At 35.1% G+C, this 72,089-nt stretch overlaps 2 protein-coding genes and 3 long non-coding RNA genes across 6 annotated transcripts; 1 reads left to right on the top strand and 4 right to left on the bottom strand.

Annotated features, from left to right (window-relative positions):
- The first annotated feature begins 2,390 nt into the window (after positions 1–2,390).
- On the top strand, positions 2,391–5,082 carry LOC127118138 (xylan O-acetyltransferase 1). The gene is made up of 5 exons (XM_051048283.1): positions 2,391–3,292; positions 3,386–3,557; positions 3,830–4,038; positions 4,136–4,294; positions 4,411–5,082. Exons 1-5 carry the CDS (start codon positions 2,628–2,630, stop codon positions 4,757–4,759), a joined length of 1,554 nt encoding a protein of 517 aa, XP_050904240.1. The 5' UTR covers positions 2,391–2,627; the 3' UTR covers positions 4,760–5,082.
- A 4,184-nt stretch (positions 5,083–9,266) lies between these two features.
- On the bottom strand, positions 9,267–10,996 carry LOC127121123 (uncharacterized). The gene is made up of 3 exons (XR_007803322.1): positions 10,895–10,996; positions 9,948–10,739; positions 9,267–9,617 (listed from the first exon to the last, which is right to left on the bottom strand). It is a non-coding gene; the product is annotated as an uncharacterized LOC127121123 (long non-coding RNA).
- An 8,675-nt stretch (positions 10,997–19,671) lies between these two features.
- LOC127121122 (uncharacterized) lies at positions 19,672–21,401 on the bottom strand. Its single transcript, XR_007803321.1, has 3 exons — positions 21,300–21,401; positions 20,353–21,144; positions 19,672–20,022 (listed from the first exon to the last, which is right to left on the bottom strand). It is a non-coding gene; the product is annotated as an uncharacterized LOC127121122 (long non-coding RNA).
- A 4,458-nt stretch (positions 21,402–25,859) lies between these two features.
- LOC127118137 (anaphase-promoting complex subunit 1) lies at positions 25,860–60,794 on the bottom strand. Its single transcript, XM_051048282.1, has 37 exons — positions 60,266–60,794; positions 60,060–60,123; positions 56,009–56,093; positions 55,106–55,344; positions 54,855–54,960; positions 54,604–54,764; positions 53,494–53,681; positions 53,347–53,416; positions 51,919–52,089; positions 51,299–51,789; positions 49,600–50,059; positions 48,917–49,255; positions 47,863–47,946; positions 40,007–40,099; positions 39,832–39,891; positions 39,626–39,724; positions 38,913–39,053; positions 35,660–35,740; positions 34,760–34,831; positions 34,344–34,415; positions 33,902–33,995; positions 33,743–33,822; positions 33,542–33,595; positions 33,341–33,418; positions 33,003–33,124; positions 32,756–32,916; positions 32,461–32,537; positions 32,271–32,384; positions 32,078–32,179; positions 30,376–30,516; positions 30,102–30,275; positions 29,870–29,933; positions 29,622–29,761; positions 29,380–29,537; positions 27,689–27,767; positions 27,248–27,346; positions 25,860–26,483 (listed from the first exon to the last, which is right to left on the bottom strand). Exons 1-37 carry the CDS (start codon positions 60,490–60,492, stop codon positions 26,106–26,108), a joined length of 5,418 nt encoding a protein of 1,805 aa, XP_050904239.1. The 5' UTR covers positions 60,493–60,794; the 3' UTR covers positions 25,860–26,105.
- A 5,006-nt stretch (positions 60,795–65,800) lies between these two features.
- LOC127121121 (uncharacterized) lies at positions 65,801–67,368 on the bottom strand. Of its 2 annotated transcripts, XR_007803320.1 has the most exons (3): positions 67,099–67,368; positions 66,053–66,150; positions 65,801–65,966 (listed from the first exon to the last, which is right to left on the bottom strand). It is a non-coding gene; the product is annotated as an uncharacterized LOC127121121 (long non-coding RNA). The 2 variants fall into 2 exon arrangements; XR_007803319.1 differs by having other exon boundaries at positions 65,801–66,150.
- Between the last annotated feature and the right edge of the window lie 4,721 nt (positions 67,369–72,089).

Raw genomic sequence — 72,089 nt, 5'->3', positions numbered from 1 at the left:
TTTTAAGGAATCATCATAACAGATCCACAAGATTAGGATCACTTTCTCTTCAAAACATTTTTAAAATCACGAAAAGGGTTTACAGTTAGCATTTTGACATGAAAGTGTGATATAAAGGTGGTGACTTTGACTCGCCTATCAGGTGTTTTTGGACTTAGCCTATGTTTGTCTTAGTGTTAGAAACCAAAAACCTGATGTTTAGATATAAGCTCCAATTACTAGCTTCTGTATTTTCGCGGTAAAAGTGCATTGGAATGTGATTTTATTGACGCAAACGTCAATCTAAACATATTGTTAGTATTTTTCTTGAGTCCAAGGAATAAGTGACCTAAAGACATTACGACACCACACTACAAAAATTCGACAGAGAAGCTCTTTGACAAAGGTAGTAAGAGTTTGTAAAGACGTTTTCAATAATATGAGCAGTTTAGAGGCAGTTCGAAGACCAAAGACACATGGAAATGTATCAAAAAACAAGAGATTGTGTAGTAGGGCACGTGTCGAGTCTTAGAGAAGTAATCGTTATCGACGGTTATTGATGTATTTTGTATATAAGTCGATTTCATTCATGTAACAGGGATTCATAATTTTTCATTAGTATTCTTCATCGAACTCGAGTATCCAAGTTACAATGAGAAAACAGTTTGTAAGAAATGTATGAATCTGCATCCATCTTTTAATTCTTTTATTCAAGCATTGTACTCGATTGATCTTTATCATTTACTTTATTTTTCCAAGTAATTATGCACTTTACTCTTAAAGTTTCTATTCATTATCCTTCATCGTCTTTATTGGAATTTCTATCCCATTTCTCTACATCCTAACATCAAATACCCAAGCACAAACACATTTTATCTAACGTTTTTTTGCATAATATATCATAAAATAATTCGAATTTAATCTTTCAAAAGAATTAAAATTTGTGATTGTTTATCAAAAATAAGATAAACTGATGCAAATAAATATCAATTTTTTATATTACATTGTCAATCCACAAATTAACTCTAATTTATTAATTTTAAACTATTAAAACATCTTGGAATTTTGTTTACTATAAAAATGAATGTCACACAACTCAAAGAAGAAACTTAGAAGAAAGGATTCAAACCCTACATATAACTAATCTCAAACATTTGTTTACTTTATTGTAGAATTAGTTGACTGACTCAAAAGACTTATATTGGAATCTAGACATTGCTGTTGGAGTGGGCTTCTCTACACAACACTTTACCATAACCATCAAGAATTACTTCCTTCCTTGCAATCCGAAACTGAAACTGTAAGACAACAACATTGTGTCCACCAAAAACCACCAAACCCTCTCACCTGACTGAGACTACTACCAACTTTGAAAGCTTTGAAATCACTCCTTTGTATCCCTCTCCCTCACGTATTGCCTCCACATTCAAAGTAGTTGAAATTGCCAGCAGATCAAGAGGAATTACTAATAATAAATCTATGTATTTAGTCCTCATGTAGAATTATCTCAAATATATTGTTTTTTTTAATTAGTAGGACCACAAAGTCAGTAGAGAGACTAATAATTAAAAATTCAAAAGTTTATAAATGCAAAAAAAACACATGTAGGGCCAATTTGTTTTTTTTTAAATGAGTTTTATAAAAAAAAATTAAATAGTAAAAAAATTATATTTATTTTTTATAAATTAAAAACTTAATTTTGACACTAATAACAGAAAACATATTCAAAATCATACATTTTTCCAAAAATATATATTAAAAAATATTTTTTATGAAAAGCTATTCAAAATAATAAATAATTTTTTAAAATTTTGATATTCAAAAAAATTTATAATGAAAGAATAAAATAAATAAAATAACATTCTAAAAAAATATTTAAACAATTTTTTATTTAAAGTATTTATAAAAAAAAATATTCAAACAAAAGATATAACACTATAAAAAAATATAAAAAACATGCCCATAATTTTATAATTTTTTTATAAAACATAAAATACAGCAAAATGACCTAACCCATTTGACTCAAGAAATTTGGCATACATAACAATGGTTTATGGAAGGACAAAAATTAATAATTTTTTTTTGAATAATCAAGTGGTTGAAATTCATTTTATAACTGATGCGAGTTTGAATCCGCATGCGAGTTCAGATTCGCGCTGCATCAAATATTTCTATAAAGATGTCGATTGAATTGTTGAATTATGTAACAAACTATTATAAATTCACACACACACAATGATAAATATTAGGATTTGAATTCGGATAATTACCGATATATAAAAAAATCTAGTTAAGACAGTATTTGCATTTAATTGTATATCTTTATTGTAGTTTATAAAAAACATTTTAGAAGTAAACAATAAAGGAGGCTTGAGTTTAAAGGTGGGATCACATACATAACTCCTCATATTTTAACAGGAACATGATTGAGAGATCAGCCACAAAATAGTTCCTGCTTGAGTACTTAGAAAGACAACAATCAACCAATAATCTTGTTCTATATTCTTTGATAACATCATTTCACCAAACACCAAATAAACAAACACAACCAAAAATCATATGTCTCTCTTTTCTTTCTCTATATTTCTACCACTTTCCTCTTCCTCTTTCCTCAGTCATTTTTCTCTTTTCTCTTTTTCCTCTCTATCATGCAGCCTCTTCGTCGTAAGACTCCTCTTTTCAACTCAGAAATAGGAGCAATGAAGGGTCGCAAGAACAGTAACCTTTCCATTTTTGTAGTGGTTTTTTCCATTTTCCTCTTTGGGATATTCATGTACAACGAAGATGTTAAATCAATAGCTGAATTCCCATTCTCAAGGCCTAAAGTTCAAGAAACCCACCAAGAAAATTCCAAAAAGGTTGAGTCTTTACATAAGGAGACAGAGAAAGTGGTTGTTGTAGAAGAAGACAGTACTGTTGTTGATGATACCAAGAAAGATGCTGTTGTGGAGGAAACTGTTACAGAAACTGTTGCTAAAAACTCAAGAACTAAACTTGAGAAAAGTGAGGATGGTGATGAGGATTCTGATGAACAACAAGAACATGTTGAGGTGAAAAAGGTTGTGATGACAGAGAAAGAAGAGAAGATTGAATTGTTGGAAGAAGAGGAAGAAGATGAAGAAGAGGTTGAGTTGCCACCAAAAGAGTGTGACTTGTTCAATGGGGAATGGGTTTTAGATAACATGACACATCCTTTGTATAAAGAAGAAGAATGTGAATTTCTCACTTCTCAAGTTACATGTATGAGGAATGGAAGACGTGATTCTTTGTATCAGAACTGGAAATGGCAACCTAGAGATTGCTCTATGCCAAAGTATGCAATATTTTTTTTTATTTTATTTTAAAAATTTCTTTTATGTTGATGAATATCCTTAATGTTTGCATTTTTGTGTACTTGTTATTTAAGGTTCAAGCCAAGGTTGTTGTTTAAGAAGATAAGAGGGAAAAGAGTGATGTTTGTTGGAGACTCTCTGAATAGAAACCAATGGGAATCAATGGTTTGTATGGTTCAGTCTGTGGTTTCTTCTGATAAGAAGACATGGTACAAGACTGGTTCTCTTGCAATCTTGAAAATTGAGGTTTGTTGTTTTCCTTTTTCATCTTTATGTGCTATAATGAGCATAAACATTTTGTACATTTGTGGGGTGGACCACTCTAAATTTGAGGACAAAATGGAATTGTTTCAAAACCAAGTTACGACACCTTTTATTTTGCCTTAGTGATAGCAAGATCTGGCTTTACTAGATTGAGACAGTATTTTGGCTGTTCAGAAAGAACATGTTGTGTCGGCAATATCAAGGATTTGTTTTATTCAATGTTGCTTAGGATGCACTCTTTGTTGTTTATGTAGGAGCCAGAGAATGTAATTACTACGGTGGAATTCTACTGGTCCCCATTTCTTGTAGAATCAAATTCAGATGATCCAAATATGCATAGCATATTGAACCGAATAATAATGCCTGAATCAATTGAAAAGCATGGGGTGAATTGGAAGAATGCAGATTATCTTATCTTTAATACCTACATATGGTGGATGAACACTTTCAATATGAAAGTATTGTAAGCACACTAACCATATTCTGTATTCCTTTTTCTTTTTACTTCATTTAATGTTTGAAACGAGTTGGTGAAACTTATATGGATTTGTGTGTAATAGACGAGGATCGTTCGATGAAGGGGCGACGGAATATGATGAAGTCCCTAGGCCAGAAGCATATGAGAGAGTGATGAGGACATGGTCAAAATGGGTGGATGAACACATTGACCCAAATAGAACCAAAGTTTTCTTCACTGGCACGTCACCTCTTCATATCAAGTAATGATTATATCTCATTTTTATGCTTTCTAATCTTTGACAGAGTACTTTACCTTTAAGCTTTAACAGAATTGGTCTTTGCATTCAATGTTTACGATTAACCATTTGATTTTTAGGAGTGAGGATTGGAACAACCCTGATGGCATAAAATGTGCTAAAGAAACAACTCCAGTTTTGAATACGTCGACCCCGTTGAATGTGGGCACGGATCGTCGCCTTTTTGTCATCGCCAACAATGTGACAAAATCAATGAAGGTTCCAGTGTACTTTATTAACATCACAACGTTATCGGAGTATAGAAAAGATGCACATACTTCTGTTTATACAATACGGCAAGGAAAGATGCTTACACCTGAACAACAAGCTGATCCAACTACTTATGCAGATTGTATTCATTGGTGTTTACCAGGATTACCAGACATTTGGAATGAGTTCCTTTATACGCAAATCATCTCTCAATCTTGACGAATAACGTACAGATATATCTTCATACACAATACATTTTTCTTTTTTTACTTAATTGTTATTATTTCTCCTTTTACTTAAGAAGAAAGCTTGTCCTTTTTTTTCACTTGCACGCCTCAACTTTTGTTGTTTCTGTCAGTTTTTGTAATTTTTGAGCCACTTTTTTATTAGGTTTTTAGGAGTTGGGCAATTTTTTTGTTACCCTTTTACTTCATCAAGTTTATTTGTTAAGCCAATTTAGCACACCAAGAACATAAATTGTACAATGAATCCTTGTTCCTTGAATGAAGAAAAAATAAAGCTCGAAGGTTTTGTTTAGTTAACTTTCCTAGTTTCATTGCGTGTAATACAAATGATGTTTTGTATGCACAATTGGAAGGCAATAACATTGCAGAAGATACCTCTAATTTTACTTCCATCAAATTCAATATAAAAATGGAATACTATAAAAATTCGGAAGAGATTGGGAAATACCTGTTAGTTATATTACTGGCTGTTAATACCTGTTGAATATGTTTGATTACGAAATTTTTAAATTGAAACTGCAATGTAACCAAAATTTAGCAAATTTAAATAACTTCAATGCTATTGCACAATTTTGTAGTTATATGTTGCTAACTATTTAGTGAAAGACTATACGTTTACCTTTAAATGTCTTTTTTGAACAAATTTGTAAATACCATACAGAAATAAAACTAGAAACATTTTAAATCTTAAACATGATTAAAAAATAATACACTTTATTGAAAAAAAATAGGTAAAAGTTGTTATATTTTATTCGTGAGTCTTAAGCTGGTTTATATAATGAAGATACAATTATTATAATTGATTTTCTCTTTAATGGAGAATAAAGAAAAATAAAGATAGTATTAAAGACACGAATAAAACCGGAAATAATATATTTTTCAACACCCCCTCAAGTTGGTGCATAGATATCTATCATGTCCAACTTATCTATAAAATACTCAAAAGTAGGCCTTGTCAAACTTTTGGTCAGGATATCCGCAGTTTGTTGACTTGAAGTCACGAAAGGTAGACATATGATTCCCGCATCTAACTTCTCCTTTATGAAGTGTCGATCAATCTCGATATGTTTGGTTCTATCATGTTGAACTAGATTATGAGCTACGCTAATAGCAGCTTTACTGTCAGAGTACAATTTCAATGGAAGCTCAATTTTCATCTTAAGTTCTTCTAGAACTCTAAGGATCCATAATCCTTCACAAATACCTTGAGAAATAGCTCTAAACTCGGCCTCTGCACTACTCCTTGCTACAACTCCTTGTTTCTTACTCCTTCATGTCACAAGATTACCCCAAACATAGGTTATCCAGAGGTTGATCTTCTATCTGTGATTGAACCTGCCCAATCGGCATCGGTGAAGATAGACACATTTTTTTCACTAGTCTTCTTAAAAATATTCCTTTTCCAGGATTTCCCTTCAAATATCTCAGTATCCTATAGACTGCCTCAAGATGTTCCTCGAAAGGAGAATGCATAAACTGACTCATTACACTAACTGAAAAAGCAATATCAGGTCGGGTGTGTGACAAATAAATCAGTTTCCCAACCAATCTCTGATATCTCCCAGTATCAACAAAAACATTATCTTCTCCCTAAAGTTTAGCATTAGGATCCATAGGGGTATCGCCATGACGACATCCACCCATTCTTGTTTCTTTCAACAAATCTATAATGTATTTCTGCTGTGAAACCACAATACCATTTTTTAACCGAGCAACCTCCATACCTAGAAAATATCTCATGAATCACAGGTCCTTGATTTCAAAGTCTACTATCAATTTCTCTTTTACTCTTGTCATTTCCGCTGCATCGTCTCCAGTAAGGACAATATCATCGACATAAACAATCAGGACAACAATTTTCCCATTGTGGGAGAATTTTGTGAATAAGGTGTGGTCAGCCTGTCCTTGGATGTACCCTTGTTTCTTCATGGATTGAGTGAATTTTTCAAACCAGGCTCTAGGGGACTGCTTTAATCCATACAAAGACTTATTTAGTTTGCACACATTTGATCCAAATTTGTTTTCAAATCCAAGAGGAATGTCCATATATACTTCTTCTTCTAGATCGCCATTAAGAAGGGCATTCTTAACATCTAACTGATAGAAATGTCAATCCATGTTAGCAGCAAGAGACAAAAGAATTCTGACAGTGTTCAATTTTACAATAGGAGCAAATGTCTCTGAGTAATCTATACCATAGGTCTGAGTAAAGCCTTTAGCCACCAAGCGAGTTTTGTACCTTTCAATTGATCCATCTGAATTATACTTCACAGTAAACACCCATTTGCATCCAACTGTCTTCTTGCCATCTGGTAGTGACATGACACTCCAAGTTTTGTTCTTTTCAAGAGCTTTCATCTCCTCAAAGACAGTTTTCCTCCACTTTGGAATTTCTAGAGCAACCTGTACACTTTTTGGAATTTTTACACTAGACAATTTTGAAGTGAAGGCAGACATAGATGAAGACAAATTTGAATATGATATAAAATTGGACATGGGATGTTTAGTGCAAGATCTGATAGGTTTTCTAATGGCAACAGGATCATATATATCAGGATACAAAATACGACTCTCACAAACAGAGATAGACTTACCTTTTCTTTTGTTAGGAAAATGATCATTCCCCGGTTCAGATTCCTGGCAGTGTTGAGATGTGGACTTGTCCTTTCCTTTATGGTGTTTTTTCACAAAAACCTTTCCTTTCCAAATCCTATTTCCTAATTCAAATTTGTTTTGTTGAAGTGACTCATTATTTTGTGGCATTTCAATTAGATCATCATTATCATCGTTTTCAGGATTCTCATTGTTTTCTACAAGAGAAAATGTAGGCTCGAATTCAGAAGGTTCCTTAATCATGACAGGAGTAGGATCAGATAAAGAATCATGGTCATTTTCTGTTGGTGCAGGTGTAAAAATCTTAGAATTTTGTGATATTGGTTTGAAATTGGTTCTGCAACATTAAAACAAAATTCTTTACAGCCTGACAAACATTTGATTTCCCCTTTAACAAGTACACCCAACATACTCTTGTATGGTCATCTATAAATGTGATAAACCATTTTTTGAGAGAGAGTGTACTTGTACGGTTAGGGCCCCAAACATCACTGTGTATAATAGAAAAAGGTTTTGATGGTTTATAAGGTTGTATTGAAAACTGGAAACGGTGATGCTTTGCAAATTCGCATGCTTCATATTTAAACGAAGAAAAGTTCTTATTGTGAAATATCTTAGGAAACAAGTGTTTTAAGTAACGAAAACTATGATGGACTAATCTTAAATGTCATACCATACATCTTTATTATTCAAAACAAAAAAAAAAGACTCAAAGCAGGAACTTATTGTTTTTGAAGGTAGTTGTGATGCAAATCCAATGTCAAGATAATAGAGTCCTCCACTCTCCTTAACACTGCTGTCATACCCCGATTTTGGTCCTGAATTTTTTATTTTGTTTGGCACTTGGCCTAAAAATTCATTTGCATACATTCATTCCCAACTCCATATTTTTGTTGCACATTGATCATTGTCTATACCTTTTTGATCATGGTGCTTTTGACTATAAAATGGATTTTAATCATTTGACTTTTGAATTTTTCAATTTGATTTTAATTTCGAATTAAGTTTAATTCCAATTTTCAATTTAATCTTAATTGTTTATTTTACCAATGATTCAAACTCTAATCGATTTTAATTCCCGAATGAATGTTAGAGTTGGTATCCAAGTAATTTCAAATGAATTATAGATTAATTTGTTTTTAATTTGGTTTTTGCTGATTTGTTATTATTAATTAAATTGATATTCAAACTAATATTGGATTATTCCTAAAAAATCCACATCCATTTTCATTATCCATTTGGAACCAAAATCCATTTCATATCCATTTCACATCCAAATCCATTCAATCATAAAAATTAACCAATTAACCCAAAGGTCATTAATCCAAAACAATTATTCAAAGAAAAACAAATCCCAATTCCAAAAGAGTGATTCTACTAAGATCTGAATGATACTTGTGTATATGATGAAGACTCAAGTTATGCAAAGAGTATGTCACTTTATTTTCTTTATCCTACAAATACTTCATACAACCAATAATGGAAGAAAGTAAGACATGGAAACAAAATTGTTCTCTTAAACTAAACCGAGTTCAATACAAAGTGCCACTTGGTGGAGTTTAAGCCATCTTCTTGCTAGAAGCCAACTGGATCTTAGGCTCCTTTTTGACGGATTTTGCAGGCTACCTTCTTTGTCCATTGGAGTGTACGCTCTTGGCTTGGGCTGTCCTCCCAACACCGCCAACAAAGTTGCAAAACTACAACCTGCAACACAAGGACAGTTACCATCCATGATAAATACCAAATCGTTCATGCACAAATGGAGGCTTTATTACCAATATGGAAAATTTCAGTTTGAATGTGGAAAGCCGATTATCTTTATCAGTACAGAACATTACGCACTAATAGTAAAAGGAGTTTGAGTGCATTATGGGGAAAGCTAACAGTTGAAGTATTGGTGCGAAACTTGGATGTCGCTCTTGAAGAGCGGAATCGCTTGAAGGAATTAATTGGTTTAAAAATAAATAAATTATGTTCATCACCTAAAATCAGCCGTTGTTGTACCAGCCGATAGAGCAACAGCAGCAAGTTCTGCTCTCTTTCTCTACATCCTTCTAGGCCTTGGGCAACCGACGACCGAGAAGATGGAATCTGCAGTGTTTAGCTTACCAGGTTCTATCGCCGGCACATTCTGCAGCCAATACTTTGAGAGGAGCAGTAAGACAATTAGCATATCATTGTCTTTTTCAACTGAGTTGCCCACGAGTATGTTTGTGAACCTGCAAAACAAATTACGCAATAGCAAAGAGTTACCAATGTGATGATTAAAAGTGGTAAAAGAAAGGAACAATCCCTGAGTAAATTTTGAGCTATAAAAATCTGACTGTGATTCGATTTTAAGGCAAATGATCTTTCTGGTTTTATTCCATCAATTATTAACATCATTTCCAAATTGGAATTTTTGAGTCTTTCCTCTGATAAACTAATTGACAAGACCATAATGACAATTGTGAACATCACATCTCTTGGAAGATTTGCGCTAATCAAAATCAGTTTACCGGTCCGGTTCTTTTTGGAGTTACAGAATATCTCAGTTCATTGAATCTTACCGATAATCATTCATCCGAGCCCTTTCCCGGAGGCCTTTTATCTCCACCACAGTTAGCGCTTGTCGATTTGTCCTATAACTGGTTGCAAGGGCCTGTACCTGTGAGCATGTTAGAAACCCAAGGAATGACTGAATCTGCAAGCAAGAATAGAGGTTGTGTTGAAATCATGTCACGCAAGCGAAGCAAGGCCCAATCATGTCAATGCTTCCACCTGTTTAAATTAGTTCTTTAAGCGTTATGAGGAAGTGTTTGAAAGTCGCAATGAGAAAGAAGTAAGAGCAGATTATGATACAATGAACACTTTACCGGTATTGAAGACTCCATCTCCGATGAAGAGGCAAGCGTCTGAGCTTTACACAAGAAGGACTTTCATGAGGTTCCAAGAGGATTTGGATCGGCACGCCAACATTCATGGCATCCAAAACCAAAGCACGATCATTCGTCTCATCATATGAAGCCAAGGCTGCAGCTGTAGAAATTGAAAGCCGTCTGCAGTTTGGATCAAAACTCAGTAAAATCATCAAGAAGAAAAAGCTTACCTTCGTCAGCTAGCAGAAATTGAGGCAATGGCGGCATCAAAGAGAGTGATTCCAAGGGAAGAGTGGGAGGGGAAGCTGAATAACATCAAGATACAGTGATAATGTAGCAATACCCCAGGAATTTGTAAACTCATCTATTGAGTCTGGTGCTGGTGTACAATACGGAAGGGCTGCAAATGAACTTACTCACAACCAGAATGTGCCAGTTATACCATTGGTTTGTGATGGAACATCTAAGGTTGCCTTCCAAGACCTGCATAACGAAAAAACGTAACAGTCATTGAATGAAGAAACCAATGCTCCATTTTCACTGCAGTAACACAGGTAATTAATTAAAACAGTAAGAATCCAAAGTTTCCCAATTTGGAATTGAGACAAAAACGTAGAAGAAAGCAAAACCCAGTTTACCTGTTCCAACCCAAGCATCGATTAGGGCGACCGAACCCTGACCACCCAGAAGGGGGTTTTGCAGGATACTCTTTTGAGCTCCATATGCCATCCTGAAAACCCTAATTCGTAGAGGATAAATAGTGAAGGGATTAGTGAGGAGAGGGGAGGCTACAATTCGAAAACGAAAAAATTGAGGCGGAAAAGAATCTCAAAAAACCCAAAATCCCAAATCAGAAAACCAGCGTTTAAAGAGGGGAAAGGAGGACTCAAGCGTTACCTGAGCTCGCCGTCACCGTCGAAGGTAAGCCCTTTTCAACCGCCCTTGCCTCTGTTTGCATGTAGAGTAAAGTTTGAGAGAGGGAGGTTGGACGCGAGAGAGACGATTGGGTAAAGTCGAGGACGATTGAGTTTGATAGAGAATGAGTGTTTGAGTTTGTGAGTGAGATTGGGAGAAGAGAGAGCGAGAGAGCGAGATGAGGACGACGACTCTCCCTCTCATTACAGTATTTTTCATTTCTTTTTTTTTTTTGTTTTGTTTCCTTTTATTTAATTCTTTTTTCTTTTTTTTTTAGCTGTCATAGAATAAACATTCAAAAACATAAAAAATTCGTTTAATTTTCCTAGGATAATAACAGATTCCTTTTTCTTAGTTTTTTTTTATTTATTTTAATTCTTTTTTTATTTGTCTTGGTTTACATATTTAAGTTAGTACTAAAACAATAACTAATTATAAGTGGCTTGGTGGAGAGGAGTGGTTTCTAGGTCTTTAGTGTAGTGGGTTCAATACCTCTATGTGTAGTTTTTTCTTTCAACATTTTCTTTTATGTTTATGCTTTATTACTCATAGTTTTTTATTATTGTTTAATAACATAGATTTGTTTTCTTTTAATTGCATCATTCATTCGAAACCATTTTAAAATTATTAAAATCACATTTTTTCTCGATTCAATGTCGAGCCCATTTTCATACCCTTGTAAGTCGATTGCTTTTAAGCATCGCCATCAACCTCACTTGGCTTACTCTTGGGCCTTCTTACAATGAGCTCTTAAGCAACATCAACTTAACTTTCAATAATTTCAAACCTCGGTACTTTAATTGTTTTAATTTAATATTCAAATCATTTTCTAAATAAAAGTTGGAAGAAAAAGATTACCTGGATGGAATGTCCAGTCGTAATCCCGAATATTAGGCTCAAGCTGTAAGAGCTTGCAAGCCATAAATATTCGTCTTCTCTTTAACACTCCAATATTCAAAATCATTTTCTTAATAAAGTTGGAAGAAAAAGGTTACCTGGATGGAATGTCCAGTCGTAATCCCGAATATTAGGCTCAAGCTGTAAGAGCTTGCAAGCCATAAATATTCGTCTTCTCTCCAAAACACCTGTAAATATCTCAAACCATCTTCTTAATAAAGTTGGAAGAAAAAGATTACCTGGAGGGAATATCCAGTTGTAATCCCGAATATTAGGCTCAAGCTGTAAGAGCTTGTAAGTCATAAATATTCGTCTTCTCGCCAAAATATCCGTAAATATCCCAAATCACCTTCTAAATAAAACGTGAAGAAAAAGGTTACCTGGATGGAATGTCCAGTCGTAATCCCGAATATTAGGCTCAAGCTGTAAGAGCTTGCAAGCCATAAATATTCGTCTTCCCTCTAAAACATTCATAATTATTCGAATCATTTTCTTAGCAATATTGGAAAGAAACAGACTGCCTGGGTGGAATGTCCAGACGTAGTCCCGAGTATTAGACCCAAGCTGTAAGAGCTTGTAGGTCACAAGTACTCGTCTTTCAAACTTCAAAATACCTAATTCCTACCTTAATACTTTTTTCAATAAAGATGGAAATGGAACATGGTGTATACCATGCACTCCTGAGGCTAGGATTCGAAATGTATATCTCGCTCATCCAAGTTCTCACCATCACTCAAAATACCTCCAACTGATCAAACTCTTTTCTCGCCGCCGTGCGATTAATCAAAAACCTTTTTCATAAATGAAAGATATATTGTCTTAAGTGATACAAAACAATGTTTCGGCCACGATTGTTGAGTAGAGATAAATGACGCTTTTCCGAATGTAGATCTATAAATCCGTTCGATGTGTGGTATGCGTCCACTCCTCATCTGTTTTGGGTAAAACGATGTTTTCGTCGATTAATACAATATAGCTTTCGCTAAAATCGACCAACAAACAAACATTTTTCTATCCAGAACTACGTAAGCCTTGATTTCTCTTTTGAGATACGTAGGAGCAGGATTCGTAAATCTTGTCAGGCCCACTAATAAAAAAAACTTAGGTTTAGTCCTTCGTTAAAAAAATCCAAAAACATTTTCCTCTCTTTTACTCTTTCTTTCCCACCTAATAATTCGAAAAGCCTAGCATTTCAAACTAACATTAACGCACACAACTGACCTAATGGTTCCCGTTGAGTACAACGGACGTGAGGGGTGCTAATACCTTCCCCTTGCGTAATCGACTCCCGAACCCTGATATTGGTTGCGATGACCATATCTTATCCTTTCTTTTGTCTTGGGTTTTATCGATATTTCCCCTTTCCTTTTTAGGAATAAATAAAGTTCGGTGGCGACTCTGTTCAGTCAATCATTGCGAGCGTGCGATCGCGCTTCGCTTTGAAGTCGTATCCCCATTTTTTCGAGGTGCGACAGATGGCGACTCTGCTGGGGACGACTCAATCCCTAAGTGAGTCAAGCCTAGTTAGGACGTTTGTGTACCTTTGTTTGTTTAATTGTGTGGCTTTTCTTTATTGTTTTATTATCTTTATCGTTATATTGTTATATCTGTTGGATATTGGTTCTATTGTGATTGTTGGTACTTGGGAATTTGATTGCAAACCATGTGGGGAAGACTTTTTACCCGAGTCTCGAGTAAAAACGTAAGATAGGACGAGGTTAAGTAGTGCGGGTCCGCGAGATGTATTTCTCGTTGGGTCGGTACGAGAACCTTACTTAGAGTAGATTCTTTAGAGGATGTTGTCGCTCGGCAAGTAAGTTGTCGTAAGCTTCGATATTTTCTTTAGGATCCATGACTCTGAGAACCATTTGTAGAACCTTAGTTCTTTGCCCAACTAGGAAAGATGGTTGCGTAGTGTGGGTCTGCGAGATGTATTTCTCGTTGGATCGATGCGAGAACCTCACTTAGAGTAGATTCTTTAGATGGAGTTGATGCCCGGCAAGTAAGTTGCCGCAGGTAGCAAACAGTCTAATGGATCCATGACTCTAGGAACCTTTGTAACCCTAGATCATACCCGGTGAGAACCCCGTTTTGGAAAAGCAATCAAATTTATCAGTACCTCAGACTTTTGAGCCCGTGTATTGAAAAAAAAAACAAATATGCATGGCTTGCATTGCATTCATTCACATTCCCTTGCATCTCCATCTCATCATAACGCATGTCATTTTCCAGACAAAATACAAAAAAACTCATCCATCCTTTGTCCATGATCAGCAAAGTGATTCCTGACACGCGTTTAGAACAGAGAACCATGTCTAAGGAAAATTCAAGAAGCATTGAAGGAGGAAAGCTCAGGTACATATATCTACATTTCTGGGCCAAGTAATGTGAAAGGGAAAGGACCCTTGAAACCCCTCAAGGTTTTGTACCACAAGGAAGATGTCAGGGATGTGGCTAATGAGCTATCATTGTTTCCTGGTAAGAGCATTGAGATGCCGTCTTGGATTTCCAATGTCACGACCCATACCAATGAAAGAAAAGGAGAAGTGAGTAGTGGATTCAAGAAGGTTGCGTTCAACGATGAGATTGAAGGAAAAGAATTTGAAGATCATCATGACAATGTCAAAGAGCTTGTTGATCCCAACCTTCAAGTTTGAAGAAGTCAATTCCCTAGAGCTGGCAATCATTTGGTTGTTTCAACACTTCTTTTGTAGTTTATTTGCATGGTGGTTGTTATTTGCTTTTAAACATTGTTGTTTTATTTGAATTGGTAAGATTAATGAAATGTTTATGCATCTTTTGAATTAATCCATTCGTATTCACTCGTTTTTCATTTATGTTAAAAAAACAAAAACAAAAATACTCCTCTCATTCACTTTTGTTTATCAAACCGTTGTGTTAACAAAGATTGGAAGGAGGATGATGAAAATAAAACACCTGAGATTGTTGTGGTATGCTTTTGAGTAAAACCTTGTCGATGATGTAAGGCATTGTTTCAAATCCCCAAACACTGGAGTGATAAGGAGTTAATCCCTAGACAACCACTTTGAGCCTAGAAGTTGGTGTTTATTTCGGATCTAAAACCCTTAATCTTAACCTGGGGCAGGGTAGTTATGTTCAGATAGTTTGATCGTGCATCCAATCTTTCAAAAATCGTCCATATGTACATCCTTCAATAAGGTTCAACCACATGTTATCCTTCGCGCACATGTTGAAGTGTCGAAGAAGTTAAGAAAAGCTAAAATTAGTGTTGGTTGATCCTCATCCACCAATAATGTGGCAGTCAACACCTTAAAAAAAATGAAAAAAGGGCTCGCTAAGTCAAATACCACAAAATGACTTAGGCAAAAGTTAGGGCATCCCGATGGACCAAAAGCTTCAAAGAAGCGGTCCAGGCAAAATTAGGGATAAAATAAATCAATCAAAAGAGGTCATTAAATCCTCGACAAAAACAAAATAAGGTGACTGCCATTTCAAGAAAATTCGTCTTGAACCCTCATCACACCTTCGAACCATCTTGGAAGTCGAATGCGTGTATTGAATTAACTGAACATAGGAACTGGAGATCATCAAGAAGAAAGGGTGGGTAAAAATAAATTTTGAGCCTTATATCCTTTTGTTTCAAAAAACCGTGAACCAGACCACGTTACAACCCTTAAAAGACCTAATTGAGGTATGGTTTATTTTGAAAACATACTATAACAAAGTTGTGTTAACTTGACTCCAAACGATTTTTGTTAATCATTTGATGGCACCAACTTGCATACTGTGAATGACTTGATTACCATTGTGTTCTTATCAACGACTCGTTCACTGTATTTCACCCATTCATATCAATAAACTTTGAGTTCAAATTTTTGCATAAGCATTGCATTAAGATTACCATTTTTGAATGCACAATCTTATTTGCGAGTCAACACTTAGCATCAAAGAAATGCCAAATACAGTGGAAGAATTGATAAAGTGAAAGAAGTCTAGTCAGGGGAAAATCACTTTGAGCATCAGTTAATTCGAGCTAATCACCCTAAGGGTCATCTAGCCAAGAGTAATCTGCTTCAAGAATCAGACCGGGGCAAGCCACCTCAGAGCTCAGTAAGTTCAATCACTCTAAGGTTCAGTTAACTAAGAGTAATTTGCTTCAAGACTCAGACCGGGGCAAGCCACCTCAGAGCTCAATGAGTCCAACTATCCAAGGAAAATCCATCAAGAGTCTACCATTCCAACATTTGGTTAGTCAAGTTCAAACCATTGCAAGTTTCAAACACTTGGGGCAAGCCATCTCGAGATAGTCTCATGGCAATTTGTTTCCAAACCCACTTTCAAGGTGAACATTTTAAAGACCCAACAAACTGGGGCAAGATGAGCCACGAAAGGGCAGAACCTCTTTCTTCGTGCTTTCAAACTGCTCAAACAAATTCTGCCATACGTCAACAACTATTGAGTTTAAGACGAGTGCCCGAAAATTATGCTAGCACGATTCATTAATCCTCCAAAAGGATCCGTTGGCTAAGTTGTGGCCATCAAGCTTGATAGAATGCTCCTTTGACAACATCTATCATAAAATATTTGGTTGAGTTCTCGGTGTTGAGGAATCATGAGCTTCCATAAAAAGCCTTTACAAACTCCCAGTCTGCCCAGTGTCAGCATTCTCATAATCATGATCATTCATATATCATGCATAAGAGGAAATTCAAATCATGCATAGCCGAAATGTACTTCGTGCTCATTTTGCATCGACCCAGGTCTTGTTGTCGATCCCAGATCCTCTGACCTCTAATTCCAGCTTGTCTTTGGTATCCCTAAACCAACATCCGGTTTTCCCGGTCATTTTCAAGTCCAATTGTTGTTGGCAAAATCCGTTAAAGGGTGGTTGTAGTCCATTGCTTACGGTCAGAGTCCAATTGTTGATATTCCGGTGTCAGGTCATACTTGAACCTGCTCTGAAGATTTTTTTCCCTGTCGTTCAATACTATTCAGGTCATGTATGAACCTGTTGTTGAGCTTTTATTCCGGGGTCAGGTCATACTTGAACCTGCTCTGAAGAGTTTTTTCCAATTTTTGTTCAATACCATTCAGGTCATGTATGAACCTGTTGTTGAGCTTTTATTCCGGGGTCCGGTCATACTTGAACCTGCTCTGAAGAGTTTTTCCAATTTTTGTTCAATACTATTCAGGTCATGTATGAACCTGTTGTTGAGCTTTTATTCCGGGGTCCGGTCATACTTGAACCTGCTCTGAAGATTGTTTCCCTATGTTTGTTCAATACCATTCAGGTCATGTATGAATCTGTTGTTGATCTTTATTCCGGGGTCCGGTCATACTTGAACCTGCTCTGAAGAGTTTTTCCAATTTTTGTTCAATACTATTCAGGTCATATATGAACCTGTTGTTGAGCTTTTATTCCGGGGTCAGGTCATACTTGAACTTGCTCTGAAGAGTTTTTTTTAATTTTTGTTCAATACCATTCAGGTCATGTATGAACCTGTTGTTGAGCTTTTATTTCGGGGTCAGGTCATACTTGAACTTGCTCTGAAGAGTTTTTCCAGTTTTGTTCAATACTATTCAGGTCATATATGAACCTGTTGTTGAACCTTTTATTCCGGGGTCAGGTCATACTTGAACTTGCTCTGAAGAGTTTTTCCAGTTTTGTTCAATACTATTCAGGTCATATATGAACCTGTTGTTGAACTTTTTATTCCGGAGTCAGGTCATACTTGAACCTGCTCTGAAGAGTTTTTCCAATTTTTGTTCAATGCTATTCAGGTCATGTATGAACCTGTTGTTGAGCTTTTATTCCGGGGTCAGGTCATACTTGAACCTGCTCTGAAGAGTTTTTCCTTTTGTTCAATACCATTAAGGTCATGTATGAACCTGTTGTTGAGCTTTTATTCCGGGGTCAGGTCATACTTGAACCTGCTCTGAAGATTTTTTCTCTATTTGTTCAATACTATTCAGGTCATGTATGAACCTGTTGTTGAGCTTTATTCCCGGTGTCAGGTCATACATGAACCTGTTCTGAAGAGTTATTCTCCATGATTATTCCCCAGCATTGTCAAGTCATATATGAACCTGTTTTGTTGTGTCTGAACCTGTTATGCATTTTCTTCCTTATTCGGGTCTAGTAAGTTATATGTGAACTTATTACCGAAATCCCTTGTACTCTGAATACTGCTTATCAAACTCCACTTCGATTACTCCCCAGTGTGTGTTTGACTCTCCAGCAGGATTTGGTTTTCCCCAGCGAGTTTGTTTCTTACCACCTGTCTGTCTTCCTGTGGACCATCAGCATTCCCCACAGTTTGGTCTGTCTAAGTAGCATCTCCTGTTAAGGGTTCACCATATCCCTAGCAGATAAAAATCACAAAAAATATAGAGTCCTTCATCCATGCATATCATATCATATCACATCATGTCATAGGGATTCAGGATCAAAATCCGGGTCTTCTTAGTATTTAACCATCTCCCACTATGATCATATGAAGAGTGTCCTGCTTCATATTCTCTAGTAGAAGATACTTAAATAGGGGCAACTGTCATACCCCGATTTTGGTCCTGAATTTTTTATTTTGTTTGGCACTTGGCCTAAAAATTCATTTGCATACATTCATTCCCAACTCCATATTTTTGTTACACATTGATCATTGTCTATACCTTTTTGATCATGGTGCTTTTGACTATAAAATGGATTTTAATCATTTGACTTTTGAATTTTTCATTTTTGATTTTAATTTCGAATTAAGTTTAATTCCAATTTTCAATTTAATCTTAATTGTTTATTTTACCAATGATTCAAACTCTAATCGATTTTAATTCCCGAATGAATGTTAGAGTTGGTATCCAAGTAATTTCAAATGAATTATAGATTAATTTGTTTTTAATTTGGTTTTTGCTGATTTGTTATTATTAATTAAATTGATATTCAAACTAATATTGGATTATTCCTAAAAAATCCACATCCATTTTCATTATCCATTTGGAACCAAAATCCATTTCATATCCATTTCACATCCAAATCCATTCAATCATAAAAATTAACCAATTAACCCAAAGGTCATTAATCCAAAACAATTATTCAAAGAAAAACAAATCCCAATTCCAAAAGAGTGATTCTACTAAGATCTGAATGATACTTGTGTATATGATGAAGACTCAAGTTATGCAAAGAGTATGTCACTTTATTTTCTTTATCCTACAAATACTTCATACAACCAATAATGGAAGAAAGTAAGACATGGAAACAAAATTGTTCTCTTAAACTAAACCGAGTTCAATACAAAGTGCCACTTGGTGGAGTTTAAGCCATCTTCTTGCTAGAAGCCAACTGGATCTTAGGCTCCTTTTTGACGGATTTTGCAGGCTACCTTCTTTGTCCATTGGAGTGTACGCTCTTGGCTTGGGCTGTCCTCCCAACACCGCCAACAAAGTTGCAAAACTACAACCTGCAACACAAGGACAGTTACCATCCATGATAAATACCAAATCGTTCATGCACAAATGGAGGCTTTATTACCAATATGGAAAATTTCAGTTTGAATGTGGAAAGCCGATTATCTTTATCAGTACAGAACATTACGCACTAATAGTAAAAGGAGTTTGAGTGCATTATGGGGAAAGCTAACAGTTGAAGTATTGGTGCGAAACTTGGATGTCGCTCTTGAAGAGCGGAATCGCTTGAAGGAATTAATTGGTTTAAAAATAAATAAATTATGTTCATCACCTAAAATCAGCCGTTGTTGTACCAGCCGATAGAGCAACAGCAGCAAGTTCTGCTCTCTTTCTCTACATCCTTCTAGGCCTTGGGCAACCGACGACCGAGAAGATGGAATCTGCAGTGTTTAGCTTACCAGGTTCTATCGCCGGCACATTCTGCAGCCAATACTTTGAGAGGAGCAGTAAGACAATTAGCATATCATTGTCTTTTTCAACTGAGTTGCCCACGAGTATGTTTGTGAACCTGCAAAACAAATTACGCAATAGCAAAGAGTTACCAATGTGATGATTAAAAGTGGTAAAAGAAAGGAACAATCCCTGAGTAAATTTTGAGCTATAAAAATCTGACTGTGATTCGATTTTAAGGCAAATGATCTTTCTGGTTTTATTCCATCAAATATTAACATCATTTCCAAATTGGAATTTTTGAGTCTTTCCTCTGATAAACTAATTGACAAGACCATAATGACAATTGTGAACATCACATCTCTTGGAAGATTTGCGCTAATCAAAATTAGTTTACCGGTCCGGTTCTTTTTGGAGTTACAGAATATCTCAGTTCATTGAATCTTACCGATAATCATTCATCCGAGCCCTTTCCCGGAGGCCTTTTATCTCCACCACAGTTAGCGCTTGTCGATTTGTCCTATAACTGGTTGCAAGGGCCTGTACCTGTGAGCATGTTAGAAACCCAAGGAATGACTGAATCTGCAAGCAAGAATAGAGGTTGTGTTGAAATCATGTCACGCAAGCGAAGCAAGGCCCAATCATGTCAATGCTTCCACCTGTTTAAATTAGTTCTTTAAGCGTTATGAGGAAGTGTTTGAAAGTCGCAATGAGAAAGAAGTAAGAGCAGATTATGATACAATGAACACTTTACCGGTATTGAAGACTCCATCTCCGATGAAGAGGCAAGCGTCTGAGCTTTACACAAGAAGGACTTTCATGAGGTTCCAAGAGGATTTGGATCGGCACGCCAACATTCATGGCATCCAAAACCAAAGCACGATCATTCGTCTCATCATATGAAGCCAAGGCTGCAGCTGTAGAAATTGAAAGCCGTCTGCAGTTTGGATCAAAACTCAGTAAAATCATCAAGAAGAAAAAGCTTACCTTCGTCAGCTAGCAGAAATTGAGGCAATGGCGGCATCAAAGAGAGTGATTCCAAGGGAAGAGTGGGAGGGGAAGCTGAATAACATCAAGATACAGTGATAATGTAGCAATACCCCAGGAATTTGTAAACTCATCTATTGAGTCTGGTGCTGGTGTACAATACGGAAGGGCTGCAAATGAACTTACTCACAACCAGAATGTGCCAGTTATACCATTGGTTTGTGATGGAACATCTAAGGTTGCCTTCCAAGACCTGCATAACGAAAAAACGTAACAGTCATTGAATGAAGAAACCAATGCTCCATTTTCACTGCAGTAACACAGGTAATTAATTAAAACAGTAAGAATCCAAAGTTTCCCAATTTGGAATTGAGACAAAAACGTAGAAGAAAGCAAAACCCAGTTTACCTGTTCCAACCCAAGCATCGATTAGGGCGACCGAACCCTGACCACCCAGAAGGGGGTTTTGCAGGATACTCTTTTGAGCTCCATATGCCATCCTGAAAACCCTAATTCGTAGAGGATAAATAGTGAAGGGATTAGTGAGGAGAGGGGAGGCTACAATTCGAAAACGAAAAAATTGAGGCGGAAAAGAATCTCAAAAAACCCAAAATCCCAAATCAGAAAACCAGCGTTTAAAGAGGGGAAAGGAGGACTCAAGCGTTACCTGAGCTCGCCGTCACCGTCGAAGGTAAGCCCTTTTCAACCGCCCTTGCCTCTGTTTGCATGTAGAGTAAAGTTTGAGAGAGGGAGGTTGGACGCGAGAGAGACGATTGGGTAAAGTCGAGGACGATTGAGTTTGATAGAGAATGAGTGTTTGAGTTTGTGAGTGAGATTGGGAGAAGAGAGAGCGAGAGAGCGAGATGAGGACGACGACTCTCCCTCTCATTACAGTATTTTTCATTTTTTTTTTTTTTTGTTTTGTTTCCTTTTATTTAATTCTTTTTTCTTTTTTTTTTAGCTGTCATAGAATAAACATTCAAAAACATAAAAAATTCGTTTAATTTTCCTAGGATAATAACAGATTCCTTTTTCTTAGTTTTTTTTTATTTATTTTAATTCTTTTTTTATTTGTCTTGGTTTACATATTTAAGTTAGTACTAAAACAATAACTAATTATAAGTGGCTTGGTGGAGAGGAGTGGTTTCTAGGTCTTTAGTGTAGTGGGTTCAATACCTCTATGTGTAGTTTTTTCTTTCAACATTTTCTTTTATGTTTATGCTTTATTACTCATAGTTTTTTTATTATTGTTTAATAACATAGATTTGTTTTCTTTTAATTGCATCATTCATTCGAAACCATTTTAAAATTATTAAAATCACATTTTTTCTCGATTCAATGTCGAGCCCATTTTCATACCCTTATAAGTCGATTGCTTTTAAGCATCGCCATCAACCTCACTTGGCTTACTCTTGGGCCTTCTTACAATGAGCTCTTAAGCAACATCAACTTAACTTTCAATAATTTCAAACCTCGGTACTTTAATTGTTTTAATTTAATATTCAAATCATTTTCTAAATAAAAGTTGGAAGAAAAAGATTACCTGGATGGAATGTCCAGTCGTAATCCCGAATATTAGGCTCAAGCTGTAAGAGCTTGCAAGCCATAAATATTCGTCTTCTCTTTAACACTCCAATATTCAAAATCATTTTCTTAATAAAGTTGGAAGAAAAAGGTTACCTGGATGGAATGTCCAGTCGTAATCCCGAATATTAGGCTCAAGCTGTAAGAGCTTGCAAGCCATAAATATTCGTCTTCTCTCCAAAACACCTGTAAATATCTCAAACCATCTTCTTAATAAAGTTGGAAGAAAAAGATTACCTGGAGGGAATATCCAGTTGTAATCCCGAATATTAGGCTCAAGCTGTAAGAGCTTGTAAGTCATAAATATTCGTCTTCTCGCCAAAATATCCGTAAATATCCCAAATCACCTTCTAAATAAAACGTGAAGAAAAAGGTTACCTGGATGGAATGTCCAGTCGTAATCCCGAATATTAGGCTCAAGCTGTAAGAGCTTGCAAGCCATAAATATTCGTCTTCCCTCTAAAACATTCATAATTATTCGAATCATTTTCTTAGCAATATTGGAAAGAAACAGACTGCCTGGGTGGAATGTCCAGACGTAGTCCCGAGTATTAGACCCAAGCTGTAAGAGCTTGTAGGTCACAAGTACTCGTCTTTCAAACTTCAAAATACCTAATTCCTACCTTAATACTTTTTTCAATAAAGATGGAAATGGAACATGGTGTATACCATGCACTCCTGAGGCTAGGATTCGAAATGTATATCTCGCTCATCCAAGTTCTCACCATCACTCAAAATACCTCCAACTGATCAAACTCTTTTCTCGCCGCCGTGCGATTAATCAAAAACCTTTTTCATAAATGAAAGATATATTGTCTTAAGTGATACAAAACAATGTTTCGGCCACGATTGTTGAGTAGAGATAAATGACGCTTTTCCGAATGTAGATCTATAAATCCGTTCGATGTGTGGTATGCGTCCACTCCTCATCTGTTTTGGGTAAAACGATGTTTTCGTCGATTAATACAATATAGCTTTCGCTAAAATCGACCAACAAACAAACATTTTTCTATCCAGAACTACGTAAGCCTTGATTTCTCTTTTGAGATACGTAGGAGCAGGATTCGTAAATCTTGTCAGGCCCACTAATAAAAAAAAACTTAGGTTTAGTCCTTCGTTAAAAAAATCCAAAAACATTTTCCTCTCTTTTACTCTTTCTTTCCCACCTAATAATTCGAAAAGCCTAGCATTTCAAACTAACATTAACGCACACAACTGACCTAATGGTTCCCGTTGAGTACAACGGACGTGAGGGGTGCTAATACCTTCCCCTTGTGTAATCGACTCCCGAACCCTGATATTGGTTGCGATGACCATATCTTATCCTTTCTTTTGTCTTGGGTTTTATCGATATTTCCCCTTTCCTTTTTAGGAATAAATAAAGTTCGGTGGCGACTCTGTTCAGTCAATCATTGCGAGCGTGCGATCGCGCTTCGCTTTGAAGTCGTATCCCCATTTTTTCGAGGTGCGACAACTGCCAATCATCTTCCCCAGGTTCAAATCTTGAAAGACACAACGAGATCGGAAAAAATTAGTTTGACAATTTATATCTTGGGCTAATTTACCAGCGGATATTAATTATAAGATAAATTTGGAACATGAAAAACATTTTTAAGAGGTAACATTGGAGACAACACAACTGACCCTTTATCTGCAATGGCTGAAAAAGAGTCATCTACGATTTTTATTTTTTGATTACCTGCACATGGACTATATGAAGAGAACAAAGTAGATTCATGTGATCGGAGGCTCCTGAATCTACTACACAAGTATGATTGGGAATGACACTAAGAAATGCAGAATTACCTTTTGTTGCTATAGAGCAAGAAGGATTGGAGACTCGAGGAGTTTGTACAGTCTGTCTAGTTGCTCCGTAGTGAGTGAAAACTGAGGCGAAGGAGGTCGCTGCCCTTGATCAGAATTACTAGCCTGAAATGCACTACCACTTTTCTTCTTCCAATTAGGAGGTTTGTCTTTGTGCTTCCAACAAGTTTCATGTGTATGTCATTCGTGCTTGCACTGATCACACCAAGGAACTTTGTCTGACCTTCTTCCCTCGTCAAGGTTCCTAGTAGGCAGAGCTGAGTCTTCAGATTCAGAATTCCGTGGTATCTTGCCCATCATAATTCCTTGTCGTGCCTTTTCCCTTCTTATTTCTGCAAAAATTTCACGAAGAGTTGGCAATGGTATTTTTCCTAAAACTCTACCTCTTACCTCATCGAGGTCTTTATTGAGCCCAACGAGAAACATGAATACACGATCATTTTCCCCTCTTGAGAAACAAAACACTGTCTTCTGTACACCTCCAATTGTCATCATAACAGAGATTTAACTCTTGCCACGGTGTTAACAGTTCTTTGAGAGGAGTTTTGAATATCAAAGTATGTTTCCTTAACAGCTTCCCACACATCCTTTGCGGAAGGTAAAAACATGTAAGGCTTATCTATTCTAGTTTCCATAGAGCTTATCAGCCACGCAATAATCAATGAGTTTTCCGACTTCCATTGTTTGTAATGAGGGTCTCCTTTTGCCGGTTCAGCTACTGCTCATGTTAAGAAATCAATTTTTCTTTTGCTATCCAATACCAATTGAACGGTTTGAGCTCATTCATTATAGTTATTCTCATTCATTTTAGGGATATTGACCTTGAGGGAGTATGAGGAACCCTCTTAATCATTACCGCCAATGTTGAAATAATCGTCACCAAAAACAATGTCGTTCATGTTTCCATTATTGTCGTCATTACTGCCATTGTTTATGACCACCGACGATTCCTCATGTACGCCGTTTCCGCGGGCACCGCCGTTTTCGCGACCGACGCCCTATTCAGATTGTGGTTGGTCGTCATGGTTGGATCCAGTGTAGGCCTGTGATAAGGAAGGCCACATGTTGTTGTTATTTGCCATAAGAGGCTAAACGAGTATGTTAATCGGGTCAAACAAAAATATGTTGAGGAAAATTTTATGGTAACCTTTAACCCAACAAAAATATGTTGAGAAAAGTTTTATGGTAAGCCCTAACCCAACAAAAATAGGTTGAAGAAAGTTTTACAATAACCCCTAACTCAGTGCTTTTGATATCATATTGGAAAAATTAGGTAAAAACTATTATATTTTATTCGTGAGCCTTAGGCTAGTTTATATACTGAAGATACAATTATTACCATTGATTTTCTCCTTAACAGAGAATAAAGAAAAATAAAGATAGTTTTAAAGACACTAATAAAACCGAAAATAATATATTATCCAATACACTTTATAAATAGTACGAAACCATATAATAAATATTATGATACTCAAACCTACACACTTGTAAACTCATTTGATAAAAAACCATACTAATCATGAATAAACTTATTATGTGCTCCTAGAATGCATACAAAAATAAAACTACAAACATTTTATTGATGATTCATCCATAGTTGACATAAGATTACATCTGTATGTATACACATTTACACCATGTCTCCAGGGACATCCTCTCAAATCTCGATACTGATTTCGCTTGAGAAACAAGAAAGTAGGACAGGGGATGAATCATCAGTAAAAATGTTGTGCCAGCCAGCAATGAGAGGGCTACTGTACAATACATAAATATCTGTAAAGTTAACAATTTTTAGCTGAACTACAATCATGCCAAACACCTATCTATCTCATGAATAACATTGATATGAGTTCTTGGTAAAGACAGGCGCAACAAGGGAATTGAAGAGGATGACATGCGCTTAGGTTTGATTCCATCAATAGCTGTCCTGATAACAGATGAAGCGGGTACATTATACCACTGAAGATACCAAGAAAGAAGAATGGAGCGCTTGTCCTGTGATTCCCCTTCAGGCCATTTTCCCAATTTCAAATATTTGCGAAAATCATCCTTCAATTCCTGAGAACTATTTAGAAGTTCTTCCACCTTCTTCCTAAGAGAACCAACAAACGTTGATTGTATGATTCCTCCTTTTGGAGTGGATAGTATTCCAGTCATCAATGCCTCAATATAAGTTAGCGCAAGCTGCAAAAATATACAACTAGCATCAAGTCAGAAGCATTTAAATAAAGGGTCAAAGGTGTGCAATTTAATAGTATTCTACTTTGTATTTTTTCTTTTGTATTCTTTCCCCAAAATGGTTTAGCCTGGACTTGGACCCTCATATAGGGCAAACTAATGCTAAAATAACCACTGCACTAACAAATTGTTTGTGCATCAAATGTCTACAATAGTTAATATGCATTCCTGGTGTCATGGCACCCCCAATAAAAAAGCAACCAAACTCCGCGACTAACATTTTTAAAATGTGTTAGATTGTGTTAATATCTTATACCATGCTTTATATGACCACTCCAAATCATGACCACAGTTAAACAAATCTTACCAAAGCGTCAATGCTCACCTCACCCTCGGCAGGTGCTTAAGAGTGAATGACTAAGATTGATTTGATTTGTAGAATATATCACAAAAAAAGATTTACAAAATGTGTATGCCCACCCCCTTAACACAACTGACGTTCAATTGATATTTATATTATGGTATTAGTGGAGTGTTTGCTATAGAACAATCTATGGTCAAATATGACTGATGGCTTGGCTCTCTAGCCACAAGCCTCAACCATCAGTTAAGTCTTAATCATAGAACCTTATTCGACAGATCATAAAAGCCCACCCAGACCAAATAGGAGGTGACCACTAAAGGTAAATAAACAGCAAGTAAAAAACAGTTTAGAGACAGATTACTACAAAAAAGAAAGAGCAATTATAAAGAAGAAACATGAACATCACCTTAAAACCAGATAAAGTGAGTGAGTCGCCACAAACAACGGCACCAGTAGTAATTTGATTGACCATGGACTCAACTGTTGTGTACAATGACAAGTATACCTGCAGAATATTCATATGGTATAGTATCTCAGTTTGAATAGTCATGAGACTATATTCTGTCTCAGTTTGCCTCACTGTTGATCATGCATGATCAACATGAGAATATCCATATTCAACGGTTGTAATATTCGACAGTGCTTTTGATCAAAATCGTACATCCATGTCAGAAAATCCTAAATCATAAGCCGCATAGAATCATACTACAACTTTCCATTAGAATCGTAGAAAAATTTAAAGACAGTGATTCCAGTTGTAACATTTGAAGTTTTAAACTTGGGTCATTTTTATTATATATTGAATTTAAAAAAATAGAAATTAGCCTTCTGGTTTGAAGTACATTACCTGTAAAAGAGCTGGTCTGTCCTTGCTCACGCACTCAAATAATACTTGCAAGCAAAATTCCTTGAAATCAACATCAGATCTGCAAGCACGTTTCATTAGTTTATTTCGATACTTCGCCTTCTTTACAATAAAATAAAGGCGTGTGACTGAAGGGATATAAACCAAAATATGTCTTCTTTTACTGCTTTAGCTGGTTCTAAGGCTGCTAAGAGTTATTATAATAAGTAACTAGGATTTAATCTCAAGTATATGGGCTTGGCCTACATGTCTTTCTTTTATACTACTCTCTTAACCTAGAAACATAAATGAGAGTTACTACACATTGTAGTGTATTCCGTTACAGTATCCTTATGTCATTTCCTCTCTTTCTACTAACTCTCTCTCATGTTACTTCCTCACTTTTCACTCACTTTCTCTTTCTAATCACTGCTTCACTTAAAATAATCAATAGGATGCTTTTTTTTGGACTCTGTAGTCAAGAAGATTTCTAAAAGGCAGGATAATTGAAAAGGATCATTCTACTTTGGTGGTTGAAACATTATAATTCAGTCTTGCCTGTCCAGCATACCTAGTTAGTACCTGTCTCATTCTGAAAAGCCAGTCAGGTCTTGCTCATCAGATAGAGAGGATATGGAAGAAGGGAACAAATTATAACCAGGTGTTAGGATTTTGGAATGATAACAGAGTCTCAGGTTATGTTGTTTCTACTCCCTACTGTAGTTCATTTAGTATATTTCTAGAACATTTAGTTAGAGTACTGATGTAATTGAATCTAACAGAGAAAACAAAGAAATAAAAGAAAATATTGCTCAATTGAGTTTTCTGAGTTGGATATCTTTTCTCAATTCTCTTCTACTTTAAGAGTTAGAATAGGTGTGCTAGTTGTTGAAAGGTTAGTTAGAATTATAATAGAAATGTTCTACTCTAACAAGATGATGATGAATTTATCATCACTCCCTAGAAATATATCTTGAGCTCTCTTAGTTGATTGAAAATACAGAATACAGTCCCAGAATCAAATTTTCTATTCTAAATTTCTCTCTCTGGATTCTCTAAGTTTTGGAATTTTAACTCCATTTACAAGTTGTGCGATTCATTTGGAATAAAGTTTTCTGGTTTACATTGAGTTTGTCAAAGCCTGTTGAATCAACTTCTGCATTTTTTAAGGATTTTGTAAGAAGAAGAACAAAAACCTTTGTCAATTTCTACTTCTGTGATTCCAGGTATTAATGGGTGAGAATGCTCTCAACTTCAAAGGTGTTTCCTCACCTCTGAATTTGTTGGACAGTTCTACTGACTACGTCTTAGGATTTCCCTTCCTTTGTTCTTTCTCCTTTTATTTCATCCATGTTGAAAATGAGTTAACTTTCATTAAAAAAATAAATACATTTACTTAAATTAGATACTAAGGATATGCAATTGGAGTGACTTCACCCTTACATTTTTCATTTACTTTCTGCTGTCTGAGGACTCCAATTATCCCTAGGATAGGTGTACTTGGATTTGTTTGCTTGACAACCATTTCAGTATTATTTATTTAAGGGAGTCTCTGACTTGTTATTAATTATCAAAATTTCAGAAACATTTTCATAATGAGAAGACAAAATAGAGTTAAATACTACAGATACAACCAAGCAGAACACGGATGCCAAAACATGAGATGAAAAAATAATCTAGAAATATGAGCTTACCTACTATACCACGCGGGATCACAGCAAAATTGTGCAAAAGCAATCAAACTAGGATCAGATGAAAAGGTACCGACCAATTGATCAACGGTGATAGAACCAGATCCACTATGGACATCGGTGACTGTATCGGATGCTTTTAAACTTGTAAGGCCAAAAACCTAGGTCAAGCAAAAAAAAATAAAGTTGGAGTATAATACTAGTGTAAACTCGTATACCAATATCAAATACTATGCAATTTCAACCTTGTGCATTGCCCGTGACAGTAGTGACTGGCACCCAATGGGATCATCAACATATGAACAAGCTCCGACTTTTCTTTTGATAAAAAGAATACCAGAATTAAATGGATTATTCTTGTCACCAAAATTCCACCAAGGTTTATCTGTTATCAAGTGAATAAATTGGAGTTCTCATTTAAAAAGTATATAATAGTTTCAAAAATCTTTAATCAGTAAATGATCACATAAACTGAATAATAATTTGTACTTACCTTCAGGGTTAAAGTCTACTACCTGAGGCCAGTAGCGAGGCCCGCAAACACGTATAGTTTTCAACTGTAACCATCAAAGCCAAACAAATTAGATCTACAAGTGATTGTCTTTAACCCAACAATAAGAAGCATATTATTCCAAAACAAAGTTAAGTCATACAGAAGAATTGTGCTGAAAAAAAGATTAACTAATCAAGACTAATCGAAGTGCAATTTAGGCAATCAGACTTACAATAGCTCGTTCTGGCAGAAGGCAAGGAGTGACCTCACAAAAGCTTGACTCTGCATAATGCTCAGTTTCTCTGACTGTGACCTCGATGGGAGCATAAACAGGAAGACCCGTGTCAACATCAACAGTCTGAATCCATCGCGCCTCTGTTGCAAGGACATAAAGATGGCGAAATGCCTGCAAAACAATGTATTTCATAGAATATGATTTGAAAGAGTAACCCATTGAGCATCCATGATTTGTAACAAGGGACGGTATTTCCAGCAATAGAATATACCTGAAGGTGGCATCTGTTATCATTTGGACCCATGGGCAAACGTGGATATAGAGTAATGAGCAAAGCAGCAATGGAACTGCTGTTTGTTGAAAATGTTCTCATTCCACCACCAAGAAATAAGAAACCAGTAGCTAAGCTCACCTAAAGCAGCACATTTGTACAATAAAAAGTTAGAATAGAGTTGAAGAAAACTAATTAACAAGCATGTCTTTTTTAATTAAAAAAATAGGTAATATTTTATACAATATAGTTTGTAAATATACTCTAGCATATTCTAGAATGTTGTTGTTAGCATATTCTTTCATCATTAATGCTCTTAATTGTTTAGTGCCTATATAATAGAATTTTCTGTGATGCTATTCTAACACATGGTTTCTCCATATGACTCTCGTATTCTTTAATTTTCTCTCTTCCAATAGTAAAATTTAAGGATATACATAAATTGGTCTGTATATAGATCATGTTCAGATGTACAAAAGTAAATTAGCCTTTCTACACGAGCATATCTGTAAACTTGAATAAAGGTTGTTTTACTAAGAGGCCGTTTGGTTCGATCGAGGGGAGAGGAGGGTTTTTATCAAAAGGAGGGGGGGGAGGAAGAATTTGATTTTCATATATGTTTGGTTCAAAATATGAAAGCGGAGGGGAGAAATTTTAATTACGAGCGTGTTTGGTTCAAAAGGGGAGGGGAGGTATTTTAAAACTAATTTACTTTTTTTGTCCTTGCAATTTTATCATAAGAATCATAATATTTACCATTCATAATTCGAACACAAATTTATTAACAAAATATAATGATATTTACCATTCATAATTCGAACACAAATTTATTAACAAATATAAGTATGAATATCATAAAATATTTTGTAAAAACATAATGAAAATATTAAAATTTATGTGAAAAAATAAAAGTAAAAATGACGTTAATTTGAAAAAAATGGAAGCTACCATAGTTGTAACATATGAAATTGACCTCAACAATGCGTAAATTTTTAACCACAAAAAAAAACTACAAAATGAAAAAAGAAGAAAAATTCGATAGAAAACATAACTTTTAATATTTTTTTAAGGATAAATTATAATTTTTATAAAAAAGTTAAGGTTAATTTCATCAATATATTACATTAGCATCTCTCCTCTCCCCTCCAAAAAACCCCGATTCGGAGGGAACGAAAAATCATTCTAGGAGAGAATTTGATCTCCTTCTAAAATATTAAACCAAATACATTTCATTTAAAATATTTTCTTCCCTCCCTCCCGTTCTGTCCCAAAACCCTGAACCAAACATACATGAAGGAAGTATATGAACTTTTATATATATATATATATATATATATATATATATATATATATATATATATATATATATATATATATATATATATATATATATATATATATATATATATATATATATATATATATATATATATATATATATATATATATATATATATATATATATATATATATATATATATATATATATATATATATATATATATATATATATATATATATATATATATATATATATATATAATGGAAGTAGTGCAAATCTCCAAAAGAAGATGCATTTTATATATGAATACGAAAGCAGATTTTTTGTACAAGAATTCAAAACCCATTTCCTACATATAGCCTGATCTTATATTTTAAATTATACTGGCAAAAATGATAAAAGACCATTTGTACGACTTACTGCCATCTGAATACCATAACTTGACTGCCCGTCCGCACAATTTCTGCTCCTTAGGAATCTCAACAACCGGAAGGTCTGTAAATGGCCAGACCCAGCCATTACCTGTCAATGTCATGCATAAGTTTAATCATCACATTTTATCCATGATCTTAATCCTTAATTAGTTGACTGAAAGGAAAGGGGAAGCAGATACCACAGAAAGGGAAAGCACAATAAGGTGAAGGCATGTTTCCAATGTGCCTCGGTCAATGTAACGAGACAGTCCCTTAGGATAAAACTTTCCACTTGTAGGGGAAACAGGCTTGATCTGTGAGACTTAAAATATTAGAACAAATCAACTAACAACCATTCAGGAGTTAGGAAGCATAATTCTATAGACCAACCTCGTTAAGAAAGTACATGGCAAATTCATAAAGTAATTCCTGTGCATTTCCATTTCTTGTGCCAGCAAAAACCAGTCCTGACATGGTAAAAAGTAATAAGTTTAATGATAAAGATATAATATTATCATAACCACTGAGTCTGTGCTAGCAAGGAAGTTCATAAAATCTGTTGACCACTGAGTCTGTGCAACAAGGATTTAAACAAATGCTTTCAGTTGGATGATAACCTTTAAAATAAAAAGAACTTGGGCTATATTCATCATAAAAGGAAAGTAAAGACCAATGAACATTATACCAAGAGATATACAAGCTCCAGCCACAATATTAACATAGGCCTGCATAAAAGCTTCGGCATCCATATCATCAACATCATTGTCATCCCCGCCAACGCCTTCCACACCACATCTGACAATTTCAGGAATTTGGGACCAAACCCAATCTTTTGAGGGATGAACACTAAAAAAGAACACATAGGAATAGATCAAAATAGTGACAAAGATACAAATAAATTCAAACAGTAACACAAAGAGACCTGAACAAACCTGCTCCACATTATTAAATTTCGAGCGATGACACGAAGCATTATGAAGTCGGGCCGTACATATTGCAAATCAAAGCGTGTATTGGGGATTGAGAGCCTAGACGCAACAGCCTCAGCCTCTGTCTGTGACAAGAATAAAGTCCAATGTTACCATGACTGAACTTGGAGTTGCATACTTACATATCAATTATAAGATTTAACGGAGCTAAAAATATGCAATTTAATACCGAACCAGTTCAAAACAATCTCTAAAGGTAGAAACTAAAATTGCAAAAATATATAAAAGACTTCTTTGCTGACACATTTATCACTTATTGTAGTGTGAGTTCACATAAGTACTTTCAAAAACATCAAAGCTAGGGCAATTATCGCTCCAGGTGCTGTGACATCTATATTGATCGTTGTCCCATCCATCATCTACAATAAAATAAAAACATATGAATTAGTTATCCAAAAGATGATCCCATCCATGATATCTCATGTAGAATTCTATTTACTTAAATTTATTATGGGAAAAAAGGTGAAATGAATTCACCGAACCTGGGAAGAACCACGACTTTCATCTATTGAGATTGTCGAAAAATGTGGTCTCTCCTGATGCAGAAGCACTTCAGTGTTATATAAAAAACATAATAAAGTAGTCCAAATTTTCATGCAACAAAGAATCGAAATGGAAAATTATTACAGGAATTTCTTGAAGGGAGGAAAAAAAAGGAGGTGGTTGTTAATTCCTTAACATACATTATGAACTTTACCACCAATGTAGAGAAACAGTCTATTAACAAATGAGTCTATGAAACCAAGTGCATCTTCTCCCCGCCCTTCAAGAAAAATATCTTGATTAGATAAAGAACCAAAATAACACAAACCAAAAGCTGCTATTTATTTATACATTCATACCCAGTGCAACAAGACCCAATGCAAATCCTGCAGAAACAGCATGGCCCTCTCGCTCAAGAACATTATCACCTCCACTTCGGCGTCCAATTTCACCCTAGAAAAGTTACATATAGTATAAATGTAGCAAAAGACTTAAATGACCTACTAAGAAAATAGGAGCTAGCTAGGAATTAGGGATGTAGTTACACAAACTAAGGATTTGAATGATTCTTTGTGATTATTACTAGTTAACAAATTTGATAGAACATTATGACATAATTTGATCCATGTTGCCGACCCCACTTAGTGGTACAAGACTTGGTGTTGTATATTGTGACTATAAATAAGAACCATGTGTAGTCATACAACACAACATTCACATAATACATTCTTACATGATTGAATATCAGGCAGAAGTTCAAGTATTGAATAAATAGCAGATAAAGAAAAGAAATATGCTTACCAATAAAACCTGCATTGTTTGTGGATGAGCTGAACCTTCATAGAGGATCCCCGCTGACATTAAAGCTGCTGACTGAAAGAAAATTATGATAAAAATGAAACTTGAAAATAATCATAGGGTGGTGAACGTAATACTACTGCGCAGAAATGGCAATAGCAATATTACCGGATATGTTAAGGGAAAAACAGAGAAAGTAAATTTGGAATTTCATATATTCATTTGAATCTTTTTCTTAACTGAAGATCCACTTCATAATACAGATTATATAGGAAATTTATCCTACACTTAGTCAGGGCTTAACATGTACCAAAAACTATTAATATGGTACTTTGATGCCACAACTTTGGGAACTTATAACTCTTTCTGATGTAAAGAGTAGAAAGCACAAGTTTTCTGATGTTAGAGTAGAAAGATACCTGGAGCAAGGTTGGAACCTCTAACTCTGGATAGGAAGATGGATGTCGTACAGGAATATGAAGATAAAGTATCTGCCACAAGGTACTACGATCAGTTCTCCTTAAATAAATTTGATAAATTAAACATACTATAAGAAATATTAAAACCAGAGGGGCTGAGTATTAGACTGTGTACTATTATCAAACAAATTGTGCAATAAAAAGGCCAGTTTTCGTTAACTAGCAGATACATATAAAGCATACAATCGTCTATAAATTTGCAGGTTAATGTGCATACATGTAATACAAAACTATCTGTCCGAGGATATTCTTTGTAGACATTTACAAAAACACAGGACAATGATATTTCTTAATAAAAGAGTGGGATTGAGGAGATAGGGGCATGGACTTCAATCAGAAACAGTTTTCTAGAATTTATCGAAAACAAGCTTTCCAAGCACAATTTACACCCCTCGCTCTTGAAAGCCAATCCCACAAGCAGAATCATATCACTAAATTAGGTTTATCTTGATCAAAACTTCCAAGAAAGTGTATCCATCCTCAGTCAAGATGTTCTTCTCAAATCTCTACTTCACCGATGGAATCATATACTCCAAAGTAAGAAACACAAGACCTTCAATTTGAACATGGATATACAATTGAGAAAGTTTACTGTTTACTTTTTTACCATACTTTTACAAGAATTAATTTTTCTATTCGATTTCAGTCTGAGATGCCTCTGCTTCAGTTCCATTAGATTGAGTTTTGTGTTTTAAAACAAAACATGTGATTTTCATTCACAATGAAATCGTGAATGTTATAGGAGTTATTAAAATAATTTTCTAGTTCACTCAAGTTATAACCTGCTACATTAGTGCCAAGAAGTGCAACAATTTCATCATACAAAATTATGTCTTGTACCTTTGATATTGCGGGTTGCATAGTGCCTCTATAAGAAGATGCTAAGCCAAGCATTAATCCTACAGTAGTACTTTCATGCTCCTAAAAATATGCAGTCACAATAATATGATGTTATTCGATAGAAAAGCTGACAGATTACAAAAAGTAAGAGAAGATGGAAAATATATCCCCAAGTTCATTGAAGTTAAATGAATAACCCAGCATCAACTCTCTTAATGGTTACAATGAGACCCTTAAAATCGAATAGTGTTGATTACACTATCAAGAATTCAAGTTGCTTTGATTTTCTGTTCATTCTGACTCCAGTCATTCTCACAAAAAGACCATGGTTGAAAAAGAACTCTATAGTTCTAAAATTAATAAGTGGTTTATTCTCCTTCGGCCAATATAATTGTCTAGTTTCCCTTTACCTCCTAAATTTTCATAACTGATTTAATTATTCATTCTAGAGAGAAGATACAAATGTCCTCCTAATTTTCACTTGAAAGGTCTGAATAATTTGAACTTTATTGATGGAAGAATTATACGCTTTAATAATAGACTATTAAACCAGAATCCTAATTCTTAGAATTTGGATTGGACTTTGTAAGGTGAGGGATATTTCTCACTTCCGGAAACTTCTTCAAATTGTACTTCATTCAATATAGGACTCTCAAGACACACCCTTCACGTTCAGTATTAAACATTTAAAGTGCGACCTAAATAGTCTAATAGCAAGTGACCCAATGGATTTAGAATAGGCTTTGGTATCATATTAGAACTTGGATCAGGTCTAACTCAACCTCGAAAAACTAGTTATTAAGATAATCGATATCTCCACTTATAAACACTTTTTGAAACCATTATCGAATCCAACATGAGACTCTCAATACAAAAAATTATAATAACTTATAGAAGGATACATAAAATCTGCCTTAATAACAACACATTGATGAGTGACAAGTACTAAAGAAGAAAAGGAACAAATGGATCATTCTATCTTTAAATACTCACACCCCAAGTGAAGTTGGGGATGTGTTATCAATCAACTTGTAAGTTGTTGAAAACGTTTGGTTGACAAACCCGTTGTCAATACATCTTCTAGCTAGAGCTCAAAAGGAACATAGGCAATTTTCATTAAACAACTATTCAACTTGTTCTCAATGAAGTGTGTATCTATCTCAATGTGTCTGTCTTATCGTGTTGAATTAGATTGTAAGCCATGTTGGTAACCTATTTTTTGCCACGACAATTTAATAGGACCTTATACCTCACTTTAAAACCATCTAGTACAATCTTCATCCATGAACTGGTTGGCAAAGCCAATAGCATCTGCTATTGTTTGGTATGTCCAAGCATATCAATTTCCCTACTTGTTTGTTTCTAATACTGAGCTTTATCAACCTTGGGATTTTCATCTTTATCACTCATCCTATGATTCTATTCAATGAGACACATGTAGGCTTACATCTCTATGTATGTTGATCTCCTTAAGGAAGTCTGGTACAAATTTCCATTGAGATGAAAATACCTTGTATAGAGTATGCTTCTTAATTTCATGAAAGTATCCGCTAAGAGTCCCACATCGGATAATATATGGTCTGAACATGTGTTTATAAGTGGGGCAGTCCTCACTCTATCAACCGGTTTTGTAGGGTTGAGTTAGGCCCAAACCACACATTCTTAACATGGTATCAGAGCCTCGTTTAAGATCCAGTGGGCCACCTACTATGGTTTCCGTTATCGGGCCACCCACCATTTACTTTCACGCTTCAGTTGTCTAGTCCTAAGCGTGAGGGAGTGTGTTAAGAGTCCCATATCGGATAATATATAGTTTGAACATGTGTTTATAAGTGGGGCAGTCCTCACTCTACCAACCGATTTTGTAGGGTTGAGTTAGGCCCAAACCCCACATTCTTAACAGTACCTTAGTCTCTACTCTCCATAGATATCTCAGCTCAAACTCAAAGGCCAATTTCTCCTATTGCAGTTGCTTCTCGACTAAATCATCTACTATTATGATATTTGAAACAAATACAAGGAAAACGATTAGTTTACCTTATTGTGAGTATTTGAAGAATAACGTACAATCACCATGACTTTGTCTCCATCCCAAGGAAATTATTAGAATTTAGGTTGGGTCTTACTTAACCCAACAAAATCAAAAATCAACTTGTAAGACGAGACATGCCCCGCATTTATAATCATAGTTCAAACTATATCATATCACTATCCAATGTAAAACTCTACAATCTGAGACCTAGAATGATGGGTCGTTCTTCTAGGGAGGATTCCTCTCAGTATGATCCAATGTTTTCCACTAAGGCGCCATGTTAGATGAATGATTGGGAGATCATTACAAATTATAAGAGTTCGAAACTTCAAACAGAAAACTGGTGTTGGATTAGTAGATGAAGGTGGTACTATTTATGTCAATTGTATAGAAGAGATGGAGGTTTGCTGAAAGCAAGCTTGAGGGTGCTGAAGACTGTCTTGAAAAAAAGGCAGAATTTCAAAGCAGCCATAGAAAACAATGGCCAAAAAAGATAGTTGACTTGAAATGTGGATAGAGGAGGCCAACGAGCACACTGGTATCGGTGTGACAACATACAATGGCAGAATTTAAAGGCAGGGTGTGAATTGCAAAAACAAAGTTGCATGTGGATGCAGAGGAAGTGGTGGTCTCAGAAAACAAACCTTTCAGACAGCGGCAGCACTGAAAAGTAGGCACAATTAAGGTGTTAGAAGTTGCAATGAAAGCGGCCCAAATTGGTTGCAATAGAGGCAACTAGGGTTTTGATACAGAAGCAGAGTCTCCCAGATCCGCGGCTCTATTAATAATTTGAAATTTATTGAATGATGAATTACAAATTATTTTCTCTAAAATATTAAACTTGAATCCTAATAAATGATAATGAAGAAAAAAAGAATAAGATGTTTCCTAATAATTACACACTAACAATGATATGTACAGAAAAAAAAAAGGAAATCTTAAAATAGTGCTATTTGCAACATTTTCATAGCTTCAGACACATAACAAGAAGCTCAGCTGGTAAGGTGAAAATTAAAAAGGCCAAATAATTTTTCATGATCCAAAAAAGTTTAGAATCGACTTAAAGCAGCAGCAGAGACTAATCATGCAATGAAAGATATTGCTTCAACAGAAATTTAAAACCAATTAGTTCACCTATGCTCACACAAATCATTATCATTAGAATAAGTATTAAGAGTGCTAAAAAATTATATGACAGAGACCATTGAGCACCAGATAAACCTGAAAAAAGTACTGATAAATGTCAGTAATACTTAATACACGCAGAAATCCATGCAGTCCTAGAGCAAGGAGCAGCCCGGCATGAACAGAATTCGGATCATCAGGTTTATTATATATTATCCATGTTCTTGACATTTTTCCCTGCAAGAGATTATATGCATTTTTTAGAAATAAGCTATTTACCAACACAAAAAAATACATCCAAAATGTACTGTGCACAAGCTATGGAAACAAATACTCAAGTCTTAAACCCTGACCAATTCTAACAGTCTTCAAGAGTCATTGATGCCACTTTAACTTAATTCACATTGCATATATGTTTAATTAGCTAAAAAAAAAATTTATGTAGTAATGACAAATAGTTAACTCAAATCAAAAGTGGTTCATTCAGTTGAATAATGCTTAATTGAAACAATCGGAAGTAGAGTATTTGGGAGTGATTAACACGAAGCATAATTTTTAGTCAGCACAAGTAGCATCTGTTGATTGTATTCTACTCCTGTTATTGTCCTTCCTTTATTATTAGCCTTTGTGTGTATGTGTGTGTGAGAGAAAATCCTTGTTAACACCAATGGAAAATATTCAGATTCAACTGTATCAAAAGAATTTAAAGTGATAATTGCTTTAAGGAAGAGGACGGCTAAAATAAAATCCTAGCAGAAAATTCTATTAAACAATTCAAACTACATAACCTCAAAAAATTGATATTAAACCTGAAGGGGGGCTAGTCTAAGCCCAGCAGCAACAGCATTATGAAACTCAGGCCAAGACCTAAGTTCTGGTATGTTCCTAATGTTGGGATCGAGGTTAACCTATGAGTAAACAGAATGACTTCAGTTAACAATAAAAAAACTACTAAATAGTTTCACAAGCCGAAACAAGTATTACGGGTATAGTCAATCACAAGATCTCAACTTACAGTTGCATTCTGTTGGGCTGGCAACCGACCTGCCAGTACAAGCTTTGGCACACTAAAAGCCTAATGTTTTGAAAAATATTACATCAGAAACAGTATATTTTGTTTTGATTAAAAAAAGTATAAAGTCTCACAATGAAAACAAAAATAGGACCAAAAAGTTAAATATAAATAGCACCTCGGTTAAGAGTGTATGTATGGTTGCGAGGGTAAATGCCCCACGTCCAAGTGGTAGTGAAGTGGTTCTTTGGGCAAGGTGCCACAATTGAGTCTTCATAAATAGTAAAAAGAGTGTCAAAGGCATGGTCTTTCAAAAGAACAGTATACCCAGTCAGCAAGAGTAAAGACTAAATAGCATATTACAGATTCACAGAAACGGAAAGTAATGAGCTGAACAGAAGCAAGAACTGATTATAAACATGGTTTCATTTCTTTCTGAAAATTTATTAGGATAAAAAACAATTACAAAAACTGTGGAATAAATACTTGGACTGTAGCTGGAATAAATTTTAATTAAGTGACCTGTTTTCCTATATAATAGCAACAAGACAACCAAGAGTCATATACAAGATACCAATTATAAATTTCTAATTTTACTTAATAACAGGCTTAATATGATTTAGCAGTAACAATTTAGGGATGACAATGGGCAGGATTTAGGTAGGGTACTATAGTACCCATCCCCATACCCACATTTGAAAAAAGTCCCTGTACCCAAGCTCATACCCGCTTGGATACCAATATTGGCACCCGTGCCCATACCCTATGGGTATGTAAGTGCCCGTACCCGTACCCGTTACCCGCATTTTTAATAAAAATAAATATGTCAAGTATAAAATATCACATTATTTTAAATTTTTAGCAACATTAAAAAGTTTTTTAAAAAATTAACTGTTGAATTATGAAATAAATGATCACTTATATTAAACATGTAGTAGTTTAAAATTGATGTATTTTTAAAAATTGACACATATTTATTTTTATATAATAATATAAATTAAAATATATAAATATATATTGTGCGGGTATGGGGCGGGTTGGGTACTAAGATGCCCATCCCCGCACTCATCCCCGCTTATTTAAGTGGGTAATTACCCGAGCCCATGCCCGTACCCATGTAATGAAATAACAGAAACTTTGTAAAATGTTTCTATGTATTGAATATTCTGCATAATTTACAATCATTATATAACTATACAAAGAGACAAATGGATTCTATTTTAGGAAGTAAATCATTCTAGACCTTGACAAATTAACTCTAAATCATTGTCACAATCTGTCACAATGAATGCTAACAGACAGCTTATGACAGCTTGACAATAATACTACAGCTCATTACTCCCCCTCAAGTTGGAGATTGAGGATGATGAGATCCCAGCTTGCCTGATAGTTCTCGAAATTGTTTTGTTCCCAAAGACTTTGTGAAAATGTTTGCTTGTTGTGACTTAGTTGGTATGTGGACAGTAGCTATAATTCCCTTGACAAGAAATTCTCGAATGAAGTGACAATCGACTTCAATGTGTTTCGTTCTTTCATGGAAAACCGAATTCGAAGCTAAATGAATAGCAGCACGGTTGTCGCAATGTAGAACTGTAGGAGAATCACATTTTACTTGTAAGTGTGTAAGTAATCTTCGTAACCATATGACTTCACTTGTGGCGTGGGCCATTGCTCTATACTCTGCTTCACTCGAGGACCTTGATACGGTAGTTTGCTTCTTGGTTTTCCAAGAAATGGGAGTTGTTCCTAACTTCATGACATAACCTGATATTGATCTTCTGGTTAGTGGACATGACGCATAATCTGAACCACAATATGCATCTAGTCTGAGGTCATTATCTCTTGGTATGATAATTCCTTGCCCCGGTGAAGACTTCAAGTACCTCAAAACATGCATGGATGCGTCTCAGTGCCCCTGGTGAGGTTCCTGCATAAATTGACTCAGAATATGGACAGAATATGTTAATTCCGGTCTAGTGATTGTGAGATAATTGAATCGTCCCACCAACCTACGGTACTGTGAAGAATTCTCATATAAAGGACTTGAATCCAATGTTAATTTATGGTTTGGTTCAAGTGGGATAGAAGAAGGTTTGCAAGCTAGCATCCCACATTCATTTAGAATGTCCAAGGCATATTTTCTTTGACAAATGAATAATCCGGAAGAACCGCGAGCTAACTCTAGTCCAAGAAAATATCTCAACTCTCCCAAATCCTTCATGTGAAAACACTTACTGAGGTATTGCTTGAATTTTTCACATGACTTTGCATCATTCCCAGTCACAACCAGGTCATCAACATAAATTAATACAGCTATGAAAATTGAACCATGTGAATATGTAAACAAACTATGATCAACTTCACATTCCTGGAAACCATACTTCACCAATGCTTGGGATAATTTTGAGTACCAATTGCGTGAGGCTTGCCTAAGACCATATAGTGACTTTCTTAGGCGACACACCATCTCTTTATCGAAAACTTTGTAACCTTGAGGGATCTCCATATATACTTCCTCATCTAATTCTCCATGTAGGAACGCATTACTCACATCCATTTGGTGAAGTATCCATCCTTTGGCTACCGCAACAGTAAGTAAACACCTCACAGTTGTCATTTTGGCAACTGGTGCAAAGGTTTCGTTGAAGTCATCCCCTTCAACTTGTGTGTATCCTTTCGCCACGAGTCACCGGTCGATTTGTATTTAACCTTGTATACCCATCTACAACCCACTGCCTTCTTTCCTTTAGGGAGCCTTGATATTTCCCATGTTTTATTTTCTTCCAAGGCTTTAAGTTCTCGTGACATGGCTTCTCTCCATTCTTGTTTGTGAATGGCTTGCTTGTATGATTGAGGCTCTTCAATGTTTTCAATCGCTGCAAGATAAGCTTGATGTTTTTGTGAAAACTCATCATAATTTACATAGTTTGATATAGGATAAATTATACCTGAAGAAGTTGACGGCTTTGGCAATAAGCTGAGATAAGCTGTCATAAGCTGTCTGTTAGCATTCATTGTAACAGATTGTGACAATGATTTAGAGTTAATTTGTCAAGGTCTAGAATGATTTACTTCCTAAAATAGAATCCATTTGTCTCTTTGTATAGTTATATAATGATTGTAAATTATGCAGAATATTCAATACATAGAAACATTTTACAAAGTTTTTGTTATTTCATTATGGTATCAGAGTCTCGTTTAAGATCCGGTGGGCCATCTATTATGGTTTCCGCTATCGGGCCACCCACCATTTATTTCCACGCTCCAGATGTTCAATCCTGGGCGTGAGGGGGTGTGTTAAGAGTCCCACATCGGACAATATATGACCTGAACATGTGTTTATAAGTGGGGGCAGTCCTCACTTTACAAACCGGTTTTGTAGGGTTGAGTTAGGCCCAAACCACACATTCTTAACACCATGTATGCGGGTTTTACCTTATCCGTTGTGGGTATTTTTATGGGTATCCATTGGAGATGGGTCAAATTGTCATCCCTAACAATTACAAATGATTGAAAAAGTAACAATCATTATTAATTAACAATAACCAAGTTTAACTTATCTATATAGAAAAAAAATCAAAAGGGAGAAAGAGTACAAGTAAAACTAACAATATTTTATATACCATTGATACCATAATCGTTGAATCAAAATAATTATATATTCACCATTAAAAAAAAGCTCCAATATTAATACCATTTGACACGTACATTATTTCATTTACCTTAATAACATGAAACACCTGAACCTAATGATTTGTCGGTCCTTAAAGAACCATAACTTAGCCTTGACTTGAAAATAATAAATATAATAATAATAATAATAATAATCGTTGATATTTGTATATAATGTTAAGAATATTTGTATATCGAATAGTCTCACATCAACTATATCATGTAATTAGTTACAATCTTATATATATAATGAAGTCCCCGTAATACTTTCAAAACACACAGTTTATTCAAATATCTCTTAGTCTCTTGTATTTCAACATGGTATCTAGAGTCTGCTAAGAGGCAATTCTTTCTTTGTCGTACTTTACCCGGTTGAACCACTGTCTTCCGGTGAGATTTTTTTTTTTTTGCAAACTGTGTCATCATTCCGGTTTGCCTCTCACTTTTCAAAATTATCCAGTAACCTACCAGCAGAAACGCCTCTTCCGATCCAGCCGTTCCCCACTTTCACCGGCAGAAATCTCCGCACGTGACAGCACGTCCGACAGCCGATCCCGACACTTTTCCCACCGCTCCACTCTTCATAGGGCAACTGTTTCAAATCCGATACTCATGGCTACTCCTCATAACTTTACGTCAAACTACGATGATTTCCTCAGATGGTATCAGAATTATCAGAACTTAGATTCTACTGCTTCAGTAGCACACATTGATAATTCATCTGCTTGTCTCTCTCAATCATCTTCTCTTGGACCTTGGATCCTTGATTCTGGTGCATCTGATCATGTTACCGGTAATAAAAAAAATTTCTCTTCCCTCTCTACATCTGGTTTCTTACCTACTACTATAACTTCTGTCAATGGTTCTCAAACCCGATCCGAAGGGATTGGTACTGTTCAAATTCTACCTTCTCTCTCTGTTACTTTTGTCCACTATGTAGCTAATTGTCCATTTAATTTACTTTCAGTCAGTCGTTTAACTCATTCTCTTGATTGTAGTGTCACCTTCACTAACAATAATGTTACCCTGCAGGATCGGAGTTCGGGACGGACGATTGGTGTCGGATGTGAGTCTCAAGGCCTTTATTACCTTTTAGTGTCATCTCAGACATGCTCAGCCAAAGATTCTCCACTCACTATCCATGCTCAGTTAGGTCTTCCCAATCTTTCCAAACTACATAAGTTGGTGCCAAATTTATCGAAGGTACCTAATTTATATTATGAGTCGTGTCAGCTAGGAAAACACACTCGTGGCCAATTTCCCAATCGAGTCAATAAACGAGTTTCGTCCCCTTTTGCTTTAGTTCACACCAATGTTTAGGGTCCTTCGAGTACTGTCTCTACTCTTGAGTCTAGGTATTTTGTCAGTTTTTTCAATGATGATTTTTCACGTTGCACGTGGTTATTTTTAATGAAGAATAGATCTGAATTATTTTCTATTTTTGAACAATTCTATCAAGAAATAAGAACTCAATTCGGTGTGTCTATCCGTACCTTAAGAAGTGACAACGTCCATGAATATTTATCCCAACAATTTCAGAATTTTATGTCACGCAATGGTATTCTCCATCAAACATCTTACCCTCACACACCTCAACAAAATGGGATAGCCAAACGCAAAAATCGGCATCTTGTAGAAACCACTCGGACCCTACTTCTCCATGGTAATGTTCCACTTCGATTTTTGGGGGATGCTGTGCTAACGGCATGTTACCTTATAAATCGCATGCCCTCATCTGTCCTTAATAATAAAATCCCCCATTCAATCCTTTTTCTCAATTCCCCACTTCACCAAATTCCTCCCCGAGTCTTCGGGTCCACATGCTTTGTACACAATCTCTCTCCTGACCTTGATAAACTATCAGCTCGATCACTAAAGGGTGTGTTTCTTGGTTATCATCGATCCCAAAAAGGTTATCGTTGTTATTCACATACTCTACAACGATACCTAGTATTGACCGATGTTACCTTCTTCGAGTCGGTTCCATATTTCGAGTTCAGTCACGTAACTCCATAACTCATTCAAGAAAGTACTCTCACACCTTTTCTGACAGTTATTAATGTCCTGCCTACCATTATCCCCCATCAGTCTAGGGTTCCTGACGCCCCCACTTCTCGACCACTTCAAACATATCAGCATCGTCACCCAAAGTCTGTCGTCTCTATCCCTGAGGTCGTCCTTGTCCCTGAGGTCATTGCAGACTCTCCTTCGATGCCTCCGCCATCACCGGATCTGATCCTGCAACCTGAGTCTGATCTTTCGATTGCCTTTCGAAAAGGTATACGTCAAACACGAAATCTTTCTCCACATTATATTGATTTATGTTATCATCGTCTTTCTCCTTTGCAGTATACTTGTTTGTCTTCTTTGTCTTCTGTTTCTATTCCTAAAACTCCAGGTGAAGCATTATCTCACCCTGAGTGACGGCAAGCAATGATTGATGAAATGTGTGCTCTTCAAAGCAGTGGTACCTGGGAATTGGTTCCTCTACCCCATGGGAAATCTTTAGTAAGTTGTCGTTGGCTTTATACAGTGAAGGTTGGTCTAGATGGTAAGATTGATTGATTTAAAGCTCGCTTGTTAGCCAAAGGATACACTCAGATTTTTGGATTGGATTATAGTGATACCTTCTCGCCTGTAGCCAAGATGGCATCTGTTAGACTTCTTCTAGCCATTGCAGCCATTCGACATTGGTCTCTTCAACAACTAGCCATTGCAACCACCTGGATTTGTTGCTCAGGGGGAGTCATTGAATATGGTGTGTAGGTTACATAGGTCTCTTTATGGTCTTAAGCAATCTCCGAGAGCTTGGTTTGGCAGATTCAGCACTGTAGTACAACAGTTTGGTATGGTCCGTAGTGAAGTTGACCATTCTGTTTTTTATCGTCATTCAGCCCAATGGTGTATTTATCTTATTATGTATGCAGATGATATTGTCATAACTGGTAGTGATCAGCAGGGTATATTCCAGTTAAAGCAACATCTCTCGAATCAATTTCAGACAAAAGATCTTGATAAACTTCGCTATTTCTTGGGTATTGAGGTAGCCTAATCTAAAGATGGTTTGGTGATTTCTCAGCAAAAATATGCTATGGATATTTTGGAAGAAACAGGTTTGTTAAATGCTAAACCAGCTGATACTCCTATGGATCCAAGTGTCAAACTACTATTCAATCAAGGGGAGCCTCTATCTGACTCAGGAAGGTATAGAAGATTGGTTGTAAAGTTGAATTATCTCACAGTCACTCGTCCAGACATTTTTTTTGCAGTTAGTATGGTCAGTCAGTTCTTAAACTCCCCTTGTCAGGAACACATGGATACTGTTATCCGGATTCTGAGATACATCAAATGTGCTCCAGGAAAAGGTCTAGTGTATGAAAATAAAGGACATACTCAAATAGTTGGATACTCCAATGTTGATTGGGCAGGGTCACCCATTTATAGACGATTCACCTCTAGGTATTGTGTACTTGTTGGAGGAAACCTTATATCCTGGAAAAGTAAGAAACAAAACATAGTTGCAAGATCAAGCGCCGAGGCAGAGTATAGGGTCATGGCAATGGCAACATGTGAACTTAGTTGTTAAAACAGTTGCTCAAGGAACTTCGAATTGAAGAAGTAAGACCAATGACACTTATTTGTGGTAATCAAGTTGCATTGCACATTGCTTCAAATCCAGTCTTTCATGAAAGGACTAAACACATTGAGATAGACTTTCACTTTGTCAGAGAGAAAATCGAATCAGGTGACATCGTCAAAAACTTTGTCAACTCTAATGATCAATTGGCAGACGTGTTTATAAAATCCCTACGAAGTCCCAGAACTAATTATATATGTAACAAGCTTGGTGCATTTGAGTTATATGCTCAAGCTTGAGGGGGAATGTTGATATTTGTAAATATAGTGTTAAGAATATTTGTATATTGAATAGTCTCACATCGACTATATCATGTAATTAGTTATAATCTCTATATATATAATAAAGTCTCCGTAGTGCTTTCAAAACACACGGTTTATTCAAATGTCTCTTAGTCTCTTGTATTTGAATAATAATAATAATAATAATAATAATAATAATAATAAAATTAAGGAAAAGAGTGAGGAAACAACAAATATTGAACAATCCAATTATATGTTGGATAGCAAAAATGTCAACAACGTGACAGTACTGAACTGTAGATTGAATTTATATGCCACATGTCATAGTCTGATGTTTAGGATCATTACGAACAGAAGATTTTGATTAATGGAAGAGTGTAGACTTGCTAAGAATATTACCATCAAGTCAAACAGTTGTTTGAATAGTTACATAGAAAAGGAGTAGACAACATCAAATGAGTCAAATATCATAGAAAGGCATACCTGCTGGAGGTCCTGATCAGAGGCACTGTGGTTAACGGTTGTTTGAATTGCCACAGGTCTTGAAGAGCACAAAAGGCGTCTAACCTGGAGTAGGTAGCAAGAGCAGACTTAGTAGAAATAACAATGTAACTTTTGCACTAGAACAGTACTTCAATTGGCAGTGGCCAAAGTTCTAAAATAACAGTTAAAAATCGACTGACAGACAGTAGAGCAAGATAAGAAAGCAAATTTAAGTAACCAATGGCCTCTCATAACTATACATCGAGGCATATTAACTGTTGAAGTTGTATGGTTTTCAATAACAGCAGCTTCCTTGGAAACAACAGCCAGGTGCTCGGATACCTCAACACTTGTCTGACTATAGCTAAGTTTACTGAAGCTAAGCAAGGGACCAGTAGCTTAGCTTTTGCAGACCGAGCCCAATGTCAAGATTTTACAAAAACAATAATACAAAGTGAACAGTATAACACAATACAAACATAAACTTATCTCTAATTGAGGACAAGAAAATAAGAATAACCTATAGTTTTTATTTCCTTTTTTCTCATTTTAGCTCGTCTGCTGCTACCTAGAACCCTCCACTGTGCCACCCAACATAATCGTAACCATGCACCTTTCACTTTAAAAACCTACTCTCAACAATTTTACTAAGCACCAGTTTTGTAATTTTCTCACCTCAAACTGTTATTGAATGAATACTATCAAATAAATTATTTGTTTAATTCTGAATAACAGTTTTGAAACTTTTTGTATAAAAAGTTTTCAAAAATGAGAAAAACAATAACACAAAAAACAATTTCTGACAATTTCTCTAAATCTAGAACTTTAATAAAAAGATTACAAATAAAAGATAAAATCCTCTGGACTCATTATTAGGAATGACAATAAAGCGGCAGTGCATCTTTTCCTAAAATGATTGCTAATAAACTGATGTGCAAAATCTGCACCCATTCTTACTATCCATAGACAAGCATGTTGGGATGTGAATTGTGAAAGTATGTCAAGTAAAAATAATCAAATAATTTTCCAAAATTCTTATGAGATCAAAACTAACCTCATTCAACCTCAGATCACGACCATAACGCAACTGTGTGCTAGAGTTGAAAATATGCTCCATACCATCTAACAAAGACCCATCAACTGAATCTGTGTCCTCAAGTTTAGTTCCCTCCAATCCAATTGCATCGGAAATAGTAGAAGATATTGTCACTGGGTGCAGATTTAGCATATAAGGTGTGGACAGAGAGATTACATTCACATTGGTCGGTGTTTCAATTTCCTTATACTTGCATTTACGTGCCAAAGTTGACATCGCCAAATCTTGCCGACCAAGAAGGACATAAGCAGCAGCTGGCCAGTCATTGGGAGAAGAATCTCGACATTTATCTAATGCCTAAAAGCATAACAGTTATAAGGATTAAAAGTAAGGGAAGTACTGATATTTTGTCCAGGATAACATTTAAAGAGCAGAAGTACTACGGCAGCGATGCAATTACACACAGAAAATAGTGGTGAGGTGTGAGACATGGAAAAGAATCGAAGAAACACCCGGCAATGCCTGATTAGTGATAGTCATTTTGGCAAACATTAGAATCATGAAAGCAGAAGAAAAACAATAAGCCATTTAAAACACAAATAGACGAGTTGCCACAATACACACTGAAAAAAATTGTAAAATCATTTAAATTAATGGCCAAAAAGTTCACAAAGATTTCACACCACTTGAACCAATCTTACATGTCGAAGTGGAAGAGATACACCAGAAGGCAGGGAGTCAAGTTGCTGAAGTCCAAACCTTTCACCAACCATTGCTAAAACAGTAAGCTCCTCCTTTGAAGAATGTGATCCCGTGGTAATGTTACAGTAAACACCAGATGAAAGCTTCTTTCCTAGCAAATCAGCGCCTGATAGTATACTGTAAAAGCAAACTATTTTCCGTGCCAAACTAGCCACATGGCATCCATCTTTGCAGAGTAGAGATGGAAGATCACTAATATTAGCAGAACTACATCCATGTTGCAAGCAGTTCTCAAGCCATCTGAATAAACTTGGAGGAATTTTAGGGGAAATGGTTGTACCAGATTTCAGAAACTTTTTACAGGAGAGGGGGAAATCACGGATATAATGGTCCAAGTAATTGTCCTCGCCGAGAAAATTGGCAATGTTGCATAAGAGAATTGCTAGATGCTCTAAGTCCCTATAGTAGCCAACAGCCATCATATAGAATCAAGGCAAACTATATTTTAACAGAAAGAAAATGGAAAACGAATTGCAAAGGAAAATGCAGTCTAAAGATCACGATGAATTGCATAAAGCAGAATCAAATTAGGGAATAACCAAAAAGACAGTAAATAAAATATTGGTCAACACTCACGCGGCACAATTTATTTTGGCCGGGAAGCATAGTAAAGCAAGTCTAGTCCCATTACTCCACAGCTAAACCTAAAGATTTTGCAAAACATAATGAAGTAGAATATGGCAGATGAAAAACTTTGCAATATAAAAGAGGTCTAAGACAGATCATGAACTGATGAATTATCTTTACTTTTAGCAGTTTCAAACTTTTACTAGCAATAGCCAGATCATTACACTGAAGGGAGCAGCTATGTTGTGAGGGGAAAATTATATTTTTTAAATGTGAAATTCTTGAACTGTCTCCTATCAATGGTGTTAAACCCCTTTAGCTGCCCCAGGACATAGAGCTTAAATAACAACAAATCAGTGGAATATAAGGAGAATACATCTTAAAAACAGAAGACCAAAGCCACCCATGTGTCAAATAAACCTGAAAACTAAAGTACAGTACTCTCTTTGTCCCTGTTTATAAGACCCTCTAGCATTTTTCACATATATTATGAAAATTTTGAAGTGTAATTAATGTGTATAATTTGTGTATGATGATGATTACTAAATTTCTCTTGGTGTATAGATGCATTCAATGTTAACTTTTCATATTTTAATACAAATCGGTGGTATTAACAAGGGATATATTTGAAAAAAGAATAATAAATGTATCTAGAAATTTGCAAAGTGGCTTATATTTAGAAAACAAACAAATGTTTCATAGGGATCTTATAATTAGGAGGAGAGGGGGTATAAAATGGATATTGTTTTAGACCATGAATATTCATATGAAATATTACTGACGGAAAAATGTTGGTGCATAATTGAGAAATGAAATAAAAGCAATAGGCGGCTACTTGGCTTAAGCTTATCCACATTCTGATCATATCAAGCTGACATATAACACTGAACTAAAAGTAATAGAGGTTAATGACTAGGTTCACCAAACCCAATCAACCAGGGTAGTAAAACTAGACAAAATGCCTAACTGAATAGATATAAAAGGTGAAGCTTTGGTGAGGCTGCTTGAGACTAAAATGAAAAAACAACCAAAAATATTTTTAAATAACTATCAGAAAATGTAAAGACATACCTTTTGCGAAGATTATCCAGTTTCAAGCTCTCATAGAGTGCATGAAGAGATTCAAGACATTCTATTAATAGTTCGATATAAAATGGCTTTTCAGAACTTTGTGTACCATCTATAGATGATGTAGAAGCACTTGACTCCAGCTGATCAAGTGGCACAGCACAAGATTTTCCAAACAATGTGTTTACTTTGCAGAAATTATTGTGAAATTGGCTGCTGAGAAGGAAGTTCCAAGCACATTGTGGCACCAAACCAGAACGCTTTTGAGATACAATGTTAGATTTTCTGCAGATTTTCATAATTACACGACAAAAAGAATCCCATTCTGAATCGACATTAGATTCAGCTTCTGAGAAATCAGTGGGATAATCATCTTTCCAAAGAAGACCAAGAAAATGTCTGTAGAAACCAGAACCAATCCCCTCAGCAAGTGCTGTGATACAATCATTAGCTAATGATGAAGAAGGACTTTGTCGTAATGCACATCTGAACATCTGTTACAAAAAAAAATGCAGAAATATCAGAAGTTACAGTTTCAGAGAAACAAGGACCATTGTGTTTGCGAAGAACCTTGTGTGTGTCAATTTTAAAGTGAAAATGGAAAAGAAATAATTCATAAATACCTGCTTATTATTTACTATCACATTGACACGCCCTTCAACAGCATCAGCAAGGCCAGTAATCTTTAAGGCATTGGAAAGAGAGGATGTTTCTGGAAGCTCTAAATCATGCAAAATCTTGTCTTTATTTAAGCAAGAAGGTAGCACATATCGACATAGGCATTGCTTCCCAGACTGCGATATTAGCAAGACATATTACAAAGATATATCAAACTTTAGTATGATGCCAGATGATTGAAATGAATTATGAATATCTAGGCAATAAAGATCGGTCCATGGAGGGTTTACGGGAACATATATGAAAAATTTCAGAAGACTAGAACAAGCTATCAGATGTAGCACTTGTACTTATCAAGGGGGAAGCCTCTTTACAAAATTAGCCATATAGGAGTATAGATGAATAATCCCAGAAGTAAAATATCACTAAGGAAAGGGAGGGGGAGGCCATGAACTTAATCGATAAGAAAAGTATAAATAAATGTTAGTCTCTGTGGTATACAGTTTTATCGATTTAGTCCCTAAACAAAATTCTAGTCGGCTTTAATCCATGAAACATAGGAAATTTGGTTTTGGTCCTTGTTTTGGTTTTGGTCCTTGTTTTGGTTTTAGTCCCTATAGTATTTGTCCATGTTGGAAGTAGTCTTTATTCTAGGGACTAAAATCAGTATGGTCCATATATTACAAAGAATCATTCAAAATGGACAAATATTATAGATTAAAACCAAAACAATGAGGACCAAAAGCAACCTCTACTGTGTTTCATATATTGTTACCAGCAAAAAAAATACAAGGACTAAACGAGAAGAAAAAAGGTGTATATCACAAGTATGAAGGATTAGGAAGTTATTTAAGACAATAAGAAATAAAAAAAAGGGCAACCTAATGCTATAGTGCTCTTGCCATAGCAAGGTCTAGGGAAGGGTTGGATTGGTTGTGGACAGTCTTACCTTGCATTTGCAAGAGACTAATTCCACAACTCAGAGCCCCTGATATCCGGTCACATAGCAGCAATTCCAACTGTTACACCAGGCTCCCCTTCGACTATTAAGAAATACTTTTTGAGAAGAAAAAAATTAAACAATTTCAGTTATTTAGAAGATGAGCAGACAATTGAAATGAAACACTTATAAAAAGGACATATATGAATTAAATTAATATAAGAAGAGAGTGGGAGAATTGGGAAACCCCCTAAGTCCTGACAGCAACAAATAAAAATTATACAAGCCATCATTTCATAAGAACTTCTGAATCCACTTTATTTGTGCAACAAAGAAAAAATTGAAAAAAGTCTTAACTATTAACCCACAAGGAAGCTCAGAAAAGAATCCTATACCAAATACAATTTACTGGTAAGCAAATGTAGGCACGTGATAATAAATCGATCAAGAAAAATGGTAGGACACTATATGCCCAACTATGCTAAAAGCTTACATAGAGAAGCAGAGCATTTTCTGGAGTCAAAACCATTATGTCTGAATATGGAAGTAGTCCAATTTTGACCCTGGGAAACACATTTGAAGAGAGTTATGTCCAACGTTACAATTGCAATATAGAAAAATGGAAAAATCTTATATTTACCTTGGACGAGTCACCATCACAGGTGAAGCTGCAACTGCAGCTATGATCCAGCTCATATCAGGTTTAACATCATACACGATCTCATTATTTATTTCAACAGTTTGAAGACTAACAGACAACAACTTTCTTTGTTCTTGGTGAAAAAAGCATACAACAGGAGCTGCATCATCACCAGTAGCCATGAAGACCTAGTAATCATTTAAAGGGGGAAAAACAATAAATTATGGAGAAATAGTAAACAAATAAAGTATGTAATAAGGAATTAAGAATTGAATACATATATTAGTTAAAGGTCTTAGGCTTTCACTGTTCTGGACTAAAAAACAAAATTCTAGTTAGATATTAAAAACAATCAGACATTTTAAACAATGTATTTATACAAAGCATCTTGTCTGTTTGGATTAGTTTATTTTGTGCTCAAAATAACTTGTAATAACAAAAATAAAATTGTGAATGGTAAAAAAGTAAAACCACCTTAACAATTACAGTAGCTGAGTCAAGTAAGCTTAACAAGACAAGACTAACTGTAAATATATAATCAGAAACCAAATAATAAGAGGTAATAAATTTGAGCAAATTACAGAATGATGTAGGGGATAACAAAGAATATGTAAAATAAAAAATAGTGTTTTAAAAATGGGAAATGCATAGTGACATAAATTCAAGAAAGAAAAGTGGGAGATACAGGGTTAAGTGAGAAAAAACAAAAACAGAGAGTACTGTCATAATGTGTGGATACAATAGGGAACCACAATAAGGTCGCATCTAGCCATCCATAATACTATAACAGGAATAAAAATTCAAACAGTATATTAAAAAGATATTTAAAACAAATATATTACATGTACCTTTAGTGCATAATTGTAATAAAACTTTACACTAACACAATTTTAACTATTAATTCAAGTAAAACAGCATTTAGGCCATATAGCAGTAAGCATTCACATTTGAGAGTATTAATTGCTTAAAAGAACAAAGGAATCAAGTATGTCATTAACTGATGAATTGTACTTCCCTTTTAAAACTTTTAAAAAAAGAAGTATTCCTAATTATATACGCAAGCCCAATAATAGCCAGATAGTGAGATAATTGTATGGAAGCCTATTCAACCTTACAAGCAGCTGTTTGAGCGCCTTTTCCCTGCCATATTCTACGAAAGGACAGGTGTTTTGGCGATAAACCCATAGGATCTACATTCAATAAACCAGAAGCTGCCTCATCAAAGTTAGAATTGATGATTTCTGCAACCCACAAAGAGTGCTGCATCTTGCCTGAACTCAAACCACCATTACAAAAATTACCAAGACAGGAAATCATTTAAAAGACCAGGAACTAAGTGCAAGAACTTTAATGAAAAAAACCTTTATTATAGGATGCCATAAGCGGGACCTGATCACTTGTCCAAATTGTCTTTTCGTCATATTCCTTCATAACATTCAATTTCCCTCTTTCTTCAATAAAAGTTGGCTCCAATTACATAAAAAAAGGATTGAATCAAAAAACAAAACCAAGTAATACCGGAATAAGAATCTATCATAGTGAATGTTAACTTCACAAGACATAACCAAGAAAGAACTAAATCTGTGACAATCCATAGACTGTTGTAACATACCTGCTGTTCATCCAGCGGATCCATCAAGATCAAATGAGAGGATACTAAACTTCCATCCCTCTTCTGGATATGATTAGATGCACTAAGCAACACATCACGGGCGCTAAGCAAAGGGCTTGTAGATGAAAAGGAAACACGTGATGATGTGCTTGCTTCAACTTCCTGCTGGAGCAATAAACCAAATGGAAGAGGCCATATAGATGTGATTGTACGAGGCAGTTGAACTGAAACTACTTCACCTATTAAACAATAGGAAATTTGAGTTGATAAAACGTTGAAATATGAAGAATTTCAAATTGATACGTAAAGATTTTAAAATAACGTGAAATCAAATACGGTAAAGGAGTATGAAACTTCCTACATTATTGTTGACCCATATAGAACCATCTGGTACAAAATAAACCTCAGACAGACCCCCATTGGTCTGTTGCCTGGCGGAGCCTAATGTGACTAGTGGGAACCATAGCTGCTCAGATATTTTGTTATATATTATGGTTTGCACAAAATAATATAAATATTTTATGTGGGGTGGTGCTAAGTGTTTGTTTTGCAAATGATAGGTTCTGGTATTGAATCCAATACGGATGGCATTTTGCATTTACACAGAAAATTTTGCTAAAAACAACGAAATGAATCTTCCATGACTCGAATGCAGTAATACTTGTTTAAAACACATATTTTTCCACCTTGCCACATTGTCAAAATCAAAATAGTGACACATAAATAGTCAAAATCAAAGTATGTGTGTGTACAGTAGGGCTCTGCTATGTGAAACACATCGACTCATTTAGACGCCTTTTTCATTTTCTTCTCTATCAACAACAATAAATTAAATCAATTCCCATATCATAAGTTTTTTTCTTTTTCCATCATATGATATTTGAGCTTCGATAGTAAACTCACCAGATGTACTATAGATTGTCAAACGATCAATTTGTAATATACATAAAAGAGCTTCAGCTGTATGACCCAGATGACACCAGCACACCTAACAGTTGCGAAAAAATAGTTAAAGCAAAATGGTTGAATAAATAAAACATAAAAACAGCATCAATTGCTACTAGGGAAAAAGTTTCTAATTTTAGGCTTTTAGTCCTCTGTTGCTGCACTTAATGGATGCACAGACACTTAGCAACCATTGGCTGACTGGATAAACTTAAACCTCCTTGAAAACTCAAAACAAGTCATGTAAGACTTTTTTGTATGAAGGAGAGAATTTTAAAAAGAAAAAAGGATCAAAATAAAACAACATAAATAATCTTCTTAAATAAAGAACCAAAAAAAGAATAGAATAGGGCCAACAACATCTCAACACCCAGATGCATAAATACCAAATAAATCCCCCAAAAGAAACATTATGCTAAACATCACGGACATATCATAAGAAAACCTATCCGGTTTATTATTGGATATTCTCATGGAAAGGTCCCCATATTAAAGATAGAACATACAATCACACACTTGTACATAAAAATGCAATGTCCTGTAGTCGATCTTCTATCCACAATTGACCATGTATAGTGAGCATCAGTATATGCTTCAGGAACCACACTTCCATTCCGTTCACTTAAAATTCCTCTATATGGGGTTCCTTTCAAATATTGCACAATTTGAAGTGCATCTTGTAAACGAATATCTTTTGATTGGTGCATGAATTGGTTGACTAAGCTTACAGTAAAAGCAACATAAGATCTAGTATGTGATAGGTATATAAGTTTTTTGCGTAACCTTTATTACATTTCCTTATCAACCGCATTATCTTCTTATGTGTTCCAACTATACACTTGGATCAATTGGTGTATTTGAAGGCTTGCATGTTGTCTTGCCAATTTCCTACAGAAGATTGATAATGCATTTTTGTTAAGATATGAAGATTCTTTTCTTAGAGTATGCAATTTCGATTCTCAAAAAATACTTCAATTTTTTCAAGGTCTTAATCTCTAATTCCTTGGCTAAGTGTTTTCCTTATAGTTGTTGTTCCTTCACATCATCACTTGTCACTATAATGTCGTCCACATACACCAATAACATTGTTACTCCCCCTTGCACAAAATGTTTGATAAATAGAGTATGGTCTCCTTAGCTTTGTTTAAAGCCCAGATCAACCATAACTTTAGTAAATCTTCCAAATCATGCTTGTGTTGACTGCTTAAGTACATATAAATCCTTTTGTAACTTGCACACAGTGTAGTTGGCAGAATGTTCACAGTATCCAAGGGGGTGCATCCATGTATAGCTATTCTTCAAGTTCTCCATGAAGGAGGCATTTTTCACAATAAATTCGTGTCAGTTCCAATCATAATTAACTACTAAAGATAATATCACTTAGACTGTATTCGCTTTTACAACAGGAGAAAATTTCTGAGTAATCTACTCCATAAGTTTGAGTGAATCTTTTGGCTACCAATCCTGTCTTATACCTCTCAATAAATCCATCAGCCTTATATTTGATAGTGTATACCTATTTGCACCCTACAGGCTTCTTTTCATTCGGTAGAGAAATCAAATCCTAAGTATTAAGCCCATGGCTTGTTTCCATTTCATGTCAAACAATGCCTCAGATAGAGGTAGGTATCGTTATAATGTTTAGGCTTGTGAGAGGGACTTTATGGAAAGGTGAAAAATGCTCAAAGCTTTGGTAGTTGAATACAGGATAAAGTGGCCTTCTCGTACATATTTTGGTATATCATTTTCTAAGGACAATTGGAAGATGGAAAGACAGCACGAGGCCTACCCTGAGACCGAGAATCCTGACTATGGGATTGGGATGGCGATTCCAACTCATGCTGGGAAGCCTTAGCAGTGCGAGACATCTACCGTGCTTCAAACTATGTACGTTGGGCCAGTGACAAAATACATTTTTTCTCTACATACTAATGCATGTTCTGATACTATAACATGCCTATACCTTTCTTGTTCGTCAGCCATTTTTCTATAGTGATATGTTCATAAACAACTAATTAGGTGGCAAAGATCATGCAAAACAAGAATAGAACCAAAAAAAATTGACATTTTATCATGGTCTGGAATTAAGCATCCAGAGGGTATCTCTCAAATTTATCTTCCAGACGTGCGCACACTACAGAACCCAAAACCCTATCAATCGCAAACGCCTTAAGGACTACTCAAATAACAAATACATTATAAATGTAACATACCTTATAGTTTGTTTCATGATTTGCAAGAAATATCAAGTTGAAACACTTGATTTGGATGAAAAAATGAGTTTTTTGCGATTTTGGGGATGTTGAGGTTTAGATTATGTTGATGAATATTGAGAAAGGGGGAGGGGAAGGTTGTCTCGTATAAGATTAACACACGTTCCAGAAGATTACTTTCGGAGAGGGGGTGTCCAAAAGATAACTTCCGGAGAGTGGCAGTTTCAGGGAATTATAGTGTTTGAGAAATACACGTGGTGCAATGAGAATCTCCCTATTTCTTTTTGATACATTTCATGCAGAATCTGAGCACAGAACATCCTTCTTAGTCTAAAGAAATCACCCGCTTATCAATCATAAAGAAATTCATTTAACTCAAAAATTGCACATAAAACTGTAATTCTTGGCATCTGACCTTCCTGATCTCGGCGTTGAAGACCAGAAATTTCGCCTAATACTTATGTGAAAATTATTTAAACATTCATGTTCCAAAATACAGTTTTATAAACTGCTTCTATGCTATTAGAGTGAGAGAAAGAGAGGGAAAATATTCTTTGTATTTAAATGAATATCTTGATCCAAAGAACACGTTACAAAGGGGTTGTATAGAATGCTTAACCTACATCAAGGAAAGGCTAACCCTATACACAGTGTAACAAACCTTGAATCAGTTGTGCTAACTAGGCACGTGTGCAAATACAAGCCATGTTGCTTTGACAGTTAGGCTAAACACAAAGCAACTACTACAATAGTATATTCATTGCCCACTACGAGTCTGTTTGGATAAACAACTTATTTGCAGCTTAGAGCACAAGTGCTTATCAAAATAAACACTTATGAAGAAGCTCACATAAGCTATTTTCATAACAAAAGATAAAATTAAATTAAATTGTTTTTATATATGTTATAAGTTGTTTCCATTAGCTATCTTGAAGAATTTATAAAAATAAGTTCAAAAAAATTTATGAAACATGTCATAAGTTGTTTTGACTAAGTCTCTCAAACAATGTCAAAAAACTTATAGCAAAAGATAAGCTCAAATAAGTCAATCCAATCAGGCCCTATATCTCATCCATTTTGTGTATGAATTCAAACTATAGGTGTGAATACTAAATAGTATGACCCCATACTCACTTTTTCTCTGTGTGAGTAAATAACTAAGAAGATTTAAGTAAATACTAATGCTAAAAACTAATAAAAGTAAGTACACTGAAACAGGTGATAGAACCAACCGGTAATTATGACCGAAAATGGGGAAGAATCCCCTTTGATTACAAACAATGACAGCAATTCGAGGTCAGCCTACCTCCCAATGCCAAAAGGCCCTATTACTCGCAAATATTACGAGATGACTCCCTTTCTAATCCACCTATCTATTTATAGGCATCGTGCCTTATTCGACCTAACTAACTCTCAACAAAACTACTAACTAACCGTTAACTAATTAACTAGTAACTAACAATAGTAGATCTATCAACAGGATAGCAGCATTAAACCTAAACCTAACTTAAATTTACCATATCCATCAAACCAAAGGTATGGCAGTGAAACTCTTATTGATTAGAAACAATAGAGAGTTTCCAAGCAAACTCAAACCAGCCGTTTTGTCTTCTAACTTAAATCAATGTGCAAATAAAATCTCTCAAACTTCTAAAATGAAAGCAATGAGTGTAAGAAAAAATAAATATATCTTCCTTTATCACTATTTTTTACTAAACTAAAATCAGCTCAGCAAAAGCTATAAAGTAATGAATCCGAGAAACTTATTTCTAAGCACGAAAGTAAAATACACAAACCTTAACAATAGAGGCTTGCAAAGTAAATCTCTTAAATACTCTTGCATCAATCGACCATATAATCCTGTAACAAATCAGTATAAATGTTAAACAAAACCGGACGCGAAATCAGTGAATTAATAAAAATGCAAAGTAACAAAAGAACAGCAGCAATTGAAAGTGAATCACTGTTTTCAATTTTCAATATTCAGTATGAGATGAATTACCGTTTTCCTCTAATAAAAAGCTCATGATCGCCGCGATTATTCAAAGCAGAAGCAACCTCGTCGCAATGATCTTCAGCGTCCCTATCTCGAGCGATTTCTGGATCGAAGAGGAAGTATTCATAGTTTTCAGTGACAGTTTCAGCGGATTTACCGTCGAGAGCTTCTGCAATGAGTCCAAATGGCTTGAACTCGCCGAGCAGTGTTAAGCGACGCACGCCAATGGACATTGTTGAAGCTTGTGGAGAATTTGCTTGGTTTGAGTTTAGTGGTGATGAAAATGAAAGAGATGAGTTAAATGAAAATGAAGTGTGTTGCGGAATAGAGACTTTAATTCCCGCTCTTGGTTTTTTTGGTTGAGTTTGAGTTTGCCACGGAACCGGTGAGTTGGGTTTAGCGGCTTAGTTATTAAACCCTAGGTTGCTTGCTTGATTCTAGTAGGGTCTGAGTTGGGTTACTTTTTGCACCCAGGTTTTTCTTATACACTATAAATCGAGTATATGTAACAATCGGATACGTCGCCCCGTTTGAACTCATATCACAAAAGCTCTTTAAAAAAAAGGAGACGGGGTGGACGTATAGAGAGTGCGACTCAAAAATGTCGGTTCATCTTGAAAAAACTTAAGGTGGGACGAATTTGATGGGCTTTGCATCCATAAGAGATAAAAATTTATAAAATCATATTAATATTTATATTGTAGAATATCGGAGTGAAAATATCATATTAGAGGGTGTGAGACTAAAATTTTGATTTGTCCGACGAAAAAATGCAGCTAAAACAATCATATTCAATAGTCTGAGTCTCTTATATCGCACGTTACTACTCAAATTGAATAAGATAAAAATGAATTATCATGTATGCTATAAGTAAATTAATGTTGATCTAATTACTTTTTTTTTAATCTAGACCATAATTATAATAAATCAAAATGGTAGACTCTTGATATGATGATTCGAGTCTTTGAAGTGGATGAATGTGGTGTGGATCTACAATATTAACACTTCAATGTTCAAGTTAGAAATTTAGTCAAAGAAAAAAGATAGAGTGAAATATGTAAAATTGTTTAGGGTGAGTCCATGCTATCGTAGCTTCCGAAGCATTTAATGTTTTAAGTATGTGTACTTTTGTTCACTATTTATACTAGCATCCAAACTACATTTCGTTTTTTTTTCAATCACACACGCTTTAAAATATAAATGGATATTTTTCATATAACTTTGATTTTAATTTAAATTATTTATATAATAAACTTTATAATATGCACTCTTGTGTTTATATTTTTTTTAGTATTGCATTATACAATTTATTTATGCAAAAATGAATTAAAAAAATGTAACTATCCAAGCATAAGATATTATAAATGCAAATCAGATACAATTGGCAATGTGCAACTTTTCTCATAATTTCAAAGCAACAGAATACATGCATTATGGTACTCAGTAATTAAAAAAAGAAAATAGAAAATAGAACCAAAAATAAATAAATAAATTTTAAAACAGTAAAAAAATATTTCTATCTCCACCTTAATTATCTTCTATTTTTTCCACTTTCCTTCTTCATTTTTATCAATATTTATTTTTATTTTCTAATTTTTTTTGAAAATGTTGTTTAATTTTTTCTATTTTTATTTGTATATTAATTCTTTCAATTCACAATGTAGAATAACATTTTAAAGAATAATAAAAAAAACTATGTAATGTAATCGACACTCATATGCCCATATGTTCGCTTTTTTCATTACACTAACGATTGTAAAAAAGTGTTATAAATGTTAAATATTTTTAATGTTTCATATTCTTTTTTCTTAACATTCAATTTATGAATTAATATATGTCATCCCTTGTCAATGTAGTAAGTTTTGATTTCACCCCTATAAGACTTTTTTTGTTGTGATTTCCCCCTTACCAAATTCAATTCCCTCAATAAAGATTCTGGGATCACATTTTTGCTCAAAATCTGAAAATATGTCCTACGTGGCATTGGACAACTTGTTGACTGTGTATTTAGTATTTTATTTAAAAGAAATAAGAACTTATAATTTATTTAGTTTCTTATTTATCCCCCGTGAAAACCTAGGGCTCATAATTGTTCATTTCGCCCAAAATATAAATTGGAGAAGATGAAGTTACAGTGCAGTCACAGTGGAGCAAAGCGAAGGACGGTCTTCATCCTGAAGAAGACGTATACGAATCGCAAAACGTAGCTCTTAACTATTTTCGCATTGTATTTCGGTTTAAAGTTTCTATTATTTGTAATTTCATATGTTTAATGTTGTATTTCACCATGAAGGGGAATTTCTAAGGTTGGGTGATGGTGATATGATATACAGGGGTGGTGTTTCGACCATAATGTTTGGGCAACTCATTGATAAGTGGTCAGTGGTTAGCATTCATAAGTTGGTGAATGGGTGGGGTTACATAGAAGAGACGTATAAAATATGGACCAAAATTCTTAACAAATATGAAAATGTTTTCTAGATTAGGAATAATGATGATGCTTACAATTTTGTTGCATATGCTTGTGCGATCGAAGTAGATGGGGAAATGTTTGTGTAGCATGATGTCACTGATATAGAAGTCATAGTAAAGACTCATAGGTGTGTGAATGAGATTGTAAAGTTAGATGGATGCGATGATGAGGGAGTTGAAGGGTTTAATGATAGTGAGGATGAAAGAACCATTGCTATTGCAAATGAGTTTGATGGAATTGATGTTTCTTTACCCATTACTGAGGGTACCATAGTTGCTGGATTTTTAACTGGTTCCAAAAAGAATAAATGGGAAGATGATGAATATGTTAGTGATGAGCTAGACAACTCTGATCTGTATGTTTCTGATGATGATAATGGGCCTAAGTTTGAAAAGTTTAGGAAAAAACAACTGAATAATAATGTTAAGTTTAAGTGGGGTATGCAATTCAATCTCTAGATTACTTTAGAGAGGCAATTCATGAGTGGCCATTATTAAATGGTATGGAAATTACTTTTGTGAAAAATAAGAGTTACAGGGTAAGGGTAGAATGCAGGGCTAAATGTGGTTTTCTAATGATATGCTCTAAAGTGGGTCATAAACACGCTTATATTATAAAGACAATAATAGACAACCACACATGTGTTAGGGTTTTGGGTAATATATTTGCAAACTCAAGGTGGATGGCCAAGGCAGTTGTGAAGAAAATGCAAACATCTGAGACAGTTAGGATTTATGATATTATTCAAGACATGAGACATAATTACTCTATGGGAATTACTGTGGCTAGGGCATAGAAGGAAAAGCTTATAGAAAAGAAGATAATTGAAGGAAATGCGAACAAGCAATATGGAAAATTTTGGAGATATGTTGTTGAGTTGTAGAGGGTAAATGTTGTGAATACTGTGAAGATCAACGTTAACGAACCAAACCCATCAATTCAACCAAGGTTTGGATCTTTTTACTTTTGTTTTGATGGTTGTAAAAAGGATTCATAAATGGATGCAGACCATTTGTTGGGGTCGATGGATGCCATTTGAAGATGAAATATGGTGGTCAATTTTTAATTATTGTGGGTAAGGACCCCAATGACCAATACTTCCCATTTGCCTTTGGTGTTGTGGAAGCTGAAACAAAAGACAACTGGAGGTGGTTTCTACAGTTGTTAATAGAAGACGTTGGACAAGACAATAGATATGTCTTTATTTCATATCAACAAAAGGTGTGTGGTTTTCATACTTCTCATTATCTTTTAAATTATATATTGTTAGTTGTATTTAAAGGTGTGTGATTTTCATATTTGTTACAGGGTTTGGTAGTAGTATTTGAAGAAATGTTTGAAAGAATAAAGCATAGGTTGTGTCTAAACACTTGTATGCAAATTTCAAGGAAAAGTTTGGAGTTGGATCATTAATAAGAGATCTTATGATAGGAGTTGCCAAGGACACTTACTATTAAGGATGGATGCAAAAAATGAATGAACTAAAGCAAGTAGATCTCAAGGCTTAGACATGGCTAATGGCAGTACCTCCAAAATATTGGTGTAAACATGCATTTAGTTTTGACCCTGAATGTGATTTACTGATGAACAATATTGTTGAGTCTTTTAATGCGACAATCTTAGTAGCTAGGGACAAACCTATACTAACCATGTGTGAGTGGATTAGAAAATACTTACTGAATAGGTGTTCTACTTCTGCCATCAAACTTGATAGGTGGCTACACAAGGTTATGTCAATTCCTAGGAAGAGATTAGATAATGAGGTGGCTATAAGTGGTCATTGGATGCCAACTTGGGCTATGGATGAAAAATTCCATGCGACTCATTCTTATAATACACATGAACTCATAGTTGACATTGCCAAAAGGTCTTGTACATGTAATTTATGGGAGTTGGTAGGCATTCCTTGTAGGCATGTTATTGCAGCTTTAGGTTTTAGGCAACATAATCCATAAATATTTGTTGATGAATGTTATTCTAGGGAAAAATATGCCATTTGTTATGGTTTTGGTATGAGTCCCATAAATGGACAGGAAATGTGGCCTGAAGTTCAAAGTGAAAAGCTTCAACCTCCTCTGTACAAAAAAGGTCCTGGCAAACCAATAAAACTAAGAATTAGGGAGTATGGTAAGGATGGTGCTAAAAAAAAATTGCTTGGTGTCGTATCCTAAATTTTAACAACCTCTTATTTCTATTTTTCAATTAACGCTAACATGTCTGGAGCATACTAATCATCTAGTCAACCTAAGGACCTAAAAAGTCAAAGGGGAACCATTTTGACTTTTTAGTTCTTGTTAGGAGTTGACTTTAATTTAGAGATATTATTTAGACCTTTTGAAGTAATATAATTTATAGGATTGTACTAAAAAGTGGTTTATCACTATGAAATTTAATTTTTAGAAAAAAATAAATAAATATGATTAGTAATTATAATAGTATATCTCATTAAATTATATTATTTAAAAATATAAGTATTACATTAGAGTGTTAATTATTTAATAAAATTATAGATTAATAGTTTAGGAGATTTAAAAAAAAAGATAGGCTAAAAGTTTAGTTATTATTTGCTATGAAAATATTTTAGTTATCTAAGTATTTTATTTGTTTTTTATTAGAGTATTCGGAAGTGCCATTTTATTTTGAATAAATGTAATGGTCTAATGGAAGATATCACATGGGTAAGGAGTTATGAGTGCAAGAGGTCATGGGTTTGATTCTCAAATTATTCACTTTATTGTTTTTCTCTCATTTTATATTTTACTTTCACTAAATATTATTTTATAATTAAAATTTTCACTTTTTATTTTTTATTTATTATTTTCAAAAAATTAATTTATTTATTTTTAAAAAATAATATAGTATTCATTTTTCATGTTTTTAAAGGAAAAATCAAAATTAAAATACTTTTTATCATTATTATTATTATTATTAGTCTATTTTATTATTTAAAATAAGTTATTTAATTTTTACTCAAATGCACTCAGCCATGAATCCATCCAGATTCATTCACTTGGGTTTTAAGAAAGAGAAAAAATCAGGTCAAATTAAATCATTCTAAAAATAGATAATTTCATTCAATTTTTGACCTAATTTTTCATATATAAATAGGGAGCATGTCCACACTTTTCATTCATCCACAATTACAAATTCATTATCCTAAAGTTGTTGTTCTTCACATTGAAGAACAACAATAACTAAACCCTAAGCTCCATTCGTGAAGTCCAACCACCAATCCTAAGCAACCTCGCAGTAAAGAACAAACAATATTAACAAAAGAAAGAGAAAGAACAAGAGAAAAGGAGAAATAGAGTGAGACATACTTTTGTGGATTCCTCCTCTGATAACTTTCGAATCGGTAATCTCTAATCTTGTTTTTCCTGTATGTGTTGCATGAATTGTTTGTATCTTGATTAGGTCTCTGAAAATAAATAAATAAATAAATAAATTTGAAATGGTTAAAACCATACAGGTTAATATTCTTTGTATTTATGTTGCATGCGTGTAGAAAATTAACCTTTAAAAAAATATCATAATCCTATTTTAAAAATCAAATATAATAAACTATAATCATCCAATCAATACAACTATTTCAAAATTCAAATTCATGAATAGCAACTTATTTCAAAATCAACTCAAAACCAATAGCTATAACCTATAAAAAAAAGATGACCAATGTCGTGTAATAAGTGATGAACAATTTCTTGTTCATTGAATTAATAATCCATTTCACTATAAGATAATTTTAATTATTTTCAAGAAATGAGTAAGAAATAAGATTTTTTTTTACCAAAGACATATACATTAACGGAAACAAGTAATGGGTTATCTAGTTATTAAAGATAACATTAACTTGTTTTTTATAAATAACTTAGAGTAATACAAAAATGTTCCATGCCTTCATATACTGGTTGTTGTTGTTCTAATTAATTCATAAGCTGCGTTGCTACTACAAAATAAAATACTATATTCAGTATTAAAATATTAAGCTTTATCTATAAAAACAACTGAATTCGAGTAAAAGAGAATTGAAGCTAACTGAATTAAAACCCGAGTCGAGTCGTAAATCTAAGATACACCTAGGTCAAAAACTAAATCATTACAGAGTGAAATCAAAAGTCGAAATCAACATTCAAATCAAACAGGATCAAAACCTAATCAAAGACTAAAACAAAAATCGATCAAAATTTAAATACAAATCAATCCTAACACAAACCAGTAAGAGACCAAATCAATCTAATCAGTGTCGGAATCGTGAAACCAAACTGAACTGGAATCAAAAGATATGCAACTCAAACATGTTCAGAATGGTCGAAGCCGAAAACTAGAATTAGGACTTAAATGGAATCAAGACAGAATCAAAACTTACTTTTGAACTTATGTCGCACACCGCACCACCGTCCACCATGAAAGAATCCTCGTTGAAATCGTGCAACCACCGCCATGCTATATCTACCAATGATTTCGTTCTGGTAGTGTTCTTCTCTTTTGAATTTTGTTTTGCAATTCTGATTGATTTTTGTGATTGTTTTCTTTGTTAATGAGATGAAAGTAACTAGGATTTAAGTTCTTTGTTTCTTGTTCATGTGCGATTCAGAACATGGTCTGCTAATGTTTCTTTTTACTTTAATATATAATAATAATAATAATAGTGGTTAAGAAAAAGGAAAAAGGGGGATGGGTTTCTCCCCATTTTTTCTCATTCTTAAACTTTTTTACTTATTTTTTATTTTTATCTTTTTTATTTATTATCAATTTTATTTATAATAAAACTTAGGATAAGATGAGTTTGATTTATGGGATTGGTTTTAATATTTGATATAAGTTCATTCACTTATTTATAAAAATTCAAAAAGAAACAAATATTATAATTAACAAAATATAATTAATAGTTAAATCAAAGTAATGAGATTTTTTGCAAATAATTAAGGGATAAAATCAACTTCACTCATTTAAAACATTAAGTCTTATGCCCTTGTGCATTGAGGCATTTTTTTCAAAGTCAAATGTTTCTCCGCCCCCGGTGTGTGAGAATTTTTTAAGGGATAAAAACAACCAATCAACCAACTTTTCTTTAAGAAGAACTACAGTACTCTGATCATTCACCTAATGTGAAGGTATGTATGCATAAAGTTGTAAATTCTAGCGAGTACAGTTATAAAAAAATCTTTTTGGGTCTCCCATCCATTTAAATATAATACTTTATGTAAATAAATAAATAATTAAATAATCGAGCAAATACCTTAAGAATACACGCTAATCCCATAATTAAAGGAGGATCTCATTGGATACAATGGAGGTAAGGGGGGGCTAACACCTTCCCTTTACTTAATCGACTTTCGAACCTAGTCTCTCACCCTTAACTATTAGGTTTTATCATTATTTCCTTGTTCCTTATGAATAAATAAATGATGATGGTGACTCTGTCATTTTTCCAACCGCGACAGCTGACGACTCTGTTGGGGAAGTCCTTAACTTTCCCTAAAGAGACTCCATCATAACCTTGGGTTTTAGGGTTGTGCTTGTTTCTCTGTGTATTTAATTTCTTTTACTTATGTTTATTTATTTATCTATTTACTTTATTCCTTATTATATCATTATGCCTGTCATAACATATTGGTTGGGATTTTCAAAAGTGTAAAGCCAAAACCCAGGCTTGAGAAAAAATAGCAAGCTTAAGTAAGGGGTCGTCCTGTCTTGGCCACTGGGGTTCTCATCCCGTGGGGTCTTTGATGACGATTCTACCTAGAGTAGATCAATTCAAAAGATTTGTCATGATGGACCTTTGAATTTGGTCCATGACTCTAAGGACCTCTTCTAGAACGTCCTCAAATCAGGGTGACCTGATGTTATCAATCTGCAGGGGTTGTTACTAAGGTCTCACCTAGATGAGAATTACCCCGAAGGATTACCATAGGAAGGCTTGATCCTTCTCATGGTAAAATAAGGGTATAGTTTGTGACTCTAGGGAAGTCATCTTACCCAAAGCTTTATATCTTACAAGTGAGAAGATTGGATAGTCTAATCTTAGATCTAACCTAATCATAAGAAGCCTATCCAATATAGGACATACTTATACGTTACCCTAACCATAAAAAACTTTAAAATCAAAAGACATTCATCCCATCATGTCATCTGCATTAAAATAAGTTTTTGCATATATTTACCATCATTTAGGGAATTTCAAAATTTGTTGTAGGTACTTAATGAAAATGAATTCAAATAAAAGGACAACCCTTTATATCAAGGCAACCATGCCAGGTTTTCAAAGCTCAAAGGTTCTTCAAGGGCTGATTCCCAACTCCATTCAAAGAAAGTTCACACTTAAATATAGAAGGATTCTTGATCTCTTGAGATTCCCTCTAAAGGTAGAGGCAGTCACTGCCTTGGCTCAATTCTATGATCCACCCTTGCGGTGTTTCTTATTTCAAGACTTTCTACTAGCCCTCACATTAGAAGAATTTGGGTTATACTTGGACATTCCTAAAAATAGAAAGGGGCCCTACATAGGAATGAGGCATAAAGTAAAGCCTAAGAAATTGGTTGTAACTTTAGGGATACCCATCGAGGATCTTTTTTCACACTACAAAGAAGGCAGAGACATCCAGCGTCTCAAGAGAATTTACTTGGAGGGAGTAGCCTAAAGGATGATTGGGGCAGAGAGGTGGGGGTCCTATGTTGACGTCTTAGCTTTGATAATGTTTAGGATAGTCCTTTTCCCTAATGTGAGTGACGTTGTTGATGTCGCTGCTATCGGCCTCTTTTGGGTTGTGAAGAATCTAGAGGTAGATCCAGTGCATGCTCTACTAGCTGATGTATATTACACCATGAGCATTTTCCCGAGTAAAGAGAAGGGATCACTACATTGTTTCATTCCATTGTTGTACAAGTGGTTTGCCTCACATCTTTATAAGGACATCCATATGATAGAGACCAAGGGTAACCATGCTTGGGCTCAAAAGCTTATGTCCCTCAATGAATGGTTAACCCGCTGGTACCCAAAGAAGATAAACGCCATAAATATAATCATCAATTGTGGGAATTTTCCTAGTGTACCCCTTATTGGTTCTAAAGGATGCATTAATTACAATCATGTATTGGAATTAAGACAATTGGGTTACCCTATATGGGAAAGGCCTAAGGAAGTCGAGTTGGAGGAGTTTATCTTGCATGGGGGAGAGACCTCACACAAAGAACTTCTTAGAAAAGTTACTAGTGCATGGGAAAAGGTGCATGTAAAGGAAGACAAGCTAAAGAGGAAGAATATTTTATCGGAGAATCCTACACCCCTTGGGTTAAGGAAAGGGTCTGCTTAGTTAAGCTACCTTTTATGATTGACCTAACTTATGTCCCAGACACACCATACCTTATTCCAATGTCCATCGAGGAAGTTGATCGCCTCAAAGCCACTATTTCTAAGCTAGAATAGGATAAGGAAAGCTTAGAGCATAGTCTTTATGACGCAGCCTATGAAAAGAACTAGATAAGTTATGAACTTGAGCAAAAGGACAAACAACTTCTTGAGAATATGGAGGAACTCCATGCCGAAAAAAGCAAAAGACAAAAAAATTTATGAGGTTTATTCAATGTTGGAGTTAACTTTAAAAATATCAATGGTCAATTAAAGGAAACCCAGGCTGCATGTCAGAGGTGGAAGAGGTCATGGATCTATCCATATGGGAACAACAAGAGAGGGAAAGTGTTGTAATGACTCAAATCCGTGAATTCGAAGGGGCACTTATGAAATCTCGAGCCGCTGCTACTAGGCAATGACAACTAAGGATAAAAGCTGAGTAGATGATGCTGCTTAATTGGAGGAGGATCTACCAAGAGCTCTTGAATCTTAGAGAACGGGTACATCTGCAAGTCCAATATCACAAAGTCTTGACAACTTAAGTCATACAACTAGAAGGAGAAATCCAATACCTGAGGGACCTCTCTGCTGTTTCTCAAGTCATTGTTCAGGAACGAGGTGACCGAGATGAAGCATGAAGGGTTGAATATTCCATTCTGGCAGAATTCGATAAAAACTTGGTTCGAGACATCCCTAGGATGTACAAAAGAGCTGATGGTGTTGCAAACTTCCATAACATTCCCCGAGAAGTACTGGAGTTTATTAGGTTGTGTGATGTCATGTTGAAGGAGTTTAAAGCCCACTTGAAGAAGGCCATGGAGGCACCACTCTAGTTTTTATTTTAAGAATTTGTCTTTCTATTTTTATTTTTTTGATGTATTGTTATCAGCGGGCACCATCCCCGTATGAAACTTTACTTTAGATTCCCATGCATCATCATTCATTCATACACACTTCATTACACATGCATTAAAAAGAAAACAAAATCATTTTTCTCATACTTTCCTAGTATCTTCGAACGTGACAACCTGACTCTCCAAACTCGAGCTCAACGTAAGAGAGCCATGGAGAAACTTGAATAGAACCAGACAACAGTTAGGGTGGATATGGACTCGGTCAAAGGGAATATGGAGGAAATGAAGGACAAGATGGATCAACTTACGATAGCCATTACTAACATGTTAGAAAGAGAGGCTGAGACTGATAAAAGGAAGGATGCTTCCATGTTTATCCTTCCACCCGGGGAGGATAACCCTTTACAAGGATTTATTGCTGACATCCAAGTGGGAGAAGCCAAGGATGGTATCCTTCACCCTGAATGGTTTACCCCAACCCTTGTTCACAATGGAGCATCTTGTCCCATATAAATACCAATTCCGCAAGACAACTATGTGGATCTAAGCCAACAATATGAAAAGGAATATTCTAAGGGCGTGGTCTAAGAAAGTAAACCAACTACTCACTCTATTGTCACTATTGGGGAAACAATAACTTAAGACAAATATAAAACCCTAGAAGAAAGATTGAAAGTGATGAAGGTTTCAGTATCTTTGGAGTTGATGTTATGAGGATGTGCCTAGTATCGGACGTTGTTATACCTCTAAAGTTCAAAACTCTTGATTTCGAGAAATATAAGGGTGTCATTTGCCCTAGGAACCATCTCAGGATGTTCGTTAGAAGGATGACTGCCTAGGTAGCAAATGAGAAACTAATGATGCATAGCTTTCAGGATAATCTAAGTGGGGCATCCCTATACTAGTACATGCAGTTGGAAAGAACCTATGTCAAGACTTAGGAAGACCTAGCCAGTGCCTTCTTAAGGCAATACAAATATAATTTAGATATGTCTCCCAATCGCATGCAGCTTCAGAATCTGTCTCAAAAAGGCAGTGAATCCTTCAAGGAGTATGCCCAAAGGTGGAGAGAACTGGCTTCCTGCGTTCAACCTCCACTCTTGGAAAATGAGTTAGTTGACATGTTTATGGGCACCCTATGAGGCCCTTACT

Source organism: Lathyrus oleraceus, chromosome 2, assembly GCF_024323335.1.
Source record: "Lathyrus oleraceus cultivar Zhongwan6 chromosome 2, CAAS_Psat_ZW6_1.0, whole genome shotgun sequence".
Lineage (NCBI taxonomy): Eukaryota > Viridiplantae > Streptophyta > Magnoliopsida > Fabales > Fabaceae > Lathyrus > Lathyrus oleraceus.
This window is presented reverse-complemented; position numbering and strand designations above follow the sequence as displayed.

What these genes read in the sequence shown, in the direction of transcription:
- LOC127118138 (XM_051048283.1), top strand. Translation starts at nt 2,628, where the DNA reads ATGCAGCCTCTTCGTCGTAAGACTCCTCTTTTCAACTCAGAAATAGGA. An exon ending in AGAGATTGCTCTATGCCAAA is followed by an intron (nt 3,293 to 3,385) that starts GTATGCAATATT and finishes TTGTTATTTAAG; the next exon opens with GTTCAAGCCAAGGTTGTTGT. An exon ending in TTGCAATCTTGAAAATTGAG is followed by an intron (nt 3,558 to 3,829) that starts GTTTGTTGTTTT and finishes TTGTTTATGTAG; the next exon opens with GAGCCAGAGAATGTAATTAC.
- LOC127118137 (XM_051048282.1), bottom strand. Translation starts at nt 60,492, where the DNA reads ATGTCCATTGGCGTGCGTCGCTTAACACTGCTCGGCGAGTTCAAGCCA. An exon ending in CTCAAACAGCTGCTTGTAAG is followed by an intron (nt 53,682 to 54,603) that starts GTTGAATAGGCT and finishes AATGATTACTAG; the next exon opens with GTCTTCATGGCTACTGGTGA. An exon ending in TTCTGCCAGAACGAGCTATT is followed by an intron (nt 29,934 to 30,101) that starts GTAAGTCTGATT and finishes TGATGGTTACAG; the next exon opens with TTGAAAACTATACGTGTTTG.